Source organism: Podarcis filfolensis, assembly GCF_964270895.1.
Source record: "Podarcis filfolensis genome assembly, chromosome: 4".
Lineage (NCBI taxonomy): Eukaryota > Metazoa > Chordata > Lepidosauria > Squamata > Lacertidae > Podarcis > Podarcis filfolensis.
Window position 1 is genome coordinate 30,011,298 of NC_139607.1, and position 71,446 is coordinate 30,082,743.

At 42.6% G+C, this 71,446-nt stretch overlaps 3 protein-coding genes across 7 annotated transcripts in view; 1 reads left to right on the forward strand and 2 right to left on the reverse strand.

Moving 5' to 3' along the window:
- The window catches only part of TMEM182 (transmembrane protein 182), an 18,577-nt gene extending 2,966 nt beyond the window's left edge, over window positions 1-15,611 (reverse strand). The window contains exons 1-5 of the mRNA XM_083611082.1: window positions 15,093-15,611; window positions 14,638-14,737; window positions 12,336-12,434; window positions 4,718-4,855; window positions 1-205 (exon numbers count right to left, since the gene is read on the reverse strand). The exon at window positions 1-205 is cut by the window's left edge and continues 2,966 nt beyond it. Coding sequence (XP_083467208.1) covers window positions 1-205; window positions 4,718-4,855; window positions 12,336-12,434; window positions 14,638-14,737; window positions 15,093-15,233 — 683 coding nt within the window. The 5' untranslated portion in view covers window positions 15,234-15,611. The remainder of the gene's footprint in view (window positions 206-4,717; window positions 4,856-12,335; window positions 12,435-14,637; window positions 14,738-15,092) is intronic.
- Window positions 15,612-19,184: 3,573 nt separating this feature from the next.
- Window positions 19,185-30,601, forward strand: MFSD9 (major facilitator superfamily domain containing 9). 3 transcript variants are annotated; one of them, XM_083610752.1, is made up of 6 exons: window positions 19,185-19,619; window positions 20,909-20,996; window positions 24,236-24,279; window positions 25,497-25,626; window positions 26,782-26,991; window positions 27,622-30,601. In XM_083610752.1, the coding sequence occupies exons 1-6, from the start codon at window positions 19,392-19,394 to the stop codon at window positions 28,410-28,412; spliced, it is 1,491 nt and encodes a 496-aa protein (XP_083466878.1). In that variant the 5' UTR covers window positions 19,185-19,391; the 3' UTR covers window positions 28,413-30,601. The 3 variants fall into 3 exon arrangements, with proteins under 3 accessions (XP_083466878.1, XP_083466876.1, XP_083466877.1); XM_083610750.1 differs by having other exon boundaries at window positions 19,193-19,619; window positions 20,909-20,992; XM_083610751.1 differs by lacking the exon at window positions 20,909-20,996 and having other exon boundaries at window positions 19,193-19,619.
- Window positions 30,602-31,248: 647 nt separating this feature from the next.
- On the reverse strand, window positions 31,249-59,920 carry SLC9A2 (solute carrier family 9 member A2). Of its 3 annotated transcripts, XM_083610624.1 has the most exons (13): window positions 59,166-59,555; window positions 57,237-57,292; window positions 53,876-54,339; window positions 49,608-49,858; window positions 46,943-47,160; window positions 45,712-45,914; window positions 43,814-43,903; window positions 42,381-42,451; window positions 40,611-40,772; window positions 38,682-38,802; window positions 36,739-36,864; window positions 36,318-36,408; window positions 31,249-32,825 (listed from the first exon to the last, which is right to left on the reverse strand). In XM_083610624.1, the coding sequence occupies exons 2-13, from the start codon at window positions 57,253-57,255 to the stop codon at window positions 32,500-32,502; spliced, it is 2,142 nt and encodes a 713-aa protein (XP_083466750.1). In that variant the 5' UTR covers window positions 57,256-57,292; window positions 59,166-59,555; the 3' UTR covers window positions 31,249-32,499. The 3 variants fall into 3 exon arrangements, with proteins under 3 accessions (XP_083466750.1, XP_083466749.1, XP_083466751.1); XM_083610623.1 differs by lacking the exon at window positions 57,237-57,292 and having other exon boundaries at window positions 59,166-59,920; XM_083610625.1 differs by lacking the exons at window positions 53,876-54,339; window positions 57,237-57,292; window positions 59,166-59,555 and adding an exon at window positions 52,316-52,446.
- Between the last annotated feature and the right edge of the window lie 11,526 nt (window positions 59,921-71,446).

Consider the following 71,446-nt stretch of genomic DNA (forward strand, 5'->3'; position numbering starts at 1 on the left):
ATTGTACGCCCTACCAGTAGGAACAGCATTCCTGAAAACATGGTAAAAAAAATTCCAACTAGAGCCAGTATAAAAGACCAGCCATAACGCACATAGACAGAAAAATCAGGACAGTCTATTTTCTTCATATTCACATAGTTTTCAAGATCAGCCATTGCCTGGACCCAGATGACGTAAAGGATTACCACCAATGTGAAGACAATACCTGAAGGAAGGAGGGAAAAAATAAGTTTTAGTAAAGATATATGATGGCTCAGTTTGCTTGAGAAATGCTTGGTATAGCCAGTGAAGGACAACGGTCAAGTTTTCCCCTAACACTAAGCCAAACCAAGCCTTAGCACAAATGGTTTGTCTCCGCCAGACAAACCATGAGCTGCAAACCCAAGAACAAAACTTCCTCACAGCTTGTGGTTTGTGTGACACCCATGCTCAGAGGCCGCACGAAGCCAAACCATTGCTTAGCTCATGGCAGCACAGCAGCAAGAGGGCCAAAGGAGGAGAACGGCAGCCGTGATCATCTCTCTTGGAACCCGCACACATGCAGGTTTGCAATAAGTCACTGTCAAACTGCACCCCACAGTCAGCTTGATATCGGCATGTCCTCAATAGCATGGAAAGCTGGAAAAAAATGTGGTGAATAGGGACCAATATGGACATGAACAGAGTTCAGATGAAGTGCCATACAGAGCAAATGCACGTGTGATAGGGTCCTATCCCACTAGACGTGCATCCAGCGTCATCTTTGTAAAACTACTATTTAGGAACTAACATTCAGTCACATCATAACTTGCTGAAGCCACTTCCTGTAACCTTAAGCTATCTCTGTTTCCCTGCCTTTCTTTCTTGCCTTTCTTCTTTCAGAACATTTATCATGCTTTGAAAGGCAGGAGAGGATCTACTGCAAGTCTAATTGCAATGTCAGTTCATTATGAAGCGGGACGTGTCAAAGGAAATGTATTTATTTTGGGAAGGCTGCTCTCAACCTCTTACGCTGACAATTGTCAGGAAGGGCCGTGTTTTTGAGCCCAGTGGCTGAGATTAACCTCATCCCTGCCATCAACTTCAAGAAGCGAGCATTTTTAGAAACATTTCAGGCTGCAAACATATTTCTTCGTTTTCAGCTTGTTAGACCTTTGCTTGGGGCACAAATATCTGTTGTTTAGTCAAACAGGATTTTTTTAAAAAAAGAAAAAAGAAAAAAGCTGCAGTGAATCGCAAGCGACTGGGGGCAATTATTTTTAAAAAGTAAAATATATGTCTCAGAGAGATTAGGATAAATAAGCACTTTCATTCTTTTTTCCCCCTCTCCCCATGCCTTTTCTATTTTCCTATTTTATTTTTAAAGGAGGCCCATGTTTGATACACAGCACTGTGGAATGAGATAAGACCCAGGCTCCTCGGAGGTCAGTCATTTCTGCCATTAACATTTATTCTTTTTAATCTGTTTCATGCGCGCGCGCGCGCACGCACACACACAGTTCTGCTCATTGCGGGGAGAGAAAAAGAACACAGAATCTTTATAAATGCCTAGGAATTCGAGAGCAATTTTCAGGCCTTCCTTATTCTTCCTGCACAGCAAAATGTCTTTCGCTCGTCAGCCATGAATGGCTGTTTATGGCACAAAGCTTACATTGCACAGACAAGAAGTCAACAGGTGCTGTAGAGAGTGACAGGAGCCTCAGGCGGGTGCCGCTGGTAAATGTAGAACTATGCTGATTTGTAAGCAATTGTTTTGCTCACAGGTTTACCTCGCAGACTTTGCTCCCACTGCGGGTGTCGTTGGGCTATGTATCGATACTTTCTCTACGCGAGTCAATAACCGAGAAGTTCCGCTGCTGAGACTTTTCGTAAGATCCAAGTTACTGCAGCGAGAGGCTGGCAGAAAATCTGAGGGTGTAATTTAGCATGAGCTTAGTAGCAAAAGGAGAAGAATAAAAAACCATCCGCACAGCTGTCTCTGTAATGATAGAGACGAATAGAAGGAACCAAAGTGTTCCACAAACAAGTGACTGAGCAGGCCTAGGGAACAGCAGGCAAGGAACAGAAACCGAAGCAGGCGTTTTTGCACCGACCTCAGAAGACTTGCATGGTTGAAGATCCTTTGCTGCCAACTCAAGTCTCTACTCTGAACACAAGAACATAAGAAAAGCCCTGCAGGATGAGGCCAGTGGCATCCTGTTCGCACAGTGGCCAACCAGATGTCAGCGGAAAGCCTGAAGGAAGGATCTGAGCAGAACAGCGTTCTCTCCATCTCTGATTCTCAGCAACCGGTATCAGAGGCAAAGTACCTCCAACAGTGGGGGTAAAACACAGCTGTCATGGCTAGATTTGGATAGCTTTATTGTCCATCAGCTTGTCCAACCCTCTTGCAAAGACATCCAAGTTGGTGGCCATCATTTCCTCTTGTGGGAGCAAATTCCGGTTTGTGCCTGGCATTAGGGTATTGGTGGTTTGCACCCCATACATGAGACTCGCAGCGCACTTCTGTACAGGTAAACTCAGAATGTAAATTCCAGGGGCTTAATCTCAGGTTAAGTGGCTATAGGATCTCAGCCAAAATGTTTCAAGTACAAATCTTGCTGCATTCAAATTGTAAACCAGAAGCTCCCTGAGAATAAATGGATTCACCCCCATACAATCAATCGTCATGGCTGGGAGCAGAGACAATAATTTCTTGACAATTATTCTGGCTTGAGGACTTTGCATGTGGCCCTCTAGATTTGAATGCGGTCTAGACAACAGAGGTTAAATGAGTACCTCTCAAACAGAGAGGGGGAAGCTTTTTTTAGTTTGAGGGCCACATCTCCTCATGAGTAATCTGAGAAAAGAAAAGCCCTGCAGGATGAGGCCAGTGGCATCCTGTTCGCACAATACCCCACTAGCATCCCAGAAAAAACAGGACATCCCATTTTCTCACAAGAGAGCATGGCAGCCATTTTGAGTGCTGTGATCTTGTGCGATTTTTGGGTGCCATGCAAGCACGTCCCAGAAAAAAGGTGTCTTTTGGATCCTTGTGCAGATCATGTGACTCACGCAGGAGCATGGGCAAGAAGACGTGCGTCCTGGTTTTGGGACTCAAAATGTTGAAGGGCATGGGTCACATACCAGTGTTGGCTGGTGCCATAGGGCAGGGCGACAGCTGTGATTCCTACTTTTGCACTGTAGGCCACGTTTCAGCCATGCCAATGTCAGAGGTTTCTACACACAAATCTCTCACACAGGCAAGTAAGAGGCACTGCCACAGCTCAAGGACACGTTCTAGTCAGGCAAAAGCAGTCAGGGTGGGCATGGATCAGGGTTGGCAAGGAGGGGCTGAGGAAAGGGGGTGTGGCCTATGAAGGGATTATTGCCTGGGCTCAAGGGCCGGATAAAGAGTCCTGGAGGGCAACATTTGGCCCATAAACCTGTGGTCTCCCATCCATGCTCCAAATACTTTAAATTATTCATACCAACAGGAACTGAAAAGCAGGAGATTCTGAACAGTACCAAACTGCTAGACTGATGGAGAACTACTGCTGCCAGCATTGGGCATGAATTCTTGGATTATGTGCAAACAGACACTGGCCACAAACTACAAAAGCACATATTGCAAAAGCAGAGCCACAATGCAAACAGAATTCCCCACACATTTCCTCCAATACTTAGTCCACAAAGTGCTTTATATTGTCTATTATTATCATCTTATTGATTAAAGAAACGGAGATTAGAGACAATAGCAATAAGCTTTCTTGGGCAAGTAGGAATTTCAGTTCAGGTGTTCTAGATCCAAGCCAAGCATTCTCTTGACGTACTGGACCTCACAGGCAAATCACACAGACCACCAAGAAAACTACATGAAGGAGCTTTCCCAGATTTAGACGGTGAGACTCTTACTCTCAGGGTTCTGGGTTTGAGCCCCACGCTAGGCAAAAAGAGATTCCTGCATTGTAGGTCGTTTGACTAGATGACCCTCATGGTCGCTACCAACTGTACAATTCCGTGATTCCATGACAGTGTGGCTTTGACACTGTTCCCTTTTCTTTACATTATAATCCTTCCAACCGCCAAGGCCTGGGAATGAATGTCTTATGCGGTGTTGGAAGACAGATTCAGAATGCTAGATCAATCCTAGGACCATCCTACTTTATTAAAACTTAATAATACCTTGTGTGCCCTTCTTGCATTATATAATTAGTATGATTACACATATATTATATAATTACATAAAATTATTATGCAGTGCAGGAGATTGGACTAGATGACCCTTCCAGCTCTACAATTCTATTATCCTATGATTCTATTATTATTATTATTATTATTATTATTATTATTATTATTATATGCCCTAGACCAGGCATAGGCAAACTCTGGCCCTCCAGATGTTTCGGACTACAATTCCCATCATCCCTGAGTTAGGGATGATGGGAAATGTAGTCCCAAACATGTGGAGGGCCGTGCTTTGCCTATGCCTGGTCTAGACCTATTAAAATGAACCATAGCTGCAACATGAACTCTCCCAATTCTTCCCCAGTGCCCATTTTCTTCTGCGAGCCTTCTGCCAGAAAGCCTCCAAAATAGCACGCAGAATTCCCTTGATGTGCATTTTTGTTTTGTTCTGTTTTGTTTTTAAAGAAAACCAAACCCACAATTCTAGGCCGAATGTTGCAAGTTTTTTGTTTTGTTTTGTTTTTAAAGGAGCAGGGGTGGTTGAATTTGGATTAAAACGTTTAACACTTACCAGCAGTGATGAAAAAGCCTCCCCCAACTTTGTACAATGCGTGGCTCCCAAAGGGTGCAGCGCAGATGATGAAGAAGCTCGCCACGACCACAGTGACCACTCCCAGCAGCATGAGAACAGACCAGAAGCCACGATAAACTAGAGGTTATCAGGGGAAGGCAGGAAAGATACAGAAAGAGGATTTTTCAAAAACATCCTTACAACACAAGGCCATTTTACAAAGTCCCATCCCCACCTCCCATTTTCATTTTCTTCATCACCAAAGCTGATCATTTATTCTAACACGGCTTCCTGTGCCTTAGTGATCTAAGACGCCATATGTCTTTCATTACACTCGAACGCCAAATCCTATCAGATGATCTTGGAATATAATAACGTTAAGTATACGTGTATACGGTTAATAAGTATACAGTATACGTGTGCGGTTAATAAGTTCGTTTACTTGGGGAATGGAAATGGTTCATAAAATGGTGTGCTGAACTGTAGCCAAGATTCTTCTAGATAATTATACGGTTTCGCTAGATAACAACCAAGTTCACCAAAGTAGAAACAGACACAAGAAAGAAAGCTCATTTGTGCATTCCTAGGACAGGGCCAGTTTAAGGATTCAGAATCCTTCCTACTTAAAAAAAAACCACAGAGATTTCATGAAGCTTGTGTATTTTGGGGGGAAATACACTGGTGTGTGGTTTTTAAAATGAAACTGAAAACACCAACAGGACAACCGGGGGCGGGGGGGAATATATCAAACGAGGAAGTCAAGTCTGCCTATCGCCATAGCCATTCAGTTCTTTGTATATTATTCAATTCAAAATGCAAAACTACAGAATCTCATTGAGCCAAGGGCAAGCAATGCTGAATTAATGGAAGCAGCTGGTGATAAATGGGCTGAGAGTTTTCTGACATATGGTGGCCCCCCAAAAATGTTCATAACACAATAATTTAGCTGCTTAATTACACATCTATTTTCGGAGACACTTTAAAGACCGTGGCCGCGGAAATAAATTCGTTCTGTACATTGTAAAAAGGGGAATATTAATTCCTCTTGTTAGACAAATTATTTTATAGCCTGTTTTCCTAGAGCTAAAATGGAGGAGATAAGGAAAGAAAGTGTAGGCCTATGTATCATGGGTGACAGTTTAAGTTTAATAAGTGGATATCAAAAACAGTTTAATACCAGGTTTTGGTATTAATAGCACTGAACTAAGACAACCTATACTCATTCAACCAATCATATGTGACTGACGATGTCTCATAAATCTTACAGTATATGAGAATTCTAGCAATCCACACTGTATATATTATCTTCAATGGAAGCAGACATTTGTATTTTCATTTCATAAATTGACCTTTAGTTTCCTTCGTTTATAACTATTCTGCAAATATAATTCTAAAAATATATTAAATAACTAGATGATAGAGATAGATAGATGATAGATACATACATGATGATAGATAGATAGATAGATAGATAGATAGATAGATAGATAGATAGAGATGATAGATAGATAGATAGATAGATAGATAGATAGATGATAGATAGATAGATGATAGACAGATAGATAGATGATAGATATAGAGTCATTGTAGGTCATTCCATTGTTTTAAAAATATATTCTTGCATGACAAGCACCCCACCTTGCCACACCCTGGAATTTATTACTTTGGCCAAATTGTTTTTCGCAGCTACTTGTTGAACTTCATTTGTGGCTACAGACAAAAATTCCATAAGGAAAAACAACAACCAAACAATTGTTGGAAGTCATGAAAGTTTGACATGCCCGCAATGTGGTTGGCACTGAGTAGACCCAATCCTTGATACCCACGAACATTGTGCTCTGTGATGGTACCAGGACATGTAATGAGGCCTTTTAAAACTGAAGACTGTAGGCAGGTTCAAATGTGGAGAACCTTTCTACTTTGGGGCATGCCATTTACGCCTATTTTGCGTAGATTATTTGTTTAGATTATCCAGAACCACGAAGGTCCTCAACTTTAGAAGTCTTTTCCATTGGTGGTTCATCAAAGCATGCCTTCTTTAAATGGTGTAAGAGCTTTTCATTCAATTTTATTGGTTGATCGTGTTCATTCAAACTACCAGGAATAGTGCAAGATAGAGATAAGGTAGGATAGTTAATATATTGCTGTCTACTCTGACACCGTGGCGTGGATAAGATATCATTCCAATTAAACTTCATTAATTCCTATAATTTTTTTCTATAAGGTTTTACCATTTGCCCACATATGCATGTAGAAATTGGGCTATTTATCAGTTGTCTTCAGGTGGCTGTGCAATCATGAGACTGTACTTAAATACTATGGGTTGAATCCACTCATGCAATGGGTCTTCTTCCTTTCCTTCTCCTGCAGCCTCCTGCAGCCTTCCCAAGATCTGCTCAAAAGGATCCACAACTCTTCAGAGCTGATATTGGGGGCACATGAGACTGCCAGAGGGAGGAGAGGAAGTTTTAAACAGAGTTGGATACAAGCTGATACAAATTATCTTCCATATATCAGTTAGACAGTTTAAATTAAAAAACTTAAAAACTTTGGTCATCAGCTGGGGGGCTAGTTAGGTCAAGGTAAAGGTAAAGGGACCCCTGACCGTTAGGTCTAGTTGCGGACAACTCTGTGGTTGCAGCGCTCATCTCGCTTTATTGGCTGAGGGAGCCGGCGTGCAGCTTCCAGGTCATGTGGCCAGCATGACTAAACCGCTTCTGGCGAACCAGAGCAGCGCACAGAAACACCGTTTACCTTCCCGCCGGAGCAGTACCTATTTATCTACTTGCACTTTGACGTGCTTTCGAACTGCTAGGTTGGCAGGAGCAGGGACCGAGCAACGGGAGCTCACCCCACTGTGGGGATTCAAACCGCCGACCTTCTGATTGGCAAGCCCTACGCTCTGTGGTTTAACCCACAGTACCACCTAGCATTATCACAGGGGGCCCCATGTTGTGCAATGAAATTTTGTCTACCAAAGCAAACACAGAAATCTTTTATGTAGTATAGTTAACCCCATCTATCAGCAAGTAGCACATTTTCTCCCTACAGTTCAAAAAAGAAAACTCTCTGAAGAATCCATTCGAGAAATCCATCCCTGGGAACAGTAAAAGGTAAAAGGTAAAGGATCCCTGGATGGTTAAGTTCAGTTAAAGGCAGCTATGGGGTTGCAGCACTCATCTCGTTTTCAGGCCGAGGGAGCCAGCATTTCCCCACAGACAGCTTTCTGGGTCATGTGGCCAGCATGACTAAACCGCTTCTGGTGCAACGGAACACCGTGACGGAAACCAGAGCGCACGGAAATGCCGTTTACCTTCCTGCTGCAGCGGTACCTATTTATCTACAGCGGTACCTTGGATCTCTAACTTAATCCATTCCAGGAGTCCTTTCATCTCCTAGAACCATTCAAAAACCAAGGCACAGCTTCCAATTGGCTGCAGGAGCTTCCTGCACTCAACTGGAAGCTGCGTCGGATGTTTGGCTTCCAAAAAACCTTTGCAAACCGGAACACTTACTTCCGGGTTTGCGACGTCTGGGAGCCAATTTGTTCAGGGGCCAGGCCGTTTGACAACCAAGGTACCATTGTACTTGCACTGGTGTGCTTTCGAACTGCTAAGTTGGCAGGAGCTGGGACAGAACAATGGGAGCTCACTCCGTCACGGGGATTCAAACCGCCGACCTTCCAATCGGCAAGCCCAAGAGGCTCAGTGGTTTAGACTACAGGAACAGTACAGTACATAATGCCCTATATCTTCCACTGCCGCACATAAACAGCAGTTTACAGATATTATAGTATGTCTCCCATACTGTATATAAATCAGTTTTATTTCCAATATTTACATTCAAAATCTTTCTAAAGTGAAGCAGTGTAGGAAAGTAGCAGAGAAATTCGACCTGGGCTATGTATTCCATGTCTGGCTACTCTTGTTGTTGCAACAGGATGACAGAGAATAGTTTCCATAACTTAACTGTGCAACATTTTTCTTCATCATGTCACAGCACTTGCCTTGGCAATGTTACCCAAAGCTAAAAATATAATTGAGTCAGGACAGGACAAGGAAGACAGAACTGAATGGGCTGTACCCAAGTCTGATTTCTCAAATAGCAATATCGTTCCGGCATCTCTCAGGTAGGCGCCATTTCCATTCTAAGAGAACGAGGGAAGTGTCCATGGTGAATCCTGGAACCACTTTTTCTAGAAAAATAGCACTAGCCAGAACTAATATATTATTATCATCACCAAATAGGAGTTAGTGGGTTTTTTTTGTATTTTCGATTCATGATTGTTCAGAAAAGTTGTTCTTTATGGCTGTATTATTATTATTATTATTTTTAAAAATCAATATCCTAGACGACTGTTTGGCTCTTAACCAATTATTTGTTCAATCAATATGTGCTCACTTATTTAAAAATCTCAGAGACGACATCTCTGAAAGCAAAGAGCAGTTTCCAGAATGGGGCACACAACTTTCAGTTGCTATTGCTCACAGCTAACAGAAACAACTGTCTTTACCAAGGGTGCTTGGTTGTTGTTTTTTAAAAGGTGCTTTTTCCCATTTGCAAATACAGAATCTGGAACGCTTCACATCAACACACAGCACAAGGCAAAATGCAAGCTACAGAAGGATCACATTTGCATAGATTTCTGAGAAGATCTATTAGGTTCAGCTGCCTGCCTGCAGTTTCAGCCTGAAAAGAATTATCTGCTAACTTTAAGCGGTAGAAATGATGTTTCTGTTTTATCATAGTTGGGTAGGCATGTGGGATTAATAACACCAGATAAGGCTTGCAATCCTGCTTATGTTTACTTGGGAGTAAGATTCCTTGAGTTCAGTGGGATTCATCTTTCAGTAAGCATATATGTCAGGCTAGAAGACTTGTAAAGGTAAAAGGTAAAGGGACCCCTGACCATTAGGTCCAGTCGCAGCTGACTCTGGGGTTGTGGCGCTCATCTCGCTTTATTGGCCGAGGGAGCCGGCGTGCAGCTTCCGGGTGATGTGGCTAGCATGACTAAGTCGCTTCTGGCGAACCAGAGCAGCACATGGAAACGCCGTTTACCTTCCCACCGCTCCGGTACCTATTTATCTACTTGCACTTTGACATGCTTTCGAACTGCTAGGTTGGCAGGAGCAGGGACCCGTCGTAGGGATTCGAACTGCCGACCTTCTGATCGGCAAGTCCTAGGCTCTGTGGTTTAACCCACAGCGCCACCCGCGTCCCTTAGACTTAGTCCTTGTTTTATGCCCAGTTGGTGATGCATAACATCACCATAGCATACCCTCCCTCCAACATCCCACAGAAGAAAATCAGGACGTGCATATTTTGGGGCCACACTCCCGTGGGAGCCAGGTGACTTGCACGAGAGCATGGCCCCCAAAGCAGGGATCTTTGGGGGCCACACTCTTGCAGGAACCAAAGCAGGACATCCCGCGATCCCATCAGAAGCCAGTGTGGGTCCTGTAAGTTTGGGATGTCCCACTCAGTGGGACAGTAGACGAGTATGCTATAGTTAGAATTAAAAGATGTAATGGGAGATAACGTTTAACAGAAATGGAATGCCAGGCATCCATCAGTGACAAATAGACTGAGAAATGCAATGCGCTTAACACTCAGAACAAATATAATCTTCAGTGTGCACACATTGTAAGCAAAGGTGACAAATACTTTGCCGCATACTTCTTGTCTTGGAAATTAAGAGTTACCTTGGGAAATGGGTAGCTGAGGACACGAAAAGGGATTCTAAAAAGAAGAATGCAGGGTCCCAAAGACAAACAACAATATATCAAATGCTGTGTAATAATAATACAGTGGTACCTCGGGTTAAGTACTTAATTCGTTCCGGAGGTCTGTACTTAACCTGAAACTGTTCTTAACCTGAAGCACCACATTAGCTAATGGGGCCTCTCGCTGCTGCCGCTGCGCCGCCGTAGCACGATTTCTGTTCTCATCCTGAAGCAAAGTTCTTAACCTGAAGCACTATTTCTGGGTTAGCGGAGTCTGTAACCTGAAGCGTATGTAACCTGAAGTGTATGTAACCTGAGGTACCACTGTAGTTGCATTACTTCTTCACTGTGAACTGACTTGTTATGTGGTAGTGCCGGCTTATGGCAAATATTAGATCTAAATTTTAGAACTCTACATTTTCAATTGTCTCTGGAAAACAGCAATTTAAAACCTGAACATTTATTTAATCCTATTGCTCTGGGTAGTGAAAATCTTAAGATCGTAGTTAGCAATGAGATTGGTCCATATGAAGAAATTAAAGATGAGCATTTCTGTGTCATGGTGATTCCCAAGTATCATAAACACTGCAATCCTATACAGTTCTGCAATCCATTGAGTTCAGTGAAGCTTACTCCTACTATGTAAGTGGGAATGAGCTTGCAGCCTAAGAATGTCTGCAGGTAAGCCAGAAATAACAGCAAATTTCTTCCTGTTTTCTTCTAGATAGGCACGACTATTTAGAATGGGTTAACAAATTGTTGTTGCCTTTGAGGCAGCAATAGAACAGTCAGGAAGCTACATTTCTGTGGATCGTTTAAAATCAAAGATAATGCAATTTTAAGTACTGATGTCTTGGTGCAATTAGGTCAATTTGAAACAGCACCAATGTTTAAACACAACACATGCTTTATAAAATAGTAAAGGTAAAGCTAAAGAGACCCCTGACCATTAGGTCCAGTCGTGGCCGACTCTGGGGTTGCGGCGCTCATCTCGCTTTATTGGCTGAGGGAGCTGCCCTTTACCTTCCCGCTGGAGCGGTACCTATTTATCTACTTGCACTTTGACGTGCTTTCAAACTGTTAGGTTGGCAGGAGCAGGAACCGAGCAATGGGAGCTCACCCCGTCGCAGGGATTCGAACCGCTGACCACCTGATCAGCGAGTCCTAGGCTCTGTGGTTTAACCCACAGCGCCACACGCGTCCCAATAAAAAATAAAATAGTATATGATGCCAAATCAAATCACATGACACAAAAGCTTACATCACAGAAATGGAACAAGGTGTAAGTAGGACTTTTTTTCCAATTAAAGCACTTATGGTAGATAAGAATCAGTTTCAATGCACACATTTAGGAGGTGCTGCTGTATAGCGATCATTAATGAAACAGCAATGGCAAATTATATTGATTGAAACATATGAAATAGTGGGTGGAAATCAACTAAGCCAGGGGTCGGCAAACGTTTTCAGCAGGGGGCCGGTCCACTGTCCCTCAGACCTTGTGGGGGGCCATACTATTTTTTGGGGGGGGGAGAACAATTTTGCTATGCCCCCCAAATAACCCAGAGATGCATTTTAAGTAAAAGCACACATTCTACTTATGTAAAAACACCAGGCAAATAACCCAGAAATAACCCAGAAATGCATTTTAAATAAAAGGACACATTCTACTCATGTAAAAACACGCTGATTCCTGGACCATCCGTGGGCCAGATTTAGAAGGCGCTTGGACCAGATCCGGCCCCCGGGCCTTAGTTTGCCTCCCCAGAAACTAAGCTTTACTCAGATTGCAGCATGGTCCTTTTAGCTTAGGATTCTGTTTTCCAACAGGACAGCTCTCGCGCAAGTCGTGAAAGCGATAGCGCTATTGACACAGTAGTGAACAGGAAAATACTTACTAATTGCTGAGTTGTAGGCAGTTGAATTGTGCTCATCTCGGAAGAACGGAAACGGAGAGAGATAGGCATGGGTGCAGTTTTTCGTAGGCGACTGGTTTGCTGAAAAACAGCAACAGCACACATTAAAACTACTGTCCTGCATTTATTGGAATCTGCAGAGAAAGCAGTTAGACATACCATGACCTAGACATGTCTATCTTTACAGTGATACAGAGAAGGGATTGATCCATGGTGCAACAAACTCCGATGGACATCAGGCAGGCAATGGATGTTAGATGCTTTCGCTTTCGATTAAAAACATTCCTCTTTTCCAGCTTTTCCCAACTGTTTATATCAGTTCCTAGCTTTCTAGCTATTGTAATTGATACTATTGTTTGATTGCTGTTTTATTAAGAAGGCTTTTGTTATAAAATGTGCCTTAAAGTGCATACATTGAGTAAGTATGGGGTACAGTGGTACCTCAGTTTTCGAACGTCTCCGTTGACTAACGTTTCGGAACTCAAACACCATAAACCCGGAAGGAAATGCTTCAGTTTTCGAATGTGCCTCAGAAGTCAAACCGGAAACACAGCTTCCATATTGAGATTTCCGCTTTGAGGCTTCCATTTGAGTTTTCAGTTTTCGAATGTTTCGGAACTTGAACAGTCTTCCGGAACGGATTATGTTCGAAAACCAAGGTACCACTGTAGTCAGTGGGGTGTTATCCAGATATTTTAAACCTCAACTCCCATTAACCTCAACTAATGGGCAGAGATTATGAGAGCTGGAGGAAACAATATTCCTTTATCTACCTCTTTATTTAATTTCTATCCTGCTCTTCTTCCCAAATGGGCTTAGTGTGGCAAACAACAAAACTGCAAAGCAATACAAACAAATGTTTTGCTTTGTTTAAAACATTTAAAACATTAAAAAAAATTCAAAACATTTTTTTCAAAAGACCCAGATTATTATTTCATATTGGCTACACCTGCACTAAGTGTCTGTTCCTGAGTTTTGTTGTTTGGCTAAAGCATTGCTACTGTTTACTGATTGTATGGTTCTAAATTATGTTATTGCAAAGCGTTCTTGTGTGTTATATTGAAAGGAGGGCCATGCATATTTCAATAAAATAATTAATAGCTATCATACTTGAACTTTTCAAGCACTGCAAGCAGCTCATACGCCATCATTTAATCTGTCCTGTTCTGCATGCCACCTGTTTTTCATTATGATTCGTTATTTTTAAAGCTCCCAGGATAATGAGGTGCAGTACAAACTAAAAAAAAAGACCCTGCCTGCCTGCGGGTTTGCAATATAAATCAAATATATTTTGTGCTAGAGTAGTGCATGAGGAAAGTAAACCCAAATTCAAGTATATTCTCCTACCTGTTCAACTGCTTGAACAAGCAGAGGCATCCAAAATGACGTAAAACCTAGTGCAAGAGCCTTTGCCAACCTGGTGCCCTCCATATATTTTGGACTACAATTCATATATATATATATATATATATATATATATATATTCTGTTTTACAATTTAAAGTACTCATTTTTACATCCTTAAGATATCAAAGACTTCCCTTCTTCTCTTTCCATGGTTCATTTTACATATCATAAATCCCTGCATATTTTACAAAAAACTATACCATTCAGTATTCCATTATGACATACATCAAAACTTATTTACACTGTTGAATTTATCTTAATGCTGCCAGCATTTTCAGCTGCGCACAGTTATTTCCCATATATTCAATAAACATTTTCCAGTTTTCTCTAAACGTATCTTCTTCTCGTTCTCTTATTCTATATGTTAAGTCTGCAAGCTGCACATATTCTGTCAACTTAGGTTGCCATTTTCTTTGGTTGGGACCTCGCCCGTTTTCCATTTGGGGGCTAACAAAACATGGGCCGCAGTCATGGCATACATAAATAATCTTTTTTGACACCTGGAAATTTCAGTCTGAATTATCCCCAACAGAAAAGACTCTGGGGGGCTTTGGACTACAATTCTCATCAGCCCCATCTATCCTGGCTGTTGACAAATGCTATAGCAGTGTGTGAACTCTTATACGAGCTGTTGCAAACACATTTGAATAATGTACTTGTACAAGCATTTGCAGAATTGCACCAAAGGGATCCCTCTGTGATCACTGCGAAACATCACAGCATTGTTGCTCCTAATGTGTGAGCAAACATCTATGATGACCACCACTTTAAGAATCAGGGCATTATACAAATAGTGCTCTTTTGGGAAATGTTGACATACTTTAAATAAAAGCACCAATTCTAAGTAAAATTATATTGCCAAAAAGGGGGATACTTACTGTACCAAAACTTTAACATACTGTGGGCATTCTCTTCGACATTCCCATCAAACCAGCACCTCCAGAAAAAACCCTCATGGTGGAAAGTTACTCTCTCTTCCTGTATAAAAGAAACATGTAAATTGCTATTCACCAAGTGGAGCTCTACTCCCTGTGTAAATATAGACACATACAGGCAAGTAAAAAATAGGGGGGAAATGTTAATAAAGGTTTCTGAAGATGCCTACAAAATTATGGGGAGGGGGGTTAATATCTCTGCTGGTTCTGAACGTAACTGACCAAAATGAGAATCACATAATATCATCTCCTGGATGTTAATAGTATTCAGATGAGGCTCACAGTAACCTATACAGAGTGTTCCTCATCTGTAAGAGATATTTCTGGTGAGAAAGAAGCAAGCACCTTTGTGGTCCTACTGCAAGATGCCATTCAGAGGAATAAAAATATATACTAACCCTGGTGTCATTCAAGCCTTCAGAACACCTTCCAACCTCTGTAGCAAGAAGCCAATAGTCCGTTCCAAAGGCAGTCAAAAAGAACAAGATTCCGAGAGCTCCAAATAAGCCTCCAAAAAAGATCCCGACTCTCAATTTCATTGCTGAGTTGTTTGTTTGTTTGTTTGTTGTTGTTCTTTGACAAAACGGACGTGAAAGATTTATAATATACTTTTAGTGAGAAAGAAAAACCTCCCCCGAAAAACAGCGCATCGAGGATTAAACTGCCGGACCAGAAGTTCTTCCGAAAGAATTGAAGTCTTGAAAGAAGTTGGGTTTTTTTAAAAAAAAAATCTTTCTCAATGGGTTTCCCACTTGTGCTGTGGTTTGATTAGTGCTCCATTAAAGTGCAGCCTAACGAATAGACAGGACTTCTATTTTAGGACACTCCATGGAAGAAGGAACTTGACAGGCTTTCCCTTCGCTAGGAGTGGCCAGCCCAAAATAGCTGACCTTCCCTTAGCTGGGTATTGACTGGAAATATTGTGGCACTTGGTGCATCAACAGACCTGGAAGAGAGATGAAGTTACTGCGTGCCCTTGTTACTCAGCGCAGGTTTGAGTTTCAACTCCAGCAAGCATGTACGCCATGTAATCAATGTATCTACCGCCCATAAGCAGGCAAGGAATTGGCTCAGCCTCCATCGCAGACAAGCACACAAAAGCACAGAGCCAAGCTGAGACCCAGGAACATACACGCTACACTGAAAGCTTGGGCCTCATTGATCGACGAGCACACCCACACAATATCAGGCGTTGTTACAGAGCTTTCTTGACGGGTTAAAAGTGACAATTTAGAATAGATTTAGAAAACTTATTGATTAGAATATTTGTGTGAGATTGTATGGGAAAAATACGGAATAACAGATACATTCTTGCTTAAAATGTATATAGGAAGTGCCGTGTAAGCAATGGAAGTCAATCAATGAATTTTTAAAAATATTTTCATATTGAGATATTTGTAGAATAAATTTGGAAGAAATTATTCCAACTTTTCTTCTTTTTTCTTTCCTTTTTTTCTCCTTTGTCCTTTTTTTATAGATGTGTGCTTATCTGAAATATGTATGTACCGTATGTATGTCGGTGTGTATGTATGTATTTGCAATATTTTGCTTATCTTTTGCAATAATTATGTTAAATAAATTAATAAATTTTTAAAAAGTGACAATCTATCAACCTCTTGCTCCACCCACCCTCCCACCCCCCCAAAAAAGGAAATTTTACGCCTTGATCCAAAACCCATAGCTAAAGTCTACTTCATAGCAGCAGAACCAGCACTACTAGACTTGGCGCATTTGCAAAAAAAAAGGAGAAGCAGTCCTTGGCAAACATGCATGCCCGACAAGTTATTCCATTGGTGGCGATGCTGTGCTTCCTTCAGGCCAAATTTCAGAAGGGAAACAGTGGAGGGCCTGGAGGGTCCCTGTAGGTGCTACTGAAGACCTTTGTGGATGCAAAGGTTTCTGAGCACCATGATAGTTGACCCCTGGTATAAAGGACAAAGATGTACAGCTTTTTAGCCACATTTCAGAATCCTTTTTCTATTTTACGTCAAAACTATGCCTCAAATTTAAACCTTTCTAAGGCCCACATGTGTTAACTGCTTTGTTACATATAAATATATATATTGAATATCTAAATAAGAGAATTTCAGGCATATTCAGTATCCCTGAATCAGTGGAAGTGATGGCAATGTTTTTATCTCCTTTGTGAAAGTTTAGACCTTTTAGGAAACTGAACGTACAATTGCAATAAACTTGGGGGGGGGGGGACGACCAAAACAACTTCCTATGACTCTCCTACAATGTCCACCACAGTTACTCTCTACCTAGCGCTCACGTCCTGCCATTTTGTAAAACTTTTAGAATTCCATTCTTCGGAAGCTGTGCAATTCACTTTCAGAGGTCGCTGTTTCATACGTTTTGCTTATGAAACTAACAAAATAAACACTGCCCACCTCATGAATCTTTGTGGGAAATCTCACAGTGGCATCTCTTACACTAAAATTAAGCCCTGATGTTTCGTTGTAAGAAATAAATTGTAGCCTTTACAGCCATGGCCTCCAGCCTTATGGAAACAATTATTCGCTCCCCTGATAAAGAGAAAATCTTTTAAGATTCAGATATTTTTTTCTTAATGGAGAAGTTACTGGGCCAAATATATGTTTGGTTAACCATACACACACTTTGCGTTTCCTGGGGTTCGATCTGGCATATTGTGCCTATCTTTCCGTTGCAATCCTATATGCAGGCTTATGTTGAAGAAAGCTCAACTGAAGATCATAAATTGGATCCAGACTGAGGATATGTTCACAATACCACTTTGCTCGGCATCCAGTCAGGACCGGATTTAGGTTTGATGAGGACCTAAACTACTGAAGGTAATGGGGCCCTTTATATGTCCAGCTGTCCTTTGTCAACAACAAATTATCGCTGTTTTTTTGTGTTGAATATCCTATATTGTGTTGAATATATCCTTTATGGACCTAATAGGTATCTAAAGCCATTTGCACATAACAAATAGGAGCCTACACAACACAAAACACTGTTGCATATGTATGTTTTATTTTATTTGTTTTTTAATCTAATATTTTGGAAATATACATCCAGGGGTTTTTTTTCTTTAATTTTTTTGGGGGCCCCAAGAGAGTGGGGCCCTGAGCTATAGCTTGTTTAGCTTATACAGTGGTACCTCGGGTTAAGTACTTAATTCGTTCTGGAGGTCCGTTCTTAACCTGAAACTGTTCTTAACCTGAAGCACCACTTTAGCTAATGGGGCCTCCTGCTGCTGCTGCTGCTGCTGCGCCGCTGGAGCCCGATTTCTGTTCTCATCCTGAAGCAAAGTTCTTAACCTGAAGCACTATTTCTGGGTTAGCGGAGTATGTAACCTGAAGCGTATGTAACCTGAGGTACCACTGTACATAAAACCAGCACTGGCCCAGATTGATCCTTAGATTGCAATTGCCCAGGCTGCCTAAACGCCATGCATTTAAAACCAGTCCACACACCCCCAAAGAATCCTGGGAACTGGGGTTTGTTAATGGTGCTGAGAACTGTAGCTCTGTGCAGGGTAAACAACAATTGCTAGGGTTATTTGCTGGGGGCATTTTAAATGTGCTTTCTTTTAAAAAATGTATACAGTGAGCTCGTGACAGAGTCAAGCTTCAGAAAAGGAACCAGTAATGTCAAGAGGTCATACCTAGGAAGAGAGCTATGACTGTGTGTTGCTGTTCAGCAAAGATAGGGCAATATAAGAATGATGAGCCAAACAAGCTTCAATCCGACTAGAAAACTTAAGCCACATTTGCTTTGTCGTGAAGACTGGTGGTACACCTATGCACACCAACCACATTCCTTAACACATTTCTATTACCATCCAGAAGAACAAGGGATTCTTCTTTGATTACAGTTTGAATCAGAATCATAAGAATCTTTATTTGCATCAGCAATAAAATAAACTAAACTGAAGAGAGGTAAAAACTTAACTACAGAAAATACATTTTGGGGTTTTACATCCATAATCAAATAATAGATCTTATTCTAATTGCCCCCACTAAAAATCTTGCAGTTTGATATGTAATCCATGAGGATAAATACGCCCTTTTTCTTTAATCAAAAATCAGGATAATGGATTTGAGAAAACACTCCAAAGCCAACTTTATTAGGTCATCCAGCCGAAATGTCACAAAGCTGTGAGAGAGGTTTTTATATTTTTATTTTACAAAAGGGTAAGGGGGAAGCATTTCTGTCACAGAACTTTAGCGCTGGAAAGGACAACAAGGGTCACCGCGTCCAACCTCTTGCTGAAATGAAGCTTATTTAGCCCAGTGTGGGGTGTCTCCAGAGACTACAACTCCCATCATCCCTAGCGACCAAGTCAGGGACGATGGGAGTTGTAGCCCAACGGTGGCGGAAGCTCCAAGTTTGAGGCAACACCGGACTACAACTCCCATCGTCCCTTTAGCTAGCAGGACCTGTAGTCGGGGATGATGGGAGGTTATGCGACCCAAGTTCGGCAAAAAGCCCTGTCGAGGCTATATGCCCCGCCCATCCTCTCCTTCCCTCTCCTCACAAGCGAATGACGATTCCCCTCAGAACGCCGAGCCGGCGCTGCGCAGGCGCGGAACCTCTCTTAGACCCCGCCTTCCGGGGGCGGGGCGGAGCGGCTGCCGCTCCCCGGCGGAGCCTCCCCGCTGTTCTCCCGGCCGCTGCGCCGGTTGTGTCTCCCCGTTTCCTGGTCCCCGCGGCTCCTCCGCCCTCGCATGGCGAATGGGAGGCGCGGCAGGGACCGGGTGTCGCCGGCGCTGCTGGGCGGCCCCTTCGGCGCGCGGGGGGCCGAGACGGAGGCGGAGTCGGCCGAAGAGGAGGTGGTAGTGGCGGCGACGCCGCTGCGGATGCCCTCGGTGCCGTCGACGTCGTCCTTGCGCGGCGGCGGAGGGGTCGCCTGGCCCAGCCGCTTCGTCCTCTGCCTCTACGCCGTGGGCTTCCTGGTGAGCTGGGCCTCGGCGGGCAAGGAGGCCGGGGGAGACCCCGGGGCCGGCAGGCGAAGCCCCCTGAGGGGGTCGGGGAGAGAGAGGACAGACCTCTCTCAGAAACTCCCCCCCTTGAACTCGTGCCAACCGAGGAGAATGCACTCTGCACATGTTCAGAGGCGCGCGCGCGCACTGCACCGCTGGCTCCTCGCCAGCTATAAAGCCTGCCACTAAAAAAACAGTCTTTTCTTCCCCCAAACTTGGGCCGCCCACCTGCTTTTGGACTACAGTTTTCCCCATCGTCCCTGACCACTGGCCCTGCTGGCTAGGGATGGCAATGTTTTAGGAACAAAATAAAAAATAAAATTCCTTCCAGTAGCACCTTAGAGACCAACTAAGTTTATTGGTAGGAGCTTTCGTGTGCATGCGCACATGCCATAAGCATAGCTGTCAACTTTCAGATTTGAAAATAAGGGATCAGCAGCCTTGCCTGTCCCGGGGACAGTCTACAGGATATCTAACAATCCGGGATATCAGCGGGAAACGGCGCTGGAATAAGGGAATTTCCTGCAAAAAAAAGGAAGGTTGACAGCTATGGCCATAAGCACCAAATGTACACAGCCGTTTGGAACGCAGAAATAAAGAAAAGTCATCAAAGCATCAAATCTAGCATGCGGGGTAGGGGGCGCCTAAGTTATATAATTCAGCATTTGAATGATTGGTATAAGTAACTATTATAATTTGGTGTTATAATGAGGCTATTATTGGATTGTAATTGAAAATTAATCAAATGGTACAGTGGTACCACCAGGGATGATTTGGGGGCACATGTCCTGGACCATGCCACTGCAGAATGATCAGGACAGCCCTTCTCTCAGATGCAGTAGGGCTAGTTTATCACATCTGTAAGTGAAGTGATGCACAATGCTGTCTTGAAGAGTTCCTTCAGGCCTAAAATCCTAATGGCGTACACCATTAGGTGTACACACTACTTCAGCAACCATGCCACATAATTCGCACACCCTCCCCACCCCCATAGTCCAGAGGTGTTCCTTAAATGGGAGTTTTATAAGCAAGTGTGGTCATATTTGTTTTATATTGAATAAAACCCGGGGACAGGTCTTTTCCTTGGGACGCAACAATAGAACGTGAAGCAAAAGCAAGTGATTACACAATGTACTAGGTTTCTTTGTTGTGCAAAAGTTGCTGTGAAATTACAGTGTCAGTACATAACTACATCACAGTGCATAACTGGCCTGGGTATATATATGCTTAAGTCGCTGAAAATCTGTGTTGTCTGTTTCCAGGATTTCTTTGGTGTCAGCATGATTGTCCCCTTATTAAGCCTTCACATCAAGTCTATAGGAGCAAGCCCAACAGTTGCAGGAGTGGTAGGTGAGCACGTCATCTAACCTTGTAAGCAATTGGAGGAAGTGTGCCTTCCTTTTCAGCGAAAGGCTGTGGAAACCAGCCAGTCCGAAGCAGCAGGGTCTCACTCAGAAGCCTCTGGTATAAAAATGGGCAAGTTGTCATTTAAGTTAGCAACAGTTGTTAATGGATCTGGGGATAGAAAATGAAAGACTTCCCTATACCCTGCTAAGCAGCCAGCAGTGAGGGCCTTTTCTTGAAAGTCTGTCTGTGACATCACAAGGCTGCCTCTTGAACAACTGACTTACTTGAAAGCCTTTAGCACAGAGCACCTTTCACCAGTTTGGGTTGGTGTGCCCAGCTGAGACTTCTGGATGGAGATAGTCTGGCCATAGTTACCCGTACGCTTGTTACATCCCACCTGAAGTACTGCAAAGCATTATACACTGTGTTCTCTATGAAAATGGTTCTGAAACTTCAGTTAGAGCAGGTTGTGCTGAGCAAAGTTTTGGTTGTTTATTTGCATCATATCTTGCCAACCATAGAACTTCTCTGGCTGCCTATTGACTTCTGGGCCCAGTTTAAAGTGCTGGTGCTTCTTTTTAAAGCCCTAAATAGTATTTGAAGGAATACCTTCCCTCCCGTACCAGCTGCCCACACACTAAAGTCACGTGGGCAAGTCCCTTTATTTCAGTGAGTCTTCTCTGAGCATTACATAGTTGGATATCACCCTTTGTGATTATCATAAAAGAAACAGAAAGTCTAATGACTAAACCAGTTGTTATTTACATTTTGCATTACGTTACTAGTAAGGCGGGAAGAAGCTGGGCTTAATTATACCATAGGGGGGAAATCCACTACAACTGTTGTTTAGATATTAAATCTGTAAGGAAGAATCCTACAGAGAACATGCCAGGAGTCATATAATATCTCAGAGCTCCATCTCTACCTTCAGAGCCAGTGTTGGATTCTCCCTTTGGTGGAAACATCTAACTACCACCAGAGCTCTGGCATTGGTAGAGCCAAAGGCAGGTGGGGGGCGAATTGGAAACAGTTTGGGGGGCATGTTGGGCAAGACCAGGAATTGGCCTGGATCCAAACCATATTAGCAACCCAGGATGTTCCCAAACTGGGGAGATATTTAGAAAACTTTGTGAATTTCCTACAGTTTCCAGTGGGAAGGAAATGGTTGGTTGGTTGGTTTAAAAAATCAACAACCAGAAAAAGCGCAGAAAAGTGCAAAAGTGCTCCTCTGCCTTTGTTTCCACTCTGCTGATAAGAGCCCTGATGAGAGCTTTGTCTAAGGCAATCAATCTCTGGGGCTTGCCTCCCCTTCCTTAGAACTGCAGCTTGAGTATGCTTAGTTGATGGCCATCACCACAGCTTATGATAGTGGAATTCGTATGTTTTATGTGAAGAAATGCTTCCTTTTCTCCTGAACCTATTCCAGTAATTTGCACTGATGTACCTGTGCTCTAACTTATTGAAGACAATTTCTTTTTTTCTTTCTCACCACTGTTTTCACACTATTTATATTCCCATGTGCAAGTCAAAGTGAATTATTCCAAACTACTTTATGCATGTCAGCATCAGGAGACCCCAAAATCAAACCCTGAGTTTATAACTAAGGACTCAACACATTACAATCACTTAATTACGCAGTAAGAATGTCAGTGGTTTGCCTTTATTGTGTTCAAATACATGCCAATGAGTTTTTACTTTACTGTAAAACCTCCAGTCTACTATACCGTTCCATTGCATTGCCACCAAAGAGAACTCTGATCCGAATTAAACTTGTCTCATAAATAAACCTACAAAAGTTACCAGCCTGCAGCAGCCTGCTGATTTGTATGCTGCATACAGAGAAGGGGGACTTCCTTTTTCTTGTGATTGCTTCGTTTTGTGCTATGTTTGCTCCATCCCTCCTCCACCAATTTGCTCTCATATTTGTGGAATTCCATGCGCTTGCCTTCATGCAGTTCCTTGTTGCTAGTAGACAGGTGATACGCTTCAATGGCCTTTTTCCAAATTCAAACAAAAATGATATATCTGGAAGCGTTTCTTTTAGTAAAATTTAGAAACATGCTATTTCTCAAAGTTCTGAAAGTTCTGAAGTTTTGCTGTGCACAATTCTGGCCTTTAGTATATGTAACTATGCACTGTACTTGCCCAGTACAAACTGCATCCTGTCATGGCCTCTTAAGATCAGCTGCCATCTGCCGCCCATGTCTGAATCAAGGACAGATAAGTTGTGGCCCTCCAGGTGTTGTTGAACTGCAACTCCCACCAACCCTGGCCCTTGACCATTTTAGACGGGGTTAATGGGAGTTGCTGTCTCTAAATCTGATGGGCACCATGTTGGGAAAGGTGTGTTAAAATGGCATTGGTTCATAGACTGTTCCTGATTGGTTCAATGTTCCACGGCTGCAGAGTTCCATTGGGCTCAAGCAGTGGATTCAAGCTTCCCACACAAATTTGTGGGAAGGCAACCCCACACAGATTTGTCTGGCATCATATCCCAAGTATTGCAGAAAATATAAGGCATACCTTGGCTTCTTTCAGTGAGTTATTCATACCTCTTCTTTCATCTGTCTTTGACACAGACTCACTAAATGGTGGGGTTTTTCCTATTTTTTTATTTTATTTTTAAATTACCTAGCCGGAAGAGTCAGTGAGCCAAAGTTTGCAGCTGGAACAAGTCAGGATATATTTTCCCCCTTCATTGAAAATCTGCAAAAGGCACTCGATATCTTTTTGTACGCAACCGCGCCAGCTAAAATAGTACCGTATATGCAAACAAATGGGGAGCAGGAGAAGAGATACCCACAAAAGAAATTTGGCAGAACAAATTGATAGAATACATAGAACTAGTAACCATGACCAGGAAACTAAGGAATAAGGATGAGTTAAAGAGAAGAGTGGAGGTGTTCTGGAGATTATTTTAGAGGGTACAATATGCAATTTAACCTACAAGTAGGAGTTAACATATGAGCAGCAGATAACATCAAAAAAGGAAGACTTGAGATGATAATGGGTGAAATATCAGGATATCCCTCAGATCCAGATTTCCCTAGAATGTCACAGAGAGATGGATTGGGAAGTCTTAGGAAAAGAGCTAAGTGGTGGATAACATAAGATGTGTGTATAAAAGCTGGTAAATTGCGTAAATAAAAGTTAGACTTGCACACATAAAGGTTTTTTAAAAAAGAAAGTCTATGAAGTTATAATTCTACTCTGATTTTTAAAAATGCTTCCTTCACTTTTAGGATCTTTATATGGCGTTCTGCAGCTCATTTCCAGTACCTTAGTGGTAAGTTTGGTCACCATTTTTAATGTCTGGAATAGTGTGGTGCAGTAGACAGAATGTTGTATTTAAATACAGGCATTCCAGCTTCAATTTCTTGTTGAACTCTTTAGCTTATTGGGTCGCTGTGAGTAAGTCAGTATCTCTCAGCTGAGCCTGTCCCATAAGGTTAGTGCGACAATACATACATATGCTGTGGAAGTGATGTGATAAAAACTGATCAAATTAAAAGTGTATTTTTTGAGTGGGATGCATAGTGACAGAGCTGGCATCTAAGAGCTCCATGGGTAGGCAAACTAAGGCTTGAGGGCCGGATCCACCTGAATCGCCTTCTAAATCCGGCCCGTGGACGGTCTGAGAATCAGTGTGTTTTTACATGAGTAGAATGTGTTCTTTTATTCTAAATGCATCTCTGGGTTATTTGTGGGGCATAGGAATTCGTTCATTTTCTTTTTCCAAAATATATTCCGGACCCTGACAAGGTCTGAGGGACAGTGGACCCCTGTCTGCTAAACAAATGTAGGGGAGCTTCCATTGTTGTTCAACAAATGACCACCATATGGCAAACTGTATTTGAAACTCCTCAATTTCAAAAGCAATTTGTTGTGCATTATAGGTAGCCTCTTGGGCTGCCTTTATTTTTGGAGACAACAGAGTAATTAAACCATTACTTCAGATTAATTTTGAAATTTACGCATGTACTTCAAAATAAGAAGCTGCCCTTTCTGTAGCTGGACTTTACTTATTTATTGTTGTTACTGCAGTTCTAGAAAATTATCTAATACATCAGGGAAATGCCATGCGGTTCTTTAGCTTTTACAGGATGGGGTCCCTAAATGGTGGCATTTAGGTTCTTCCTCCCCCCCTTAATCCCAGCCTATAACCAAATGTTTATGTCTCCCCCTCCTTTTCTATAGCTCCAACACCAACCCAAGCAAAAATTGCTTGTTCAAACCAGATATCACAAAACACATTTTTACGTTTGTAATCATACCCGTGTTCAGTACCAGTCAGTGCCACTATCTATCTAAAATATCAACTTCTTTATTTAGCTTAACTGTTATTGTCACACTATGTTAAGAGAGTGAAATTATTATCAGAACGCATTAATGAAAAGGGTTGAGCAACAACCCCACCCCTTCAATTAATGTTATTTATAATTCCATGGAAATAGGAAGTAGGCAGCTGTGTTGATTTGAACAGGCTCCTTCTGTATTATCCAGGGATCCTGGAGTGATGTGGTGGGAAGACCTTATTGCCTACTTGTCTGCATTATCTTCAGCGCATTGGGTTATTTTATGCTTAGCGTCTCCAGCAATGTGGTTTTATTTGCTGTTGCCCGGATTTTTGTGGGTAAGTAGCTGCTTGGCTATTCATACCCGAGCTCAGTTCATCTTTCAATCAGTAGTGGATAATCATAGCATAGTTCATTCCTCTTTCTTCTGAGAAGCACAAATTCTGAAGAGTTAAATGCATTATATGTAATAGAGCCAGTTAAGCACTTTTAATACCATTTTTCCCCAGTGAGAAAGCTATATTTCTCCCATTTTAATTAAGGGGACAAGATTTGAAACGAGGGCCATGGTATGCCCATTCTTGCTATGAGTGATAGAATTATTCAGTGTTGGGCTGTTCTTACTTTTAGGATAGCTTTATCCTTCAAAAAAACCTTCCTAGGGTAGCTTACATTTGTTGTTGTTGCCACAGTCAAAAGTTCCCAAAATGCAACCTTTTAATTTCATTATGGCATCATTGGTTAGCAAAGTGGGAGCATCTTGTCCTCCAGCCCTGCAGTAAAGCTAGCAACATTGCAAAGTATCTCCCGCCGGCTGTTTGCTAAAGGTATAGGAAATCTCTAAACAAGAACAGAAACAGCAGTCAGTTGCAAAAAGTACATCCTAGTGGGTAAAGGGCACCAGGGAGATCCGGGTTCAAATCTTCACTCGGTCAGGAGGCTGGTTAGTTACTTTTGGACCTGTTGCACGCAAGCTCAGCTGAACCTTGCTCACAGGGCCTTTGTGAGGATTTGAGGGAAAGGCAGAATAAAAATGTGATAGAAACCATGAATTGCAATATTTTTAAGGCTGATATTATAGTTTCACAATATAAGCTATTTGATTTAATTTTGTCTTAAAAATAATCTTAAGTATCAGTGATTTTCTTCTCATAACACTAATGCCCAACTTTAAAATGATCACACAATTAGTCACTTCTGGGGAGGAAGAAGAAGAGTTTGGATTTGATATTCCACTTTATCACTACCCGAAGGAGTCTCAAAGCGGCTAACAATCTCCTTTTCCCTTCCTCCCCGACAACAAACACTCTGTGAGGTGAGTGGGGCTGAGAGACTTCAGAGAAGTGTGACTATCCCAAGCTAGAAATTGAAAAGGAAATTTTATTGCATTTTCAACTTTTCTTTGCTGCCTTTATGACATGGGTTTGACAGTTTGGGATCTGCACTTCTCTAAGTAAATTTCTTCTCTAAACACATTTCTCGTTCGTTTCTAGGTATTTTCAAACACACACACTCAGTTTCCAAAGTTCTCATCTCTGACTTGGTTTCTGAGAAGGACCGCCTCCGAGTAATAGGACATTTCAACGCCGCTGCCAGTATTGGTTTCATTCTGGGGCCTGTTGTTGGAGGCTACCTTACGGAGCTCGAGGGGGGCTTTTATATCACAGCTTTCATGTGTGCCTCCATTTTCATCTTGAATGCTGGTATGTTGCTTGATATTTGTCTCTTGATGCCCCTCCTTTTACAACATAAATGTTGTTGTTGTTATCAGTCTTTTGTATATTTATTGACCAACTGCAATAGTTGCATCAATTACGGATGGGGAACCTACAGCTCACAGACCCTCTCCATTTGTCCCCTGGGCCATTTTGGCCAGATGATATCCATTTGCCCTACAAGTAATTGTCAGATCTCCATAGGCAGCATTCTGTTGTAGCCAATATAATAGATTCAGGTAGGTAGCCGTGTTGGTCTGACGCAGTTGAAATAAATAAAAAAATTGTCCAGTAGCACCTTAGAGACCAACTAAGTTTGTTCTGGGTAAAAATCTGAAGAAGTGTGCATGCACACAAAAGCTTATACCCAGAACAAACTTAGTTGGTCTCTAAGGTGCTACTGGACAATTTTTGTATTTATTTCCAATATAATAGGTAGCAGTGTGCGCTTGGTTGTGGCATGCATATGTTGCCCACAACAGTTTCTCTGCTTTGCCCCCAAAGTTTGGCTCCATCTTACGTCGGGCCTGTGTAATACATTTCGATGGGCACTAGGTTATTTCTAGAAAACCGGCAGCACAGCCTCGATTTGTAAAGGTGTCTCAATTTCCTTTGCAGGTGTTTTCTGGATTCTGCTATGGCTTGAAAAGAAGAAGCATGGTAATGACTGGAGCATTATTAACCCAGCAAAAGGCAGTCCCTTACCAGTGGCAAAGCTCAGCTTGCAGAAGGACCCTCTATCTCGCGAAGCCACAAGGAACAGTACACACCCCCAGACCTCTTGGGCTCAGATTGTCTCTGTGTTGAAGAGGATTCGCAGCATTACCCGTTCTGATCTGCGGGACGTCTTCCTGGTACGGCTACTGATGTCGATCGCAGTCATGCTTTACCATAGCAATTTTGTCTTGGCACTTGAAGAGAGGTTTGGGATCAAACCTAAACTCACCGGTTACCTCATAAGCTACAGCAGCGCACTTGGAGTGGCTGCTGGCTTTCTGCTCGGACCAATTACAAGACTATATAAGCACAACACCTACGCCATCTTACTGCGGTCCACCATCTTCACCTGCGTGCTCACGATGATATATTCTCTCTCGAAGAACGTCTGGGCGGTGGTCCTGTCCTCCACCTTTTTAGCATTTTCGACCACCATCGGACGTACTTGCATTACTGATCTTGAGCTGACTTTGGGGGGGGACCACGCCAGTGGTATGCTCATAGGTGTCGGTCAGTCGGTCTCGGCCGTCGGCCGCATACTTTCCCCTCTTCTGTCAGGAATCGCCCAGGAGTTCAGCCCTTGTGGGCCCCCCATTCTCGGGGGCCTGTTGGGATTTATAGCTGTTCTCATCATGGTCCTCAACAAATCACGATACACAGTCATCAGGGGCGCCAGAGTTAAAATGAGATAAGCTGTTAGTGCTGCTACTTAAAAAAGCAACACAACTGAGAGAAATGAAAATGTTAAGGGTTCAGGAGGACTGTTGTTGGGACGCTTTATAACGAAACACTATAGCGTCAAGGAAAGAACAGTTCCCTTATCTTTCATCCTGACCAGTAAACTTAACAGGTAAATTTGAGGCTGGTGAAGGGGCGTTAATTCACACAGCTAAGAAGAAATCTTGCTGGTTGTAGTGCAAAGTGAAAGTTGCTGAACATTACATCTATTCAAATAATTTTAAATTGTGATTAAAATCCTGGTGTATGATTTTTTAAAAAACAAGTATGACAATAGGACTAGAGCCTGACTCCAGGTATCTGGTGTCATTCCAAAAGAAAAAAGGAGAATGGAAGAGATGTTATCCGTTTCTGCTGTGGTCCAGTTAGATCTCAAAATGTGGGGCAGACTTCCTTCAAGCCTCACACATTCTTGCCAGAAGATGCAGGGCAAGGTTTGGACTTTCTGCAGGGCTGTGGTCCTTGTATATGCTTGCAGAGGGAATGAATTTGTAGTTAACAGGCAATTTATTAAAGGTGGTGTTCTACTGGTTGTGCCATCTTGGTTTGGAACAATTCTAACACTGAACACTTACTGGGGAAGGGGACCTTAATGACGAGTGTGCTTTCGACTTGGGAAGAATACTACCACTCAGGGTCATCAGCTGTGGGGTTTACAAAGCCGCAGCAAAGACTCAAAAGCAGGAAGAGTCCATATTAGGGGTTTTCAAGGAGTTTCCTACCTCCTCCTTTGCTACAGGACATCCTAAGCAAATCGTTTCCTCTTTATTATGGTTTCCTGAAGTGTTGTGTTTCAAGGAATGCATGTTTCCTTTATACTTGAAATAGTACAGGAATGGGGAAAGGCTGCTCTCTGCAGCAGACATCCTTAAAGGAGGCTTGTGACGGCGGCCACATATTTAAAAGAGAGTTTTAACTTGCTTGGTGGCAATTTTGTTGTTGAGTTTGGGGGCTTGGAGGAATTACCTGGTCAGGTTTGTCAGGAGCATTGGTTTCGTACCAAGTGTAATAATGTGATGTAACATGAGAGCATTGAAGCTGGAATCTGTATTACATGTAACTCAAACCTCAAGAGCCACAAACCTTAAACTAACGGTATGCCTTTTTGAAAACAAGTAGATGGAGCTTGCTTCAAAAATATATAGATAAGGATGTCCCTGTTTTGTATTCATCCGTCTTTGATCAGCTGCTTGAAATAGAAACAATTGTCCAATCAACTCCAGCTGAAATATTATGAAATATGGCCTGCTTTTTAGTTAAAATGGCACTGGCACAGGCTTGGACAACTTGGTCCCACTAAAATTAATGCATATTGTAGACTGCAATCTGAGGGAGGCAGCAAAAACAAGAACGCTTGGTAGGCTGCACTCATTTAATAAAACAGATAAGAAAAAAATGTGATGCAGTTACAAAACAGGCAAGATAGAATTGTCATCTGTACTAAGGCTGCAATTCTAAGCGTATTTATTTAGGGCCTAACTACATATTGCACACAAAAGCAAGGAAATAAACCTTGATGGCCTCACCATCCCGAAAAGCTAGTTGGCAAGGGATGATGTTGAACATTTTTTCTGCCTGCTGCTTCTGCACTCCAGGTTGCACCTCTTCCGCTTTTACTCTCCACACCCTCCAAATGAAAGTCCAGTTGCATTTGTCATAAAATTTAAGGCTAGAATTTCAAAGCATGTGAGAGTAGCTGTGGTGAGATGGGGATCAGAGCAAAGAGGTGGTGAGTTGGGAGCTGATTAAGTACCTCTGCCCAAGTGTAGATGCATTCTGTTCTTAGGAACCTTTGCTTGCTTTAGTGCCGTCCAGGAAGAGGCTCAATTCCTAGGGAAATGTGCGTATGAACATTTACCTGCTCACAGTTCAAAACTGGTCTGCAAAGTTTCTTTTGAAACTGCGAGCTCAGAAAACAATCTTAACTACTTACATGATGTAGCAGAATAAACATTTAGGAATCATTTCTCGTATCTGTGGAGCATTCAGGACAAAGAACATCTATAAAAAGAGTCCCTCAGGGATGAATTGTACTTCTAATGAAGGCAGTTTAAAATGGCTTCACATTGTTCTCTTGAAAGTTAAGAGCTCTTGGAATTACATAACAATGTTGGTAACTGGAAATAAAAGGGAAAATAATGTCCACCTTTTCTGCTTGTCGTCAGTTATTGTTGTCTATTTGCTCATTATTCCAGCCAAAATAATTGCTGATCTATAAATTGCACATCCCACACAGAGGCTGTTCCAAACAGCTTCCATGTGTTGAGTATTTACACTTGTAAAGTGTTTACACTAATTATTATTATTATTATTATTATTATTATTAGAATTTATATACCGCCTTATACCCGGAGGTCTCAGAGTGATTCACAAAACAAAATCAAAATATAAAAGCACAAAAATATATAATCGAAATAAAAACAATACCCCCCCAAAAAACCCCACATTTTAAAGGGGCACTTGTAGAACAACTTGCTATATGGATTATCAGTTTTCACACCATTACCAACCACTCCTAAGGCTGTTTGAGGTGATTGTGTCGAGAGTCCTGTGGTGGTGGCAAGCGTTGTAGTTTAGCCACGTTCTAAATCACTTAAACATTTCTGTACTAAATGATAAACAATAGTTACATCACATGTATAGAGTTTGGACTTCCTCACTTTGTCACTGCCTGGTTCCTCAAATATTAGTTTGTTATGCGAGGCATAAACTACCCACATTACTCTGCAATCTTCAGTGGGGCTTAATCCAAGGTAAGTATGTACAGGACTCTGTCTCCAAACGATCAACTCTTCTCACAGAGCTTTTAATCACCATTAGCTGATGATTGATACTTTTGTATAAACATGAAGTATTCTGTGTTGGTACAGAGCAAACTGAAAAGAAAGTTGTGTTTTGTATCTTCCAACAGATGGCACTAGAGATTAGGTATTACTTCAGCAGTTCTGCTTTCAAGGCATCCGTAAACTTACTGCAGCACAAACCCAGGAAAAACTAGCCATTTTACCGCCAAATAAAGATGTATTATGCTATTAGAACTGCTTGGGAAATGTTTGTCAAAATCATATTTTTTCATAGCCCCATCCAGTTTATGCTTCATTTCACACTTTGCCATTCTGTATATATATCTTTTCATTTATTAAGCAAATATAACTGTATTTTCCGTGAAATAAAATCCAGATCCATAAAACCTACTGAGAGGATCAAATTCAATTTTGAAGTCAATAAACGAAACAATTTTGGACTGAAAACAACGTATTGAGGTGACTATCCAATCATGAGCTCATTTACTTATTTGTTCAAACTTTGTAGGTTTAAGACAAAAATGACAAAATGCTCCAGAAAAGTGCATATATATTTATAAATTAATATATTTCAAGTGATAAGTTTCAACAACTAAATCCAAAGAGTTGTTGGAATTATCAAGTAGAGGGGCATTTCTGACAATGCATAAGAGCAGTATATTCCCATACCACTTTTCTATTACAGTAAAAAGCATGGCAATAGAAACAAAAGCTTTTCCATTTACATCTTTACATAGTGTTAGAATTTGGGTTTCAGAAGCAACTTCCATATTGCATGGGCAAAATGATAAAGGCTGTACTGCGGCCTTAATCTCTTGCATTTGTTCAGTTTCACAGTTTGCAACACCTAATTGTGTTTCAGTGCATCAGGCACTCTTAGAATTGCTTTCTGAGAATGAATTCTTTTAAAGAGAAGTGCATTGTGCAATTTGTTAGTGCAACTTATACTGCAAACCTGCCACTGGCAAACACACAAAACACAATTTACATTCAAAAGTACTGTATCTAACTGATAAAACTTATCTTCATCGCAGAAGTTTAAAAACAAAATATAAAACAAAATAGTTGCATTATTTGGTTCCACAGAAGGTGAAGATGTTTTTTTCCACATAGTGAAAGAACATGATTTCTTTCCCTCCCATCCCCAACCAGTACCCATGACCTTAAATGGCTCCATCTGTCCAGTTTAAAGTGCCTCCCTCTGCTGTTCATTGTTAATTGCTCCATTTAGCAGCTTTCAATATGGTTTATTCTCGGATTTATCACTAGGCCTTTTTGAAGCCTGTCGGATTAAACGAGGCGGTGGGAGTGGTTTGGCGGGTCCCTCATCTTCCGCTGACTCTTCTTCGTTCAGTGCGCCAAATGCTGGCCTTGGCAAAAGTGGTTGTCTGAAGCCTCTGTTTCCCTGGTTTGCTGTCTCTCTGTTGTTCCTCTCTGTTTCATTTTTCCATTCCATCCTACACTGCTGCTGTCGAAGCCTCTGGTCTCTCAGAATTTTTCCTGCTTGGGATTTCAAATTCAGCACTGTGCTTTGATCAGATTCAGAATCGCTGTCATCCGGTACTGTAAATTAAAGTATATATCAATATATGCAAAACAAAATTTCAGCATGCCCAGTGCTTCACTACGCAAAGTACCATGATGTAACGATGGCCCTATTTGGGGGGTTAATCTAACACCGTTAACAATTATATGAATCGAGAGAGCAGAGTTATGCTTTCCAGTGCAATCATGGTTCCACGCCATGGTGTAGGGGAAAATCATACAGTGGTACCTCAGGTTAAGAACTTAATTCATTCTGGAGGTCCGTTCTTAACCTGAAACTGTTCTTAACCTGAAGCACCACTTTAGCTAATGGGGCCTCCCACTGCCACCACACCACCGCCACACAATTTCTTTTCTCATCCTGAAGCAAAGTTCTTAACCCAAGGTATTATTTCTGGGTTAGCGAAGACTGTAACATGAAGTGTCTGTAACCTGAAGCATCTGTAACTGAGGTACCACTGTACTTGCATAAAGCAAGTGCCCTCCTACACATGTCTGCTTCCCCATATGTAGATTGGGGGCAGCAACAAAGTGAGTTCCCACTGTCCTTCCCCACACATCATGTATTTAATCATGCAAGTGCCCAGGTGTAATGTATTACTAGTTTCCTAAAACTGTGGTGCATTTCATTACCTATGGTCCAGCTTCCTGCCATAGCCAAACACATCCTTACACTCATTTTTTGCCAGCAAGTTTTTATTTGGAATTTAAGGTTTGCCGCAGCAGGGGGCGGGCGGGCGGGCGGTTCCTAATGAAAACGAAAGTTCATGCTGCCACTGCTAATACCAAGTCTTACCACATGAGGGCACAGTCAGCCTCAGTACAGGAAAATGATGGGCGAAGGACATTTCACAGAGGTTTTACCACCCTAGCAACTTAACTTTGGGACACATACCACATTATTCCCCAGCTCTGTAGCGAAAATTGCACAGGCTACCTACCCGAAGCTGCCTATACTACTAGGGTTGCCATATTTCAAACAGTGAAAATGCAGACAGAAAAGTTGTTGATGTCCTCTCCTCTCAAGTGAGAGGTCGCAGGACCAGTGGTCAGGGATAATGGGAACTGTAGTCCAAAAACAACAGCAGAAGACCCAAGTTTGGGAAACACTGATGGTGCATTGGAACTGAGTGCTTATTTACTTTTAAGTAATAATTTTCAAAGCTATCTGTAAGGAATTCTCTGCAGGAGAAGCAGTTGCAAGGTTAGACCTGCAAACAGGAGATATTAAATCAAAGGCACAGAAGCCCTGAGATGTTATATTTGCCTTCCCACACTGGACAGGCTGGTGCTGCAACTGCATTGTGAGGAAAAAGAATTGCCAAACTTCAGGTCTGAGAAAAAACACAGAAAACATTGGGTGGTGATGACTGTATAGGGAAGTTTTTAAAGTTTGATGTTTTACTGTGTTTGATGTTTTAGTTTGCTGGAAGTCACCTAGAGTGGCTGGGGCAACCCAGTCAGATGGACGGCATAAAAATAAATAAATGATGATGATAATGATGAAGCTTGGGAAATCAAAACAGGCAGATAAACAACAACACTGTCGTTATTTTCCTGTTCCAGAGAGAGAACATGACATCTTAGGGCAGCCTTTGAGATGAAAAAAGGTGTTTTGCGACGGCATGTAACTAACAAGCAAGGTCTTAAGCAGGGGTCAGCAAACTTTTTCAGCAGGGGGGCAGTCCGCTGTTCCTCAGACCTTGTGGGGGGCCAGACTATATTTTGAAAAGAAAAAAAAATGAATGAATTCCTATGCCCCACAAATAGCCCAGAGATGCATTTTAAATAAAAGCACACATTCTACTCATGTAAAAACACGCTCATTCCCAGACCGTCTGCGGGCTGGATTTAGAAGGCGAATGGGACGGCCCTGGTCCCCGGAACTTAGTTTGCCTACTCATGGTCTTAAGAGTCTAAGACATTAGACACAGTTGCAAGAATCTGATGAAAATCTGGCTAAGTGTCCTAGTCACCACAGTAACCATTCAAAAGTTGTTGCCATTTGCTTGAACCTGATGTTCACATAACAATTTATTTGTTTATTATTTTTCCTTCACGTGTGTGTGCTGAGTAAGAGATGTTCCGTTTAAAGCAGAGGGTATGAAAGGAACAGGTGAACACAGAATGCAGTGCTATTGGGAACTCAACATTGTGGTGAATCGATGGCTGAGATCCAAAGAATCACACAACTAGCTCCTCACACCCCGGGCCTTTGGGATTGTGGTTCTACAAGCAGGCACCTCCCTTACTGCTTTGGAAACAATGGAGCCGTTCCAAAGCAGTTCATGGCTGGGAATCTGCAGCGCAAAGGAGGAAAGCCAAGAATGGTACTGTACGTTCAAACCTTTGGGTGTGTCTAAAGTAGCTTTGGATCCAGGCCTAGGGCTATAAAGTCAGAGGCAGACAATAAGTTTTCTTTCCCCCTCCCTGAAAATTAAAGGTGCAGTGATAGAGCCACTTCATCCCATGTTCCACTTTTGTCCCTGGCCAAACAAGTTTGGTAGGTTTTTGTGGAGATAAGATCTATAATATAAGGCCTAAAGGATGGGGGTGTGCCGCAGAGGCAAATATGGCTCCATCATACCCCTTTCCAGGGCTGGGGCTTCAGCCAGATAACGTCCCTTCCTGCTAGGTGTACCTCCCTGCTAGAGTCTCCTTCCTTCCTCTCCCTTTTTCTCTAAATAGAATGCAGGCAGCAGCAGCTGCTCATCCTTGCCACTGTTGGTCACTCATCTGAGCAGGTAAGCAGCTGCCATCCCAATGGCTACCATGCTATCCCTTGAGTATATACAGTGGTACCTCGGGTTAAGTACTTAATTCGTTCCGGAGGTCCGTTCTTAACCTGAAACTGTTCTTAACCTGAAGAACCACTTTAGCTAATGGGGCCTCCTGCTGCCGCTGCACCGCTGGAGCACAATTTCTGTTCTCATCCTGAAGCAAAGTTCTTAACCCGAGGTAGTATTTCTGGGTTAGCGGAGTCTGTAACCTGAAGCGTATGTAACTCAAGGTACCACTGTACAAACATACTACAGTGGTACCTCAGGTTAAGTACTTAATTCGTTCCGGAGGTCCATTCTTAAGCTGAAACTGTTCTTAACCCGAAGCACCACTTTAGCTAATGGGGCCTCCTGCTGCTGCCGCGACGCTGGAGCCCGATTTCTCTTCTCATCCTGAAGCAAAGTTCTCAACCAGAAGCACTATTTCTGGGTTAGCAGAGTCTGTAACCTGAAGCATCTGTAACCTGAAGCGTATGTAACCTGAGGTACCAATGTATACAAAGCATACATGCAATCGCATGCACCAATTCACAAAAAATCACCAAGAGCACCTTCTTGGCAAGTGAAAGAAATGGACCTATTTGCATAGGGAGTAGCAGTTCTCTTGGAAAGTATGGAAATAACCCATGATCCTCTCTGGCACATTTGCTTGTTTTCCAGGTAACCACTTCATTAACGAAACGAAACAAAAGCCAAATTCACTCTTCTTTTTACTCAGAAACTGTATTACCTTTATAAGAAGATTGATTTCTTTTCCGTACTCTCTCGGGGAGTTTAGTGTTTTTAGGCAGTGACAGATAACGGGATGGTTTGGCTGCCACCTGGAGAAAGAAACATGAAATGTGTTCTGTACAAGCAAAGTGAAATATATGCATGATTACAGCAGCTTCTGATACATTTTGTACCTGGGGACAAATGCAAGAGTATAAAATGCATATTACACTGTGAGTGGTGATGGGGCCATTATTTTTTCAACTCCCTTATGCAAACTCTGATGGATCAGTTGGTAGAGCATGAGACTCTTAAACTCAGGGACGTGGGTTTGCGCTCCACGTTAGGCAAAAGAGTCCTGCATTGCAGGGGGCTAGACTAGATGACCCCCGTGGTTCCTTCCAACTCTACAATTCAACGGTTCTGTGTTATACAAGTACCTGTCTTGACAAGCTGCTGCCCCTCTTCACGGTCTCTCTCAGGCTGTGTCGGCGACGAATCAAAATTTCTTTTGCCTGCTTTTCGCTTGCATCTTCAGCAAGACTGTATCTGTTGTATGATGGAGTCTGAAACGAGAATAAAAGCAACGGCCATATTAATGCCATGAGTGGTAAGGTAAAGGGACCCCTGACCATTAGGTCCAGTCGTGACCGACTCTGGGGTTGCGGCGCTCATCTCGCTTTATTAGCCGAGGGAGCCGGCGTACAGCTTCCGGGTCATGTGGCCAGCATGACTAAGCCACTTCTGGCGAACCAGAGCAGCGCATGGAAACAGCGTTTACCTTCCCGCCGGAGTGGTACCTATTTATCTACTTGCACTTTGACGTGCTTTCAAACTGCTAGGTTGGCAGGAGCTGGGACAGAGCAACGGGAGCTCACCCCATCGCAGGGATTCGAACCGCCGACCTTCTGACCGGCAAGTCCTAGGCTCTGTGGTTTAACCCACAGTGCCACCCGCATCCCTACCATGAGTGGTACAGGGTTGCAAACTAGCTATAATTCAGTGCTTTAAGAAATCTCACAAACAACACTCAAACTAGCATAATGTTTACAATGAATTATATGCAACCAAGGTGTGTAATTTAATGCTTGTTCAGCCTTTGGACCTTTGGTTGTTGTTTGGTTGTTATGCATACAAGAAATAAGAATTTTAAGCATTGCAAGTCGTGTTCATAACATTTATGCAACTGCAATATTCCTCTACCCCATTTTGGGTGATTTCCCTCTTGCCCTGGAGTTCCATAGCACTCCCCCTCCTCTTCAGGAGGATCCCCAATCCTCTGGAGAAGGCTTTCAGAGGTTACAAGGATGGCAAAAAAGAGGCAGAGGAAGAGGATAGAAAGATCAGCTGAACAGGCTACTTTTCACTTGCACTGACCATTGGACATAATTCTTCATTTTTTAAATGTTCGCTCTCCTTCAAAAATATAAATTCCCTGCTTTGATGGGATGTATGTCTATAAAGATTTTAAGGACAGACGCCATTACGGGCATCGTACAAACAGAAATGTGAAAGAGATGGCCCATTTAGACATTTCTATATTATCACACAGTACAGTGGACCCTCTAGTTACGTACCGCTCCGGATACATAACTTTCGGGTTATGAACACGGCAAACCCGGAAGTCTATACTTCTGGGTTTTGCTGCGTGCGCATGCACAGAAGCGCTCAATCATGCTGCCTACACACGCGCATAAGCAGCACCTCTGCCTTCAGACTTTTCGGGTTGCGGACGGACCCCCGGAACAAATTTAATTTGTATCCGGAGGGTCCACTGTAAAATGCAGTGGAATCCATTACGTGGAGTTGTATTTAATCATCAGAAACCCTGGGCGATCCAATTCCAGCTTAAACAATAGGATCGTGAACATTAACAGCTACAATAAGCTTCAACATCCTATTTACATAGAGGTCGGCCACACAGGGTTCTCTTAATGACCAGCGGATAAGGAACTATTTTAAGCTACTGTGAAACTCACCTGTGCACAGCACCTTAAATCTGTGTATGTATTAAGTGTGTGTTTGTGTGCGTGCGTAGCTCAGAATATTCAGAATTTATGCTCGTGCCTAGTGTTGAGTGGCACATCTTTGCGTTCTAGAAAACTGTCACAAACTCCTCTTCTTAAGACATTTTATAAAGCCTGGAGTACAACTTCTCATACTTCTTTGTCTTTACCATGTTTATTTATCAGCTTTCCCATACACTAATCCTAAATACATTTTCCCAGAGGCGAGTCCAGCTGATTTTAATGGAAGTGGCTTCCAAGTAAGTTTGCTTAGGATGGCATCCTGGTGATTTTATTAAGGGAGGAAAAAACATCACCAGCTGAGAAACTAGATACATTCACCACGGGGTGTTCCATTAATGCTGTATTCTACTTACTCTTTGCCGTATCTGATAGAGATTTTTTGTTAAAATGTATCTTATGTCATCCATCTTGGCAGGATAGGAAGGTCTTATTTCTTCTTCTTCTTCTTCTTCTTCTTCTTCTTCTTTAAGTTCACTATAAGAAGGTGAAACAAAATATAAAGGAAAATACATAATAACCTGCAATACTATAAATAAGGCCACAGCTAGGTGAAGGTAAAGGGACCCCTGACCATTAGGTCCAGTCGTGACCGACTCTGAGGTTGTGGCGCTCATCTCGCTCTATAGGCCGAGGGAGCTGCCGTTTGTCCGCAGACAGCTTCCAGGTCATGTGGCCAGCATGACTAAGCCGCTTCTGGTGAACTAGAGCAGAGCATGGAAGCGCCGTTTACCTTCCCGCCGGAGCAGTACCTATTTATCTACTTGCACTTTGACGTGCTTTCAAATTGCTAGGTTGGCAGGAGCAGGGACCGAGCAACGGTAGCTCACCCCATCGCGGGGATTCGAACCGCCAACCTTCTGATCAGCAAGTCCTAGGCTCTGTGGTTTAACCCACAGCACCACCCACGTCCCAAGGCCACAGCTACCTTGAAGTAATTGCCACTGAACTCAGCAGGGCCTACTTCTGAGTATACAGAATTTCACTGCTACTCACATTTCTCCATAAATGGGGTGCTGGGAGGGCAGGGAACGCCTATCCTTACAATTTCTATAACAAAAGTCCCGGCTGGTCTAACTACAGCTATTACATTTCAAACAATTTCAAGATATATGCAAGTACACAAATAGAATTCTAGCAAAATCCTGAATAGGACTGAGCCACGGGTTCTTTTAAACGTAACCAAGATAGAATTTTGTTCACATTTGTTACTGGTGGGTATGTCAACCGACTGAAGATTGCTTTGAAAACTTGAAAACATCAGACAGCAAGGAATTTCAGTGTAAAAAAAGAGATCATGGCACCTCACAGTAAAAAGCATGCATTAATTGTTAGAAGGGAAAACTATCTTCAAGATATCAGTTGCCATTCCATATTACAGTAACACAGGTTGTTTGTGGAAGGGCTGTAGTTTACTGGTTGAGTATCTGCAGTAGGTCTGAGATTCAATTCCTGAAATCTCCAGTTAGGGCTGGGTGACACTCCAGTCTGAAAACCAGGAAAGCTACTGCAAGTCAGTCTAGAGTCTAGACAGTATTAAGTAAGATGGCACAATCGTGGGCCTCAGGAGCAAGATCCACTGAGTTGAATGGACTTTACTCCCAGTTAAGTGTGTGTAGGATTACAGCTTAGATGTTTGATACTAAAATCCTGTGTATTTCAACTCAGAAGAAACTTCAAGTAAGTTCAATGGGGCTTATTCCAGGTAAGCAGGTATAGAGGTTGCAGCTCTGGTTGATTAATTTACCAACTGAACTCTCATTGAGTTTGCCCATTCACTAAGAACATTATTAAAAAGCCTTCCTTGCAGTGCCTCCACTTTTGTGGATACAATGGGTAGATACAACAGGTTTTGGGGCCTTTTCAGTGGTGGCACCTTGCTCATGGAATGTTCTGCTGGGAGAAGTTCACATGCCACTTTCTTTATTGTCATTACAGCACCAGATAACAACAACAACAACACAAAAAAATCCCAGGCATTTTAAGTGTTTTATTCTTGGTGTTGGATCCATATATTGTACTGCCATTGCTGTATTTAGCTTTAATAAGCTGTTTTTTTATATATTGTAAGCTGTTTTTTCTATTGCAAGTCATCTGGATTTTTTTAATGTTTTGGACACAACACAATTCTTTGAAATATACAGACTAGTTAATCCTAGATGTAGAAAATACTGTTCAATTCACTTCTGGCTATGATTTGGCAACTGTAGAATGCACACTTCAAAATGCAACATAGACAAGATTCAAACTAGCAATAATATTGCACCCTACTGCCCTCAACTTACCTTATAGAAGCCAGCGATGGTACTGTACTTATCATTCCACACTCTGCCATCTCTATCGCATGCTTTATTTCAAGTTTCTTGTACAGGGAAACTATACTTGATTTAGGCTCACTTTCCCTAATCAGAAGCCTTCGCAAGTATTTCTTGTCAAACTTTATAAACCTGTGAGGAGCAGAAGCAATGCTGCAGATTAAATTCTAAAATGCTGCAGTGTCTTCTAAACACTGTTACGAGATCAACTTTCAGTTTTTGACATGGATAGCCTGCACAGGGAATGGCAGCTAAAATTCTGCTCACAGGCAGGACTAGGAGCAGCCTGAGCTATAACCAAAACAGGTGGAAGACATACTCTGAAATGCTTCCTATGTGACACATACAGTCAGCACCCCTGAGTTATGCCCACTGTTATAGTTTCCAGCTTAATCCTTTTGCTTCCTCTGCTCCTTTTTGGAACTGCCTGGCAAATTGGAAAATTCCCAGCTTAGAAGTAACCGAAGGGGATGGTCCCAGTTACCGTTAATTTTCACCTTCCATTTTTTAGCCCAGGAAGGGACAAGACCAGGCTTCCTCAACCTCAGCCCTCCAGATGTTTTGAGACTACAATTCCCAGCATCCCTGACCACTGGTCCTGCTAGCTAGGGATCATGGGAGTTGTAGGCCAAAAACATCTGGAGGGCCGAGGTTGAGGAAGCCTGGACAAGACCTTTAACCAATACCGTAACTTCTTAATCCAGGTGTAGTACCCATCCTGACTTCAATGAGAAAGGAAAGGAGGGTTGTTAGTTTTTGTTAGTCTCTCTCTTTTTTACGCCTCTAGCTATTTTTCCTGGTGTGGAAGGGCCTCCATGCCATTTCCGTTCCATCGAACTCCAGCTTCACAGAAGTAAAGGATGGGTATCACATACTCTATTTCCTCACAAGTCCCTCAGCTCTCAGACTTTTCATTCCCTTCCATGTCTCCTTTATAAGCCACCTTTTCTCAGGTATTAAGTCAACCCCTCGCCCTTTCACATTCCCAGGCAGCTAACTGCTTGGTCTCATCCTCTCTCTTCCCCCTGCCTTTATCATCCAGCCCACAAGCTTCTTCTAGCCTCAGCTACCCTACACACAGAGAGACATTCTCTGACCAATTTCCCCACATCCTAACTTTCCCATATACCTGTATGGATGCTGACTGAATGGGTAGCTTGAATCATTAGGGGTTAAGGCTACTGATACCGTGCTGTTTATGAAAGTTTGAGTCCCGCTTAACATCTTTTAAAGAAATATGCTAATTCCATGTTATTTCGATAAGTTGCTTGAATGATATTCAGTGGTATTCTTTGACTCCATGAAGTACCACTTTCAGGACACACTCAGGCCACGAAGTCAAAAGATCCAAAAAAGGGGTGTCAGATTTGCATGGAAGAACTGCAGGTTTGGACACAAGCTATGCACTTCATAACAACACATTTGAACTAGAATGGTCCTATAGCTAAAGCGAAGTCCCAGCAGATTACCTCATGAATATTAACAAACACTTGTATTTTGAATGTAGGATTATTGAAATAAAGTCAGGTTTTTAATCCATGCAGTTTGATGAATACAAATGCTTAAACTAATTATATATCAGTATTCAGGTTTGCTAAAATCATCTCATCCACAAAGCCACACAAAATAATGCTTTACAGAAATCATTGGCAGATTTCAGAATGTAATTATTGAACTGAGGAAACAAGCTGGGCTTCTCACTTTTTCCACACTCAACTAATGTTTCAGTACACTACTTACTTATCTCTCCAAAAGTTGTGACTCCAGTGTCCACACACATCTTCAATTCCAGCTTTCACGTGATCAAAGAACTAAAATGTGGAAACAGACTCATTACTTGCTTTCATATGTGCCACAGACTTAAGCCACATGCAATCACTGAGGAAAATATAAATATTGTTTATCTAAGCTTCTCTTAGATAAATCACTCAATGTTTGTAACCTAATGACCCAGTTCTAAGAACACAATGGCTGAGAGAAAATGGCATTTCTTTCTTCTCTCTAAATCTATATTCACACCATACATTAAAAGCATATGGCTTACCCAAAAAATTCTGGGAACTATAGTCTGTTAAGAGTGCTGAGACATATAAGCTACAGTTCCCAGGAGTCTTTTGGGGAAGTCATGTACTTTAAATGTATGGTGTGCATGCAACCATATCACTCTAGTTAACCCTTGGCCACTATCGCACAGGGGAGTGGGTGGCACTGTGGTCTAAACCACTGAGCCACTTGGGCTTGCTGATCGAAAGGTCAGCAGTTCGAATCCACACAAGAGTGTGAGCTCCCGTTGTTCTGTCCCAGCTCCTGCCAACCTAGCAGTTCGAAAGCACACCAATGCTAGTAGATAAATAGGCACCGCTGCAGCAGGAAGGTAAATGGTATTTCTGTGTGCTCTGGTTTCCATCATCTGTTGCAGTTTAGTCATGCTGGCCACATGACCCAGAAAGCTGTCTGTGGACAAACGCCGGCTCCCTCAGCCTGAAAGCGAGATAAGCACCACAACCCCATAGTCGCCTTCGACTGGACTTAACCATCCAGGGGTCCTTTACCTTTTAACTTTACTATCGCACACTGCACCTAACCAGCTGTTAGTTTCAAAGGGTGGCATGTGCGTGTCTCGTCTATGTATCAGAAGCCATACGTCTCTTCTCCAGCATCCTGGTATACCAGTAGCTCAGGCTCCAGGGGAAAGAGGGAAGCGAATTAAGCAGCTTGCCCTGAGCCATATGTGCACAGCTGTGTCTATAGAGAGTAGATCACACCCCTGCTTTCCTTATGTGCAGAATTTAACTGAGCTTCAATACTTACTTGGGAGTTAACAACCAGTGAGCTCAGTTGAAACTTACTTCCAAGCAAACATGAAGGACTGAGCTATAAAGGTTAAACCGAATTAAATTGTTGTGCCTAACTAGTGTGTTTTAAAGTAACTATCTTAAGATTGCCAGTGGGGGGGGGGGATGTGATATGACACACTTGGCCAGAACTGCAGGCTGAAAAGATGTTCACGAACTCAAAGACACACTGTTATGTGACACATGCAGTACCAAAATGAATTAATTCATGTAACAAGCACATGTTAGAAATGGCACATTATTTCCCACCAAAGAAGAAACATTCAGCTATTAAAACCACATTTCAGTACATGTTGTTCACCCAAAACTCCAACATACCCGACAATAAATTTCCTCGCTAACAGCTGGTTGCTTCTTATTTGCTCTTTTAACATCCAGAAATTCCACCAATGGGCGAATTGTTATTCCCTGTTTTCAGGAAACACAAAAACAAGCATGAAAATCACATCAGCCCTAAAATTTCCTTTCCACTGTGTCACTCTTATATTCTGTTCACCGTGTAGCTTGGTAAATGAATGTTCAGAAGCAGTAGAACAGTTGCATGTTGCCTCAGATAACAGCACAATAAAATCCCCCAAAATGTACCTGGTTTCTTTCTTTTTCTTATTTTCGAAACCAGACAGCACAGACTTTAAAGATCTACTGCTGATGTCTGAATCCAGATGCCCAAGAAATATAGGTGGTAGGTGATTGTGAAAAACTGTCCTTGGCCCTAGAAATCTGTTGTCTTTCACAGAAAACCATGCTGGACTAGGTGGAGACCCAGTCTGAACTGGGGCTGCTTATATCTAAACACACACATCCCCAAGAATCCTGGGAACTGTATTTTGTTAAGGGTGCAGAGAATTATAGCTCTATGAGGAGTAAACAACAGTGGCCAGGATTCTGATGGGAGGTACTTGAAATGTGTGGTGTATACACAGCTCTGGAATAAGCTACCTTCTTAGATTTCTATCAGTGGTATTAACAGGGCAAAAAGCAAAGTATGTTCTCTGTGAGCCACTACATTTCCAGATAAAATGAGGCTGGAAGTCAACAAGCTGTAAAATGCATTGGGTCAAATTTATAAATGACTAGGGGCTGCCACCCCGGCTTGTTCTGATTCCTCCACACCTGGCCAACCCCTTCTCCCTTTACACCTCACCCACCTTCTCGCAGCTCAGCCAAACCTCCCCTCCCCCTCCTCTCTCAGTTTGCCCCACCTTTTGTGGATGAAGCACCTCCCTTCTCCACTACATGTGGCTGCAGCCATGTTTAACAGAGGGAGACAACCAATTTACAATGCGGTTTGTCAAAAAGCTCTATGAAGCTCTCCCCTCCATGAAACAGTCCATCTGAGTGACCTGCCAACCACACTGCCGCTTCAGCTGTCAGACTGCCACCACACTGGAGCTGGTGTGGTCTCCATGTGGACTGCAGCATAACGACAGCCTTGCATTTTTATGTACCATACTTTTCGCCCTATAGGGCGCACTTTTTCCCCTCCAAAAATGAAGGGGAAATGTGTGTGCGTCCTATGGGGCGAATGCAGGCCCCTCTCGCTCTCCAGGCTTCAGGAAGCTATCCCCCCAGCCCCGCAAGCTCCGGGAGTGATGGCGAGGTTGCAACCTCGCCATCGCTCTCAGACCGGTTCTAGGGGCTGGGATCGGGGGAAGCTCGGGCTTCCCCCGCCCCCAGCCCCGCAAGCTCCGAGAGCGATGGCGAGGTTGCGCAACCTCACCTTCACTCCCGGACCCCCAGCCCCGAGGCTAAAAACGAAGCCAGGACATCGAGCGGGATCCATCCCGCTCACTGTCATGGCTTCTTTGCTCCTTGGGGCTGGGGGGGGAATAATTTTTTCCCCTTTATTCCCCCCCCCCAAAAAAATAAGTGCGTCCTATGGGCCGGTGCACCCTATAGGGCGAAAAATACGGTATATAGGAAGATATTACTGGCAAGTCACGAATTGCAATCTTTGTTTTTAAAACTGATTTCGCTATTTGTCTGTAAAGCTGAAGACAAGATGTGTTAACTAATTCAGAATATGATTTACTAAGTTGTGTACAGGTCCTTCTGTGAGATATCTTTTCCAAATTACAGAATATTCATTACAGAAGTAAAATATGATCATACAAGATATTAGGGGGACAAGAGGAAGAAATTACTTATTCCAGTAGAAGTTTCAGGTGACATTTGTACTGGGCTACTTACAGGCTGTCAGCGAGGGATATTCTTACCTGAATGAAGACTGTGAAGAATATCACCACAATAACAGCAGTAATGAAAAGCTTCTTTCTAGGGAAGTCGGCAGAAGGAAGCAAGAAAACAAGAGAGAAACATATGGCTCCTCGGAGGCCTCCATAGGCAATAATAAACTGGTCCTTAAATGTAATAGGAATTGTCCGGAACACATTAATAATTTGAGTCAATGCAAAAACTCCTAAGGAAAATATAGAAAGACAAGCATGGTTCAGAACCTTAAATTTAAGACAAATATAATAATGTTTCCAAAATAAATGTAAGAATGTTATCTTCCATTTTATGTCATATGACAAAGAGGTGCAGAAGTTTTATTTACATGTGACACTTTCCCAAGGGCTTCTGTTGCACAAGCAACCTGAGTGTCCCTGCACATCTCTCCACACTTCCTGCACAGCGTTCTCTCTCTGTCTCCCTCTCTCTCTCTCTCTCTCTCTCTCACACACACACACACACAGAGAGAGAGACTTTTCTCACTATAGTTGGTGGGGGTTGAACCAAGGACACTTTCTTAATGGAAGTATCATGATAACCTAAATCAAGAGGAAGAATTTTAAAAAGCTCCCCTACCAGGGACAGTCCAAAACATTTCACTGCCTGAAATGAACAGCAACATTCCCACCAACGGAGGTGGATTTACGGGAGTCCAACTGATTTGGTCACACTGGAACCAAAGCTACAGGGGCGCTGCAACTGTAATGTAGAATGGAAGTGGAGAAGTGGAAGGAGGCCCTGAATTTTGGTGTTGCGGACAAACTGCCATTGAAATGTGAGACACCACACCACTCCCAAGCACAGGAGCCAACCAAATTGACATTATTATTATTATTATTATTATTATTATTATTATTATTATTATTAATACCCCACCCATCTGGCTGGGTTTCCCCAGCCACTCTGGGCAGCTTCCAACAGAATATTAAAATACAGTAATCTACTAAACATTAAAAGCTTCCCTAAACATAGCTTATAGACTGGCGGACTGATTTACTTTAGCACTTGAAATAACATTGAAGGATCATCTGGAGAGACCCACAGTCTTCCATGTCCAGAACATGTCTTTCTCTCAAGCAGTTTTTGCTTTTTCTCTTGATGGCAGCTTTCTTTTCTTTCTTTTTTTGGTCAAGCACACTGTTCCATAAAAGATAAGCATGTTTCAGGTGTAAAGTATGTTGAAGTGCAATCTATACCGTTTTAAGTGTCTCTTACCTAGTGCACGCCAAATCAAACAAAACAGGAGGGTAAAGCAAACAAAGGCCCAGTTCCACTCATGGTTTTTTCCAACTGTGGACACGCCCATGAAAATAAAGATCAGGGTCTCGCTGACACTGCTCAGCATCTTCATGAAGTACTTTATGGTGGTGTAGGACTTTTGAGAAACATTCGCCTCCACGTATTTACTCATGGTCATAGCACAAGCTGTAATCCTGCAGAAGAAAGCAACTTTTAATTCAGCTTCCAAAATACTTAAAGTTTACACAGCCCAACGCGAAAAGCATAGCCTGTTATCCCAGGAAGGTTTTAAGGCGGTTCCTCAGATTAGCAAAATTCTGCTTAAGTTTCCATTTCAGCAATCCAGCTGCTGTTGAAGCATTAAATACATGGAGAGGTTCAAAAAGGGATTGACTGGAAGGTGGAACCAACTTTAGCTAGAACAGGAAGGAAGAGCTCTGAGAATTTAGGCTGTAATCCTATACACACGCTGGAGTACATCCAGTTTGAACTCATTGGGGCTTCCTTCCAACCAGACATTTGATAGGATCATGCTGTCGGTTGATTGTGTGGGTCAGCGTTAGTAAATACAAGGAAACTGCATGGACTTCAATGGGACTGAGAGATCTGTGTGCGTCACGGGACATTGTTTCACTGTTCCTGAACAGCAAGTCTCTTGCGTAACTTCATATTACAAACTGATGTTTAAATGCAAGGAAGTTTAAAAACCTGTTTGCAAAGCAGTGCCAGGGAGCCATGGTAAATTAACATGCACACACTGCTTCGTTCCTAACCTTTTTTTAAAGGGAAGGCTCCGTTTCAATTTACTTGCAGAAAACGAAGTGATCATTCTTTGAGGAAACTCTGTTTCCTTTGCTGTTCTGTAAGGACATTACATGCTGCCACAGTGCACCACGGGCACCAGCTGACTGCTATAATTATCTCCTTTTTAGTTACTCAGCGTTGTGGGATTCAGCGTGTCATGATTTCACTTTTCACAAGATGCCATTTCATGACAGAGGATGAACTTCAAACAGATAACTTATGTGGGTGGACCTAGGGCTATGCATCCTGTTTTAATTTTGAACTCTAAGGTATTTTCCATGATGTTGAACGGCCTCACCTATCAAATGTCTTCCATTGCCAACCAAGGCCAGATTCACACACGAATCAGCCATTTAAAACATCATGTAGAAGCAAACCTATATGAAGCAAACCTATATGGTTACATTTATATGTCACATTTTGGGGTGTATACTTAAATCAGCCAGATAACTTAAAAAACATAAAGGCTGAGATACAAAGAATGCTTTGAGTGAGTAGAAGGCACATCTGCCGGGGACAGGTAGAAAACAGGAAGTTTATATGGTTTTCAATTATTTCTGTTTCAGCTACAGTTGCACGCACCATAAACCTGCAGACGAGACATGAGTCTGCAAGCTCGATTATGTGGCCTGGCCATGGGCCTATGGTCCACACACTCTGGTTCCCAACTAAAGTGTGAAGAGCTCAACAGCCAGCACTGTGACTGCAGGTCAAGTAAACTGCATGGAGGTTGCTCCACTGAGGGAAGACAGAGATGTGAAACAATTCACCAAGCAGTTCTTGGAGAATTCATCACATCACCACCCATTCACATAACCTCTGCTTGATTGTGTGTTTGCAGTTTGCAATGGAATGTTGAAAATCAGCCACATAGCCAATTTATGGTATCTGACCGTCATAATGCTAGCTAGTCACAGTATAACTATAAACTGCAGCTATAACGGCTAGAATATATCAATATTACTCAAGATTTGCACCAGACTCAGAGCATTTAATAATATCATATGTCTAAGAAGATGCCACTGCTCTCCTAATTTTTATTTTATTTCTGTGCCCAGTTATCAAACAAAGAGTCAGGCATACTTTATTCTGTTGATTTCAGTTGGGTTAAGCACACTTAAAGCAATCATATTCACTTATCTAAAACCATCTTTACAGCAGGAAAGGGAAAGAAAAAAGTTTGATGATAATACAAACTGCATTTCATCATGGTTATACCAGTAATGCAAGTCACCTTACACAAACAAGGCAGTTTCTGTCTGGGGACTGGAAAAATCTAGATCACTGGATGCAGTCATCAAGTTTCGTTGACCTGCTACTAAACTTTGCAAAAGTTTCAATGTGCTTCTAAATTTCACTTCACTAGGGTCACTTTACTGGGGATCCAAATGAAAAATAAATTAAATGGGAAATTTTAACATGAGTAAATGGGAGGGGGGAATGTTCTGCTTGTTCCATGCAAGAATTTAAAAAGTGAGTACATACACAATGTTGTTTTCAAAAGCAAAAAAGGTTCCTGCGCTGACCAATTCGCATTGCTTTATCAGTAAAAGTAAGGCACTAGAGGTTCAGATACTGATCTGGATAAAAAGCTGCTCAAAACCCAGCTTTGAATTTGAACACTGGCATGCACCTACCCCTCCAGTTGCCATCTTGACCGATGACAAGATGTTAGTCAACTGACAGTGAAATTCTATGCATGTCTATGCAGAACAAAACTCTATCATTGTCTTGCTCCCATTGAGTCAGCATTGGGCTGTGGTCTTATAAGAGCAAAGGTTAATGTTTCTAATATATCCACGGTATTCTTAGCGCAGTATATTTCATAGATACTTACGCCATAATGCTTGAGAGATGAAACATTTCAGCTGTTATGTATGCCAGGTAACTGTACAAGAAGACAAACAGTGGTTCAATCACTCGGATTTTATGGGTGTAACGTGTCGTAAAAGCTGCTACAAAGCCCATAACAATTCCAATCAAAACTCCGCCGATTCCAACTACAAAGAAATTAGCAATTCCAGCAAATATGCTAACAGCCGCAATTGTACGCATCTTGCAGAAAGACTTGAAGAGGTTGTACAGGACCTATGAAAGGGAGAAAAAAAAGTTAACTTCTTTTAGAATCCTCACTGCAGCTTTAATTGGAAAATTTAAATTATGTAATATTGCTACTATGTAATTTTAGACAATAGTACAGTTTGATGTAACTGAAGACCATGATACTATCCCAGTGAAAATGATCTGTCACTCATCCCATTAGTTAGACAAGCAATTGCCCTGAAATAATGCAAAGTATGTTTGTGTTCTTTCTAGCCATATACAAGGTATTACACCAGAGGTCTCTGTTTACAGACTAGATTATCTTCGTCTAGTCAGCACAGTGCGGCACAGTAACTGCTTAAAAATGTAGCTGACTTGATGCTGCTTCATATAGGAAAAACATGCATACATCAGACTCTTATTCCATTCATCTTTTTATCTTGCCGGCCCAACCTAGTTTCTGAACTTGGACAAACTGTGGTTAGCGTTAACTGTAGTTTATCCCAACAGGATAATTAGCCATGGTTGAAGTTGGCTTGTTCAGACAAACCATAGTTAAAACTACTCACAATTTGTCCTCATTCAGACATGATGAACCACATGCAGTCAACTGAAAACAGAAGCTATCACTTCTGATCTCCTCCTCATGACCACACCAGAGGATAGAGGAATGCATGAGCCCAGGGATCATGCTACATGTACGGTAAGCTATGACTCATTGCATGGAACAATGTCCACATTGCTGCTTTAAAAAAATGCAGTAATCACAGTACTGTGAATTGGGACACAGAAAAAGCAGAAAGCCTGGAAAGGATGCAACAGCATGATGCATTCACCTGAACAGATTTAATTTGATAAGACGCTTGCATAATTGAAAGACTGGCCACCACATTTAAGCCCCAGAACAGCATTTCTTTTAAATATATTAACATGCAATGTAAATCCACAATATAGAAGATAGAAATGGAACTCTCAGCAGTGCATTCCCATCTCACATTAAAGCAGCAAGCTCACTTCCTTGTTCCATTCCCCAGGCGTTCCTTGATGCTATCAAATGCTATCCATTAAACCTAGGCATCAGTCCAGTTTATACTCAGCAGAACTAAGCAGCAAGGCTTTTCCTGGACAGTACCACTTTAGTTCGAAGAAGGCAGTCCTTGCATGTTTGAATACACATACTTTAAAGGCAATTTTATCAAGCTTGTACTTTCCAAAACAATATGAGGACCAAAACACAGCCATCCTCAAAATTCACAGTTATCTAAATTTAGTTTAGCAGTAGTTCTCTTTCCAGTGTTTACAGAAATGCATGTATTAGGGGGAAATGTGTAAAAAAATGAATATATTAGTGAAAATAACACAAACTTGCATCCTAATGAGAGAGGTGATCCCATCTCAAAACGGATACAACAGAAAACATGGAGAAAAGGGCACCCAAAATGATCAAGGGGATGGAGGAATTGCCTAAAGCATGGGTGGCGCATCGCATTATGCTGCCTGAGGTGAAACAGGAATGTACAACTGTGACCCATGCTGCCACGCTGCCCTCCTGCCACCGCAGCTTCCCTTGCTTGGGCTGCATGGTAGCACCTGTGGAGCAGAGGCAATGATGGCAGCTTCTGGCAGAGGCAGTGGGATGCCCAAGGAAGCACCAAGTCTTGGCCTTCTGCTACCTGAGGCAGCTGCCTCACCCTGTCTCATGTGTGAGCCGGCCCTGGCCTGAAGCAAGAGGGGGAAAGAAAACTGGGGGTGGGGGATGACAGGCCGATAAGATTATGTGTGATTAATTTATGGAATTCATAACCATGAATTTATATGCATTCAAAAAGAGTTCAGATTGAATTAATGACTGATAGGTTTGTCAGCAGCTATTGGTCATGATACTTGAATGGAATCTTCCAAATCCATAAGGAGCATGTTTCCAAGCAGCAAGCACTGACAAGCAAACATCAGGGAAGGGCAACTGCCTGGTTACTGTAGGAAACAGAAGGCTGGATTAGATGGATTTATGGTCTTATCTTGCACAGCTCGTTTTATGCTCTTATGTCCCTAGAATAATACTAGCACATTTTATAAATATTCCATAAATCTCCAGAGCTTGGCTGGTGAAATACGCTTTTCATATTATTAGATCAGATACATTATATGGGCAAGAAGGGAATCAAGTTTTTTAGTCCTTTTCATTTATTTTAATTTTTTACTTTGAAGAAAGTACAGTCAAGAAGGACTCACATTAGCATGTTGTGAATGATGCTACATTGGTTTGAAACGTAGTAAGGCATCACAGGGTGTTGATTTTATGGGATGCCTGGACTGAATAGGTTTTATTGATCATCTCCAATACAGAACATTGCCATGGCCATAGCAATTTCGCTCAGCAACATGAAGAAGGTCAAGAAATTTCGTGTTAAACATAGAAAAAAGGATTGGTTTGGAATGTATTTGTTGCTGGGGTGGGTAAACTTTTCACCAACACTGAAAAAGCCCCATAGGTGGAATTACCTCATGATGTCTTCCCCTGGGCCTTGACTGAAGCCTGGGCACCAGGAAGGCCTCAGAGCGCAGACCACTGGTTAGAATCATAGATTTGTAAGGGACCACGAGGGTCATCTAGTCCAACTGCCTGCAATGCAGGTTAGATAATTTGTAGAATGAAAGACACCCCTCAAACATCTCAAATTTAAGACAATTGCATCAAACAAAAAACTGTACCTCACCACTGAGAACTTCACCAAAGTTTTCTCTTCCCTTTGATTATTGTCAGATGCAATTTCTTATCTCACTTATTGGTAGAGAACGGTCTGGAAAACGTATGAGAAATTTCCAGCACAGCACCGCTTCAGACTGTTGAATCCAGCTGATTGCTAGGGCCTTCAAAATCTTGGGAGACCAACGGTAAGCACTTTAAAGGCAAAGTTACTCAGATTCACTCTGAAGTAGACTTCACTATCGGGGCAGTTCTAGGGGAGCGTCCAGTGCACTGTCTAGTTAAATTTATTTAGGAGCAGTTTCCGTTACTATGGTGTCAGGATGTGGACAAGATGCTTCACAACATTCAGTCTGCCACATGTGCTCTCAGTAGTTGTGTATCTTGGGTTGTAAGAGCTAGCTAGAAGAGGTTGACCAAACCGTGCCTCGGAGGGCTAAGGTGGCCGGTGAGAGGACTTGCTAGGGACTGGCTTTTTTTTTTAGTGCAGTTTTTAGTTTAGTTTAGTTTAGTTTAGTTTAGTTTAGTTTAGTTTAGTTTATAACAAGACTTCCACCCCAGGCCTCAGACAAGCTCTGCATGAGCCTGCCCTGAGGTATACGACAACTACCACCCATTCACACACTTCCCATTCTTATGTGTGCCTGTTCAGGTGTGTGAATCCATGCATTGTGTGGTGTGCATGTGCTTATATAGGTGCGAGTCATTACACTACTCATAAAGTGGCAATTAAAACAATTATAGCAGGAAGCGATCAGTGCAGCAATACTTTTCCAAAAGGAACCTGAGGTAAGTACAAAGTCTAGCAATGTTCCTGGTGTGATTATTCATTCATATGGAAATGGATAGCTTGGGGAATTGGTAGATGGATGAGGTCTATGATCTTTTAAAAACCAATCCAGTTAATGATTAAACATTGCTCCCATGTAACGGCTGTAAAGTGTGCTGCATAAAATAAACTGGCAATCTCAGTCCACCTACAAGCAGGTAGGTTCTGTATATCCACAATGAGGTAGTGCTAACCAAAACATCTGTTTGTAAAAGCCATTCGATCAGCAGAGCTACTTGTCCTATTACTCATTCAGTGCTAAAGACCTCTTCTGGCCCCTTTCATGAAGACACTTCTGCTTCCTGATTAAAACGACCCAAAATGTTACAAAGTGCACAAATCGCTTAAAAGATCCAATACTAAATCCATTAGCATGTATGGCAGGCATTTTTCTGCTCTAATTATTTTTTCCTAAAACACAATAAAGCCCCAGCTTCTTCACTTTCACTCTGTTATATAGCTGAAAGAAATGTGGGAAGTCGGAAGAGTTCGAAACAATGAGAAACACTTAAGCAAAGTGACTTACCACAGTTACAGCATCATTCAACAGCGACTCCCCAAAAACTAGGATGTACAGCTGCTCGTTGACATGAATGTTTTCAAAAACGGCCAGCACTGCCACAGGATCCACGGCTGAAATCAAGCTGCCGAAAAGCAGGCTCTGCAGCAGAGTGATATCGCTCAGGCCGAATACTTCAATCTGGCAAATGGCAAAGAGGGAAATGCCGATGCCAAATGCGTTCCAAAGAGTCCCTACAACCGCGTACCACAAAATGGTGCCGAAGTTCTCAAAGAAGAGGCGTGTGGGCATAAAGTAGCCGGCATCGAGGACAATTGGGGGCAGAAGGTACAAGAAAAAGGCATCACTGTTCATCACCGTTATGGACTTTTCTTGTACTCCAAACATAATTCCACCTAGAATTAATCCAACCAGAATAAGGAGGCAGCTCTCTGGCACTACGTGGGGCAGCTTGTGGTACAGGTGGAAACCTTCAGAATGAAAGCACAGAGGGGAGGTTGGGAGAGAGAGATAGAGACTGTTAATGAAAGCCAGTGCCATGCTGTCCTTACATTATCTACTTATGCATCTGTGGTAACCCACCCCTCCCACAAATTTACATCTCAGTGAAGGGATGCTGAAGGCACCTAACAACATACAGGTGAGAGAGAAAACATTATACAACAAATCAAGAGCGAAAATCCAGATAACATGGTATGCAGAGGGGCATGGGTGTAGTCAGGATTTTTGTTGGGGAAAGGAGCAGGACTTTTCTTAGGAGGGCCAGAACCAACATGATTGGTCAGTTAGTTAAGTATTTCTATTGTTTTACTTGATCGGGGGGGGGGGAGGTAGCTGCCCCCGTTGCTACGCCCATGCAGTGGGGTGATGTTTGCCAGCAAAATTTAAGTGCCAATGAAAACCATGACTGTCAAAAAAAAAATTAATGGTCCTGTATCTGAAGGACACAAAGAAAGGGAACAGTCTGATCTTCCACAACAGTGAGTTCTGCAGACCCTCTGCCAGATCCCCACCACCAACCAATCCTCAGACACACAGCAGGGCCTCTCCAGCTATTGTTGGTGGATGGACAGGATAATGTTGAAGGAAATGGTTCTTCAGATATCCCTGTCCCAAGCAACTGTAACGGCTGTAAATCCTAACCATACTTATCTGACAGTGAGGTCCACTGTCATTAGTAGGACTTATTCCTGACTAGACATGATTAAGATTGCACTGAATTTATCTACTTAAGAACTCTTTATCCCAATCTTCACAATTCCTGTCCCCTGGGCAAGGTAAAAATCATAGAAAAGCAATAAAATACATGTTACTAGAGGAGCAGATAAAACCGATATGAATCAAGTTAATATTCATAAAACCAGCAAATACTTTAAATGTAGTGACCAGCTTGGTATTTGTCCAGTAACTTAGTTGCCCCTCCCCCCGCCCTCCTTGTTTTAATACAAATGTTCTGAGGAACTAGGAGATGCAGGCTTTAATATGTTGCAAAATACAACATTTTAAGTCTTGGCTAGGGTACAATATTTTGGGGACACTGTAGAATGAGCAGCAGTAGGGGAATATCTGTACCACAGCTATGAATGTGTCATGGCCTTAGTTCAATGTCAGATTCAGAAGAAGATAGTCAGCTAATATTCCGGTACCACCAATTGAGATACTGGACTAAGATCCTAATACTGAACCAGAGGCAGTAGTGGACTGGTCAGGAACCTACAGAACTCTCACCTTCCATCCCATCACAATTCACCTGAACAGTCATAACTCCCACCCTGCGCCCCCTGTCCAACAGCATGTTGAGTGTGCCACGTTGAAGGCTACATAGAGAAGGAGAAGCGTTCATCTTAAGGCCAGAAGGTTTCCTCTGTAGGGATTCACACACTTTAGGCAAAAGGATGAGAGTTTAGGAGGGGTAAACTGGATGCAAGGACTCATAAGGCCCACTCGTTGCTTTTTATTGCTTGTGTCCTAACAAAGCAAGAAGTAGTTCACAGGCAGTCATTGGTTCTTAGACTCTGAAGGACCTTGGTCAAATTTTCTACAACATAATCCTATCCATGTCTGCATCCAGGTAAAACTCACTGTGTTAAATGGGGCTTGCTCCCAAGTCAATGTGCTCTAGATTGCAGTCTTAGTGCACTTAGTCCTAAGAGCACTTTACTAGGGTGCTGGCCCCATTGAACCCAATGGGATTTAGTCCTGAGCAAACATGCTTAGGAGTATGTTGCCCAATGGTGAATCCCATTGCAGTATTTCTTGTATGGCTCATTTTCTTTTTCCATGTCGAAACGGTTCCCCCCCAGGCACTAAAGGTCACATTTCACATTTGACCCATACCTCTCCTTTTCTATATATAACCCATATAATTACACAGCTTGATGAACTGAAAACACAGCTACCCAATGGAAAAAGAAAATAAACCACTCCTAAATAGCTTTATGGTTCTTATTCACAGAAGGTGAATCAGCTGTTGGTAGTTCACCACTGAATTCAACTAGAAGTCATAAGTTGCTATGTTCTGAAGTACATCCTACGATGACACTTAAGTGCCCTTGACTTTTGGCAAGTTCCAAAATTTCACAGCAGCCTTTCCTAGATGACTAGGAATAAAAGTTAAAAACGTAGCTTTCCTTGTACATTAGTGTCTTGTGAGCTGCTTTTTACTACTCTTCTGCACTTTTATAGTTTACAATGATAAGTGAATGCAGTACTTATAAAAATTATTTGGAAGAGCAATTGAAACCGATCAGGTGCATGTACTGTATCAAATTTTCAATGTCTGACGTTTTACAATTTTTTATGTGCTGTAACCTGCCCAGAGTGGCTGGGGAAACCCAGCCAGATGGGCGGGATATAAAGAATGAAATTATTATTATTATTATTATTATTATTATTATTATTATTATTATTATTGGAATCTACATAGTGCTGCTCAAACTTTAATTCCACATACAGTATAATTACTTTTTAACCATAATCTCTTATATTTTTAAGCTATGTATGTTTTATCTGGGACATGGGTGGCGTTGTGATCTAAACCACTGAGCCTAGGACTTGCTGATCGGAAGGTCGGTGGTTCAAATCCCCACAACAGGGTGAGTTCCTGTTGCTCGGTCCCTGCTCCTGCCAACCTAGCAGTTCAAAAGCACGCAGTCCAAGTAGATAAATAGGTACTACTCCTGCGGGAAGATAAACGGCATTTCCGTGCACTGCTCTGGTTTCTCCAGAAGCGAATTAGTCATGCTGGTCACACGACCCGGAAAAACTGTCTGCGGACAAACGTTGGCTCCCTCGGCCAGTAAAGTGAGATGAGTGCCGCAACCCCAGAGTCGTTCATGACTGGACTTAACTGTCAGGGGTCCTTTACCTTTATGTTTTATCTGCATTTCTTTTATTTTCTGTGAGCCTCCTTGAGTCCTGGTTCTAAGTGAAATAAATAAATAAGCAAGCCAGCATTTGAGAGTCATCCCACTCATTCTGCTGAGTGAAGTTCTGGATCTCTGCCCCCAAAATCCTATCCTGGTGAGACCACCGTCTCCGTTGGTTCAGTGAGATTATTCCCAAGTAAGTGCAACACCCTTAGTACTTTAAAACAGTTGTGGGATGCATTCAAAATTATGCACTTTTAAATCTCATTTAAATTTCATTGGGAGAATTAAACACATTCTGATATTGGACAGTTTGCATAACTAAGAGACATGGGATTACACTGGAACTGGACTACTAAAGGGGCTATATCAAAACTGTTGAAATGCTGAAAGGATTTCTAGTGATTATGAAATATGCAATATTGTGCATACATTCACTGCAAGATGGCATGCCCTTCCCTCTGCCATATGTGAAGACTCACATATTATATCACAAAGACGGAAAGATTCATCAGTACCAACGATAGATGAATGGTTGTTGAAATTAAGACTTAGCTGAGATAGCAAAACTGGCACGTTTACTAAAGATTGGAAACCTCTCATAGACTTTTTGCGTGAAAAAGAAATAACAACATTTGGGTTTGAAGGCTGAAGATAATGTTTGCTTATAGAAAGTGGTTTTGTTAGGTGTTATAGTAGAGTGGAGGAACTGATTGTTGTTTATATATAGTGGGCAGATGATGAATCAGAAGTTCTCTTTTGTATTTCTCTTAATAAACTCTAATGAAATTTATTTTAAAACAAAATATTTTTTACCACCCCCTCCCTCCACTTTTCTCTTTCTTTCTCTCATTTTGTTTGAAGAAACACAAACAGAACCTGCCAGCAAAAATGCATAAAGGCTTCAGGTTACACACACCATCAAGTTATTATGCAGGAATCCTCCCAAGAGATGTTTATCTCCACTCTAGACCTTTGTCAGGTCAGGAAAGCAAAGAGATGCCTGTTACTTCACTGCTTCTTCAGTGACAGGCATCCACCCTGATTCCCTTATGCATAACAACTGCAGTGCAAAGACATCTTCACCGGGAAGAAGCAGTGGAGGAGGCAGCAAAGTTGAGCCCACTCAGGACCTCCTTGTCCTGCTTCTTGTGGCAATTCATGAAGAAAAAGAGCAGCAGCAATCTGACTTCCCAAACATGGACTCTCCTTCCTTGGAGGCATATATTTATATTTTACAATTTAAAGTACTCATGTTTACAATCCTTAAGATATCAGTGAGTTCCCTTCTTCTCTTTCCGTGGTTCATTTTACATATCACAAATCCCTGCCTATTTTACAAAACCTATTACAAAAAATTCAGTATTCCATTATTACATCCGTCAAAACTTGTTTACACTGTTGAATTTATCTTAATGCTGCCAGCATTTTCAGCCCATATATTCAATAAACGTTTCCCAATCTAAACGTATGTTCTTTTCCTTCTCTTATTCTATATGTTAAGTCTGCAAGCTGTGCATATTCTGCCAACTTAAGTTGCCATTCTTCTTTGGTTGGGACCTCACTAGTTTTCTATCTTTTGGCTAACAAAACACGGGATGCCACAGTAGTGGCACACATAAATAACCTTTTCTGACACCTGGGAATTTCAATCTGAATTCAGATTCCTTGGAGATTTTTAAGCAGAGGTTGGAGTAGCCATCAACTTTAGCTGAGCTTCCTGCATTGCTGGGGGTTGGACTAGATGACCCCTGGGACCCTTTCCAACTCTATAATTCTGTCTCTCCACAGAACAGGGCATAGACTGGAAAAAGGGGGCTACTTGGAGATCAACCGCAAGCTGGATGAGGGCAACACGTCTGTTCTCCTCTTTTAATAAAGCAAGAAAAAACTCGAAATCGACCTGGTGGCGTTCTCCCGCCCCTTACCGATCTTGGCCAAAGAAGCCAGCAGGATCCACAGGGTGATCTCGAAGGGCACCCTCACGTGCAGGTAATCCAAGGTGAAGACGTGCAGCCTGGTCTCCTCGAAGGGGGTCCCGCTGGGCGGCGCAGGGGTCTCCGCCCCGGGCGTGGGGCTGACGCCCAGCATCGCCGCCGGCTCGGGCGCTCCGCTTTCCGACAGGGCGAAGGAGACGTCGCCTGGCAAAAGCAGCAGAAGCCAAGCCGACAGCGCCAGCCAGGGGCCCGGCCGGCGGGGGCCCCGAGAAGCGCCCATCTCGCGGAGCTGCCGCCGCTTTCCCTCCCTCAGGCGCGCCTAGGAAAAGGAGCGGAGGAGCGCGCAGCTCCCCGCTCGCCTCAGCTGCGCCATGGTCGGCGGCGCTGTGTGGCGTGGGGGGTCCTGCCCTCGCCGCCTGCAGGGGGAGACAGGCGTCACGCGGCCGGGAGGCAGGCAGCTCGCGCGCACCTGCTGCTTGCTGGCCCCGCCCCTTTCTCGAGGGTCCGCCTCGCCCAACCCCTCTCGCCTCGCCAGGCGCTTTTCAGTGCCTGGCAGGGCGCGCGCGAGGCTGGCTGCTCCGGCGCGAGGAGGAGAAGGAGCGCCGGGCAGGGTCCGAGGCCGGTGGTGGCTCCCAGCTTTGCCTCAGAGTGTTCCGCGCTCTTTCCCCTCCCTCAGCCGGGACAGGTGGTGCCGCCAGCAGACCCGCCTCGGGTTCACCGAAGGTCACCCACGCGAGGCACAGGCAGGGCTGCAAATAGACACGCGCCCGCCCAGCCGGTCGGAAACACACCGGCGGCGGCTGCGGCTGCCGCTTCCCTGCGCGCGCCAAATCTCTGGGGCGAAGGGAGGGGGCGGGGGAATGGAGCGCCCGGCACGTCACCCCCTCCCTCAGTTGCAGGTTCTTGGAGAAGCGGGAGGCAGGCAAACTACCTGAGGTGTGAGGAGCAGGCAGGACAGCGAGGAAAGCCCGCGCAGACTCCACATCTCGATAACTGGAGATATCCTAGAGCTAAGCTTACCTGGAAGCTGGCGCCTATCAGGCCGGGACAGTCCCTCTGGTGCGTTTGGCTGCGACAACGGACGGACTCCTCAGCTTTGCCCGTTAAATGCTGGCAGCTTTGTGACAATAAAAGCATGCAGATCTGTGACACTGAAAGAGAAACCCCTTGCCTACTTGATGCAAAAGACCCCTAGACAGTTAAGTCCAGTCAAAGGCGACTGTGCGGTGTGGCGCTCATCTCGCTTTAGGCCAAGGGAGCCGGCATTTGTCCGCAGACAGCTTTCCGGGTCATGTGGCCAGCATGCGCTTCTGGCACAACGGAAAACCATGGCAGAAACCAGAGCGCATGGAAACACCGTTTGCCTTCCCACCTTCTACTTGCGCTGGCATGCTTTCTTTTCTTTTTTCAATTTTCCAATTTTATAACAAGCATAAGCAACATAAAAGAAAAAACATTACAATATAAAAAACAAACATACAGACATTTATCCCACCTGTTATAATCATACTTATAATTATAACCATTATTAAATGACTTCCTCAAATCACTCAAGTTGTGTTTCCATGTAGCTCATTGTAGCAGTTTTCCAATACTAATTTCCAATAAAATTAACTTAATCAATTAACATCTTTCTTTCTTTGCACTGGCATGTTTTCAAACTGCTAGGTTGGCACTGGGACTGAGCAACGGCCTTCTGATCGGCAAGCCCAAGAGGCTCAGTGGTTTAGACCACAGTGCCACTCGCATCCTACCTGTCAACAATGTGATGCAGCAGCAAAAAAAGCTAATGCTATTCTAGGCTACATCAACAGAAGTTTAGTGTCCAGATCAAGGGAAGTCATAGCGCCACTCTATTCTGCCTTGGTCAGACCCCACCTGGAATGCTGTGTCCAATTCTGGGCACCACAATTTAAGAAGGATGTTGACAAGCTGGGACATATGCAGAGGAAGGGCAACCAAGATGATCAAGGGTCTGGAAACCAGACCTTATGAGCAACAGTTGAAGGAGCTGGGTATGTTTAGCTTGGAAAAGTGGAGACTGAGAAGAGAGATGACAGCCATCTTCAAATATCTCAAGGGCCGTCACATGGAAGCTTGTTTTCTCCTGCTCCACAGGCTAGGACCCGAACCAGTGGCTTCAAGTTACAAGAAATGAGATTCTGACTGAACATTTGGAAGAACTTTCTGACAGCAAGAGCTGTTCAACAGTGGAACGGACTCCCTCAGGAGATTGCAAGCTCTGCTTCTATGGAGGTTTATAAGAGAGGTTGGATGGCATAAATGGTTTAGCTGACATTCCTGCATTGCAGGGGGTTGGAGTAGATGGCACTTGGGGTCCCTTCCAACACTATGATTCTATGAAGTGAGTGAAAGCCCAGCAAAGCTTGTGCCACCGTTAATAACCATGGCTATTCTTGCTGCAACGGAATAAGGCTAGCTCCTCTGTAGGCTGTGGAGAAGCTGCACTTTGCCAGATGTTGTTGGACTCTAGGTCCCATCAGCCCATCAGGGAGCGTGGTCAGCGGTCAGGGATGATGGGAGTTGTAGTCCAGCAACAGCTAGAAGGTCACATGTTCATAGGAAGCTGCCTTGTAGAGCCAGAACACTCATCCATCCAGCCCAGAATGGTAGCCAATGGCTGCCCAGGATGTCAGACAGGGACTCTTTCCCAGCCCTATACTTTGAGATGATGGAAATTGAACATGGGATGCTTTGCATGAAAATCATGGGCTTTACAACTGACCTATGGATCTCTCACTCAGCAGCATGCATGCACACATATATCTCAAGCTTAATATTTCAAAAGTCCTTGGAAAGGACATGTCACTGACTCCCTTGAGAGCTTTGCACTTGTTTGCACTTACGATCATATTAGTGTTGATGTCTTGGATGCTGCCAACCCCGGGGTCCTGTGAATAAATAGAATTCTGCTTCCAATAATATCCATGACTAGGTGCCCATAGTTTTGTGTCAGTGCAGAATTAGATACTAGGAGGCCAAGCTTCTCATAGCCTGGATAATTCAGGCAGGATAGCTCTGATTAATTGGAAGCATTGGAATTGTCCTGTGGAATCAGGTCTTTTTCTATCATGGCACTTATTCAGGGCTTTTTATTTATTTTGATCTTTTAGAAAAACTGATATGGAGTTGCCACTTATGGAAGAATATTAGGCTACCCAGTAAGCTTTGTACACAGACAGGCTATCACGTTGTTTCTGTGGCCAATTAACTCTTTGTGGCAAATAATATAATAAGAGCTGCTGAATGGGCTGTGAGACAAATTGGGAAGCCCCAGGTTTTAACAGTGAATTTGCTGGGTGGTATCAAGGCAAGCTCTTATTCTAATACCCAGCTCCACATCTTTAAAATGGGTCCTGCCCTTCAGAGTTGTTCTAAGAATTGTAAAAAGATAGTGTGTGATTTGAACATTCAAAAGTAGGAAACAACAAATTCCAATTAAAAACCAACTCATAATTAATGATTAAATGACCGTGTGTGACAGCACGACATTAATAAAGGCACATAAATAAATAAAAAACCTCTCCCTCTCCATTTGAAACAGTCACTTGCCTCACCCTGAGTACTTGTTCTCATGACAATTGTCTCATGACCATCTTCCCACACCCTTGTGAAGGCAAGCCTCCTAGGCATGTAGATTCGAGGACTGTAGCAACATTCCACTGAATGAATAGAAAACCTCATGCCCAAGAAGTGCGGGCGTGTTTGAAGTTCTGGCTATTGCCACAATGTATTTTCTTAGCCACAGAAATAACTAGGAATTCATCATCCTTTCTCCCTTGGGGCACTAATGCATTTTATTAATGGACTTGTTGGATGTTCCCCATTTGGAACACCAATGTGCGGTAAAAGGAGATCACAGGTAATGTGACATTGTAGAGCCAAACTAGAGACAGCACAGACATCTCGACCACGTTTAATAACCTTTTAGGCTCATACAGAAGTACCTGCTTAATATTTAAACAAAAGTTATTTCAAAATGGAAAAGCAAACGCCAAATTGCAGCACAACAATTGATTGGACTCTAAAATCAACATAGATAGATAGATAGATAGATAGATAGATAGATTCTTTATTGTCATTACACACGTGCAACATCAGACAATGTAGCATAAAAAAATGTTTTTATTTTCATTTGGATTAAGAAACACAACTTCGGGTTTCTATATTATGATACACTATGTAAAGGATGCATTCAAAATCACGTTGGGGCGCAATAGGGCAACTTCCAAATGTAAGCATAATTTTCATAAATATTTAAAACCCACTTTGGAGATTTCTGAGACTGAAACTGCATTAGGGAAGCAGTTTCGTTTATCTTTCCCCCGTTTCATTTTAAACCAACAGCAGGCTCAGTAGGTTGCAATATTGAGTGGACAACTGTGGAAAGAAAGGAACTGCTTAATCCTCTCCTTTCTGCCTTTTTCCTGGTTCTGCCGTTTTCCTGATTGGCCATCCAATTGCCTTTCCCTCTGCAAAATGCAGGTACTGAGATATGTTCTACTATAGGCACAAAAGGCAGAGTGAGATGATTGACTTGGGCCACAGGTCCTGAGGAACAGTGGCAGCTTCACTGTAGCTGTGGGCATCTGAAGTATCCAACCATTCCTCTCTGTTGGAAGAATATGCCACACCAGCTTGCTCCGAGCTCCCTAAACTAGCCTGATGTTCCAAGTAAGTGCAGCATGTGATCCTGTCACCAGTATTGGAGTAAGATTTAGCTCTCCATGCAGTCAGCTTCTGTACATGGAATGGGGAGGGTTGTCATCTTGACCTCAGGCAGCAAAATGCCTTGAAGCAGCCATGCATGCAGCCAGTGTTACAAATAATTTACTCCCCTTGGAAAGAGGCAAAGTATCAGCAGTAATGTAAACAATATTTATGATTCTTAATACAAACCAGTTCAATCCTATGCAAACATGTCAGTTTAAGGATTGTTGGCCACAATGTTTAATACACAGTAGTAGACTTCTTGCAGGCTTTTGTTACATGTACTATATATATTAGAGCTAGGCTGTAATCCAGTGCAGAATTAAACAAGAAAGAGAATTGCCCCCCAAGTGGCATGTACACTCAGCAGCTGCCCACAGATGGAACTGATGTGCCATTGTAGCAAGATGCATAGGCCATCTTACTTTGGTTAAACAATACTTACAAGGCAGCTAGGTGGTTACTGAATGTGGCACTGAAAAATCAAGGCTTGCTTGATTCCTAGCATGTCTACACAACACATTTAATATAATTTAAGGCCTGTTGAACTGCTAGGAAGGAAGGAACCCTAAAAATGATACTTCTTTGGTGGTTCTTTGATATGCACCAAAAGAGACCAGGAAGTATCAGGGTTCAGCAGTTGGGATTTGAAGCTGAGTCCCACCAGCTGCAGAGTGGGAGCTTAACATGGGCGTCGCTAGGATTTGTGTTGGATGGAGCAGACTTTGTTGGGGGGTGCAGAATCTCAGATTAGTATTGGTTTTGATTGATTGATTGATTTAGCGGGGCAGCTTCCCCTCCCCCGCTCCCTTGCCTACGCCCATGAACCCTAACCATTGTAGCACACTGCCTCATTTGATTTCAAAGGTGTTTTTTTACATGGTCTCTGTGGACAGCTTTTACTGAAGCAGGACAGATCTATAACAGGGAACGTCACATTGTTGAATTTGTAGCAGCTGGAACAGATTCATTTCTTCTGGGGAACATTGTATCTCCTGTGTTGAAACAATTCAATTGGTTAAACAAGAAATCTTGGACTGAGCATATCTCATTACACAATCTTATTTGTCTACGTCAAAGTCATGGAATTAATCTTGAGTAGGTTCGCAGTACGATAGAATACATTGTTGGGACTTCCGGGTTAGTGCCTCCGGTAATGGCGGAATTCCTCTGATCGGGAGGAATCCGCTCCGTGGAAATCAGGGTCTGGCTGCCGCGGGAAAGGCGGAGACCCACCAAAAACCACAGGCGGGAGAAGCCTGTGGACGTGGGATTCGGCTGGCACCTTTAGCACCTCCCCTACTCGCGGGGAAACCCGGTTTCGGGGATCCGGAGCGACGTGGGGTGAGTGGCGCGGTGCTTCGAATTGACTGCTTCTTTCACGGAGTGAAGCCGCATTGCTGTTGCCAGAGAGCGCTGACTTTTTCCTGTGGACAATTGGACTTTAAACAACTACCCGTGAGTAGAACGGAAAATTGGATCTTTAAACATCGTAATTTGGCATCGAAACGGGAAGGTTTCAAACAGGAAGTCCGCCTTCCTCTTTTGTAAATAGATTGAAGCAAAGACGCTGCAAGCTAAAGTCTTGGAAAGTCTTTTGTAAAGGAGTAAATTTCCATCAGTTAAAATTATTAAACCCCCCTTGGAAGCAGGGGAAGAGGGGGAAAATTTTGGACCTAGTAAGCCTGCAGGAGAGAGTGATAAAAATTAAATTACCACCACTCTGAACCTGGAAACGGGCTGCCAGTAAGATTGACGTCTTGGGAGAGTTCATTGACTGTGAACAGAACGTATGTTGACAGCTGGCTAAATAAGAGAAATATATTGTTTCCATTGTCCTCTTCTGCATTTAAAAAGGAGGAAAAGTAACTGAAAATTGAAACTAATCTTATTGCTTAAACTGTGCTTGAAAGGATTGATACAAGTGGAGACTGTTTCCCTCTAGAGGGAGCTTTTGAAACTGTTACAAGAGTGGAGCTGGGGAATCTCCAGCTGCAAGATAAGAAATTGTGAGAATCAGGGATTGACCTTGGACCATTTAAGAATGTTGACAGAAGAAGCTTTAGTGACTGTACTAGGTAAGATAAGCTATTCGCTGGAACAGCTCCACAAGAAGACGGATGTTATGACTACTAAAATTGATAACTTGGGACAAAAAGTGATTAGTTTGGGACAAAAAGTGAACATCAATACAGAAATTATTCAGGATTTGACACAGGAATCTACTTCGACAGGACAAATTGGGGAGAAGACGAAGGAGAAAGTTGTTGTTGAACCTAAAATAATACAAGTGGGAGCACCAGCCTTACAGAGGCAAATTGAGGACTATAAGTTGAGGCCTTTTATGATTGAGTATAGAAAAAGTCAGCCTTTGAGGATCGGAGCCCTGCTTGGACTGGAGAAGGAAAGTTGGATAGATCCCTTCATGCAGGGATTTATTGACTGTTGGGACCTGGATTTGGGTCAGGAGGTGATTGGAGTTGTGGGGGCCTTTGGATTTGGAGGAATTTTGAAACATGTCCTGAAATATTATATGGACCTTAGTTTTAACTATGGAGAGCTGGCTGATCTGTCGAGAAGGAATAAAAGCATTGTTAGGCCGGAGTCTCCCCGAGATCTGCTCTTCAGCATCAAAGAATATGAAGAAGATCTGCAGAAGGGACTTGGAAAAGAGTTAAGAGCCTCGGACAGAAGATCTCCAGGTTGATGAACTATATGGATTTGACGAAAATGACTGGCAGAATCCGAGACCAGGGAGAAGAGATGGTGGGAAAAGATTGGAAAAGTTTAAAGTTTATATATAGAAATACTGTAAAATTAATGAGTGTTAGAAAAATGTTGGAATGAAATTTTATGGCTTTAGTAGAAATGTGATAAGGAGTTAAGCATAAATAAGTACTTTAGCATTAATGGAAAATAAGGTTAAAAATATGTTAAGATATTTATATGACAAAAAATAGAGAAAGATGGAAAGGAATTGCTGAAACAATTAACAGAAGTGGAATACAAAAAGGGAGGTGAGAGGAGGTCGATGAAACAAGGGAATGAAAGATAGAGTATTGAAATGGTAAGATGTATGTTTTTAAATTGCTGTTGTTTTGTTTTGTTTAGTTTAATGTGTTAAGGTTGTGTTTTGTATTGTTTATATATTGTATTGTATTGTTTCTTTTTCTCTCTCTTTTGTTTTTTCTTTTTGTCTTTTTTCTTCTCTTTTTTTCTTGTAAGGTTCTAAAAGTAATAAATATTATTTTTTTAAAAAAAGTACGATAGAAACATTGTTCATGGATATAACGGGAGGACAGAAGTGATCTTGGAGATTGCGCCACTCCATTCTGAGTCCTTTGTCTTTAGGAGCAAATGCACAGCTGATTATTCTGTGTGTTTGCTTCCTAGCAAGGGTGAGGCATAAGCATATGCATTATTTATCCAATTGCCCTGAATTCTGCAAAAAAAAAAAAAAAGTTCATAAAATGGACCAGAAAGCTGTGATTGCTTTCCAGAAATGACAACAGTCTTCAGTCCCTTAGTTCAATATTGCAATTAGAATATTATTTTAAGTGGGGCAAGCAATATTGAAGGAAATTGTAGGACAATAGTTGTGTGTCAGGGAGAGCAGTGTGATAATATATGTAAAGACAACCTTGCAACTTCAAATTACCGTATTTTTCGCCCCATAGGACACACCGGCCCATAGGACGCACCAAGTTTTTTGGGGGGGAAATAAAGGAAAAAAAATTATTTCCCCCCCAGGCGCTTGTGGGGCCGGCAGCGGGGAGACGCACTGTGCCTCCCAGCTGTCCCCGGAGCTTGCACACCAACCCCTCTCGCTCTCCAGGCTTCAGCGAAAGCCTGCATTTGCCCCATAGGACGCACACACATTTCCCCTTCATTTTTGGAGGGGGAAAAGTGCGTCCTATAGGGCGAAAAATACGGTACCATTTATTCCTGACATCCCTTTTTGAAGAAATGAGACCACTTGTTTTGGCAAAACCTTATCTTTCTTAGGAGGTACATCTATGTGAAAAACATATCAAGGACATATTGTGATAGTGCAAAAGTAATGGCTGTTTTTGAAACCTATTCAGCCCATGATTGGGTTGACCATAAAAGATAATTATTAAAAACATAAAATGATAAGCCTCTATAAATAACAAAGCAAAACTGAATTATTGAAATATTTATAGGCTGTGCTTTCATAAAAATACAGTAAGGCACATATAGCCATAATTCTATACTTCTGCAGTTTCCCCACAGTCCAGTAGCCATTTATATGCTATGAAATGCATATTTTTTCTATTTATGTGAATAAGCAAGATCCCCAGAAGCTGGATGTCATAGGACTATGATGGGATGAGGCACAAATCTGTTTCCAAGTAGGAATAGCTTTGAATTTTGATGCCTATAACCAATTAAAGGATTTGCATTTTGATCCAAAGTATGGCTAAGCTGCCCATTTGGAAGTGCATCAAATTCTTTCAAGAGATATCTAGCATTCTGTAATGTTACCACAAGCTTGATATGACTATTCATTTTACTGTCATGCATTTGCTAATAATAATAATAATGATGATGGTGGTGGTGGTGGTGGTGGTCTGGTCGAATGAGTATTCATTATTCTTTCCTTCCCTTCTTTATCATTGATCACAATACCTCTGCCTGATGAAATTTTGGTGAATCAGATATGTACCTTCCCACATATTTTTTTTTTAAATCCCTGCAAACCAGCCACATTTGTGCTCAGATAAGGGGTGATTTTCAGGTTCAGTCCTGGCAGTCAAGTCCACAAATGAAACACATGACATCTCATATTTTCTTCTGTGGGAACTTTGGAACTTCCTGTTTTGTACTATAGATATAAACCAGGGACAAGGGACTCTTGCTGGAAGAGTGATAAAGCTCCCTTTTAAGGCGATTGTGAGATCTATACTGTATCATGAGTCAAAGGCAGCTAGGGGCAAGGGGCAAACCATCTGGACTCCCATGCTTTGGGGAGAGGGCAAAAATATTGCACAAAATCTTGCCTGCCTCCATTAGTCAGGCAACTGTCTTATTTGGAAGTAAATACTTGTTTCTCTTTGTTCATGACTTAGATTTGTGTATTTCCAATGCAGTGTTCATATCATGCATTAAATAAAATTCTCTACTCCAGTTGTAATGAAAATTGCTTCACAGGGAAATCAGTAAAGGTCTTGCCTCTAAATTTACATGCTTTATCTTAATGAAACATACACTGCTCCATGCCCTGCAGTGTTAATCACTTCATTTCAGCCTTATTTTCCGAAAGTGACTGATCGCTCAGTGATAAGGCAAAATACAGCCTGCTGAAAACAGATCACAAAATGCTCATGCAAAACAGCAAGCTTGAAATCAGCCCAAGCAGGAAAGCCTTAGTGAAAGTTTCTACCCAACATGCTCATTAATCCCAAGAGTTTGTAGTTTTGAAGTGACACACTGCCTGTGCATTTAACTTTTCAGGTGAATCTCTTCAGCAATAGCTTTTAGAGAGCAAGGTGGTTTCAAAGACCATAGCAGGCTTTGTGAGCACATTTAGCATCACCCTCCGTAAGTAAGTATGCTCACTGCTGGCTTGCTGAGGTTGAATTCACTTTACCATGCCCAACTAGAAGGTGGCCTAAGCAGATATGGTCTGCACAGCTCATAATCTCTCTGTAATGACTTTAGGGGTTGCTTGTGCGTAAATAGCCGCCGCTCTGGGCTAGGTTGGCTGGTTAAACCATTTCTCGCTGGACAGCCATCCACTCCGTGGCTGTTCAGTCGCTGGCAGAATCCGTCAGTGGGCGTTTCTTAAACCTTTTCCAACATAAAAGTTGTTTGACGCTCAGTCTCCTCCTACTCTCCCTGCACGGAAGTCTTCTGCGCAGGGAGGGCGTGGGTAGCAGAGGACCTGTGCTCTCCCCGCTGGTGTCCAGTGAAGAGTCCCGGAGCCTGCTCTCTGCTTCCCCCATTGGCCCCCCTCTATCCCTGGTGTAGCACTGATTTTCTTCCCCAACAGGTGACTTGCCTCTCTCCCTGCTTGGCCCCTCTCCAGCATCGTTGTGGAGCCTCGCCTCCTCCTCTAGTTTCGATGGCAGTTCCCTGACACTCTCTGAGCCGAGTGTGCCCTCCAGCAGACCTGCTGGCTGCTTGACAACTTTCCCATGCCGCTTAGGCAATCCAAGACAAGCAGTAAAAACAGGTGGTTCATCATATTGCTGATGATGGCTGCAGGCTGCACAATCTCTTTCGTGCATCAGAGTTTAACGCAGGCCTAAGGCAGGAAAGCTCAGGTCTTCAAAAGCTCTGGGTCTTTCCACACTTGCCTTTTATAGTGGCCTAGTTGCTGTTTGATCTGACATTTGTAAGTGTGGATTTGGGGCTGATTGTGGGCTCCTTCGGTCACACGTTGCTGCTATTCGAGTGCGAGTGAGGTTTTAATTCCCACACTAACGGTTGGTTGTGCCTGAATTGAAAAAAGTCCTATGGTTATAGTCACACCCTCAAACTTCCTTCAGTCAGTAAATGACAGAGTTAGGAGCATGTGTACGGGGAGAGTAATTTTTTTTAAAAAAAAAAATAGTATTCCAGAACTCTCACCTTGTGGATTTATAGGAGGTTAGAACAGGTTAGCTGTAACTTTGTGTGTCTAAGCTACAGCTCATCCCAGAACACCCATTGCAATCAAGCATTTTCTTCTCAGACACTGTCATGCAGGCATTAGTTGGGGTGTGGGTGGGGGTCGAGAAAGAAAAATGGAGAAGTTGCCTTTTGACCGCAGAAATCCTCGCAGGATGCCATTGCTGAGATGTTAAATTTATTGACTATAATGTAATTCAAGAATACTACGTATTAATGTAAAGAAATCGAAAGGAATGACTTAACCTCTAGAATGTATCTCCTGAAATCTCCATGAAGCCTTATGGAGGTTTCATTTTGTTTGAATATCTTGCAGGTCAGCAAGTCAGAGGGAAGTGGCGTGAAACAAAAATCTCCAAAACCACTCCCATAGACTCCCACTCCCTGCACACAGAAAGTGGGATGATACTTGGACTCATGCCACTCATACAAAGCTACAGAGGATCCATTACAGAACTTGTGGGGTGCAAACTCAGTGCCTGTGTGACCAAGGGTGATTCAGTTCCATTGCCAGGCTGGAACCCAGATTGGAATGGCTCTAAACTGTCCCACTAAGCTGTAAATTCCCACTAAACTGGGTTTTGCTATGCTTTCTCCGCAGATCTACATGCAAATATATAGTGTTTATAATTTCAACAAAATAGATGCAAAATGAACAGGTCATTGCCTAAAACCTACCAAATTGGTTGGTCCTAAAGTATTGCCCACCTGTGGGTTTTGGAGTTCATTACAACCTGTTATCAACAGAGGTCACTGCTGCACTTTGAGACTATACTAAAAAACATTCCATTACAAACAGATGGAATAAGAATCATTACACACACACACACACACACACACACACACACACAGAGAGAGAGAGAGAGAGAGAGAGAGAGAGAGAGAGAGAGAGAGAGAGTTGGAATTGT

Excerpts from the sequence above, each read along its gene's own strand:
- MFSD9 (XM_083610750.1), top strand. The coding sequence starts at position 19,208 with ATGACGATTCCCCTCAGAACGCCGAGCCGGCGCTGCGCAGGCGCGGAA. Across the intron at positions 20,993-24,235 it reads GCCCAACAGTTGCAGGAGTG|GATCTTTATATGGCGTTCTG; the intron begins GTAGGTGAGCAC and ends CTTCACTTTTAG. Across the intron at positions 25,627-26,781 it reads TGTTGCCCGGATTTTTGTGG|GTATTTTCAAACACACACAC; the intron begins GTAAGTAGCTGC and ends GTTCGTTTCTAG.
- SLC9A2 (XM_083610623.1), bottom strand. The coding sequence starts at position 59,454 with ATGGGCGCTTCTCGGGGCCCCCGCCGGCCGGGCCCCTGGCTGGCGCTG. Across the intron at positions 42,452-43,813 it reads GCGAGGAAATTTATTGTCGG|TTCTTTGATCACGTGAAAGC; the intron begins GTATGTTGGAGT and ends TCCACATTTTAG. Across the intron at positions 40,773-42,380 it reads CACAACTTTTGGAGAGATAA|GTTTATAAAGTTTGACAAGA; the intron begins GTAAGTAGTGTA and ends TGCTCCTCACAG.